The sequence below is a fragment of the Ambystoma mexicanum genome, chromosome 2q (assembly GCF_040938575.1).
Source record: "Ambystoma mexicanum isolate Mex_15411 chromosome 2q, UKY_AmexF1_1, whole genome shotgun sequence".
NCBI classification, from domain to species: domain Eukaryota; kingdom Metazoa; phylum Chordata; class Amphibia; order Caudata; family Ambystomatidae; genus Ambystoma; species Ambystoma mexicanum.
Window position 1 is genome coordinate 322,749,506 of NC_090924.1, and position 70,872 is coordinate 322,820,377.

General features: G+C 44.0%; 13 non-coding genes across 13 annotated transcripts; all 13 read right to left on the bottom strand.

Annotated features, from left to right (window-relative positions):
* Positions 1-4,389: 4,389 nt before the first annotated feature.
* Positions 4,390-4,496, bottom strand: LOC138570575 (U6 spliceosomal RNA). Its single transcript, XR_011303615.1, has one exon. It is a non-coding gene; the product is annotated as a U6 spliceosomal RNA (small nuclear RNA).
* Positions 4,497-9,894: 5,398 nt separating this feature from the next.
* LOC138570576 (U6 spliceosomal RNA) lies at positions 9,895-10,001 on the bottom strand. The gene has a single exon (XR_011303616.1). It is a non-coding gene; the product is annotated as a U6 spliceosomal RNA (small nuclear RNA).
* A 5,409-nt stretch (positions 10,002-15,410) lies between these two features.
* On the bottom strand, positions 15,411-15,517 carry LOC138570578 (U6 spliceosomal RNA). The gene has a single exon (XR_011303617.1). It is a non-coding gene; the product is annotated as a U6 spliceosomal RNA (small nuclear RNA).
* Positions 15,518-20,916: 5,399 nt separating this feature from the next.
* On the bottom strand, positions 20,917-21,023 carry LOC138570579 (U6 spliceosomal RNA). The gene has a single exon (XR_011303618.1). It is a non-coding gene; the product is annotated as a U6 spliceosomal RNA (small nuclear RNA).
* Positions 21,024-26,422: 5,399 nt separating this feature from the next.
* Positions 26,423-26,529, bottom strand: LOC138570580 (U6 spliceosomal RNA). The gene has a single exon (XR_011303619.1). It is a non-coding gene; the product is annotated as a U6 spliceosomal RNA (small nuclear RNA).
* Positions 26,530-31,938: 5,409 nt separating this feature from the next.
* LOC138570581 (U6 spliceosomal RNA) lies at positions 31,939-32,045 on the bottom strand. Its single transcript, XR_011303620.1, has one exon. It is a non-coding gene; the product is annotated as a U6 spliceosomal RNA (small nuclear RNA).
* Positions 32,046-37,444: 5,399 nt separating this feature from the next.
* On the bottom strand, positions 37,445-37,551 carry LOC138570583 (U6 spliceosomal RNA). Its single transcript, XR_011303622.1, has one exon. It is a non-coding gene; the product is annotated as a U6 spliceosomal RNA (small nuclear RNA).
* A 5,400-nt stretch (positions 37,552-42,951) lies between these two features.
* LOC138570584 (U6 spliceosomal RNA) lies at positions 42,952-43,058 on the bottom strand. Its single transcript, XR_011303623.1, has one exon. It is a non-coding gene; the product is annotated as a U6 spliceosomal RNA (small nuclear RNA).
* Positions 43,059-48,456: 5,398 nt separating this feature from the next.
* On the bottom strand, positions 48,457-48,563 carry LOC138570585 (U6 spliceosomal RNA). Its single transcript, XR_011303624.1, has one exon. It is a non-coding gene; the product is annotated as a U6 spliceosomal RNA (small nuclear RNA).
* A 5,398-nt stretch (positions 48,564-53,961) lies between these two features.
* Positions 53,962-54,068, bottom strand: LOC138570586 (U6 spliceosomal RNA). Its single transcript, XR_011303625.1, has one exon. It is a non-coding gene; the product is annotated as a U6 spliceosomal RNA (small nuclear RNA).
* A 5,409-nt stretch (positions 54,069-59,477) lies between these two features.
* LOC138570587 (U6 spliceosomal RNA) lies at positions 59,478-59,584 on the bottom strand. The gene has a single exon (XR_011303626.1). It is a non-coding gene; the product is annotated as a U6 spliceosomal RNA (small nuclear RNA).
* Positions 59,585-64,982: 5,398 nt separating this feature from the next.
* Positions 64,983-65,089, bottom strand: LOC138570588 (U6 spliceosomal RNA). The gene has a single exon (XR_011303627.1). It is a non-coding gene; the product is annotated as a U6 spliceosomal RNA (small nuclear RNA).
* A 5,409-nt stretch (positions 65,090-70,498) lies between these two features.
* Positions 70,499-70,605, bottom strand: LOC138570589 (U6 spliceosomal RNA). Its single transcript, XR_011303628.1, has one exon. It is a non-coding gene; the product is annotated as a U6 spliceosomal RNA (small nuclear RNA).
* Positions 70,606-70,872: the final 267 nt, after the last annotated feature.

A 70,872-nucleotide genomic window follows, 5' to 3' on the forward strand; every position in this document is an offset into this window, starting at 1 on the left:
AGCGCAAGTAGTTTGGTTAATGTCAGTGGATAAATGTCACTTTCACACAGCGCAGAACAGAATCACTTGTACAGGCCACTTCTGCAAAAGCATTACCAGTGTAGAAAGCAGTGAAAAGGTGAGGCAGTGTACAGTCACCCCCGACCCTTCACTGCCCTGATCGGCCACGATCGGCCAAGGACCTCTCTATGAGAGCTAAGGGTGGAATTTTTCTGGAGCTCGGTAACTTAGGGAGACATGGCTAAAGGGATCCTCAATCAACAGCCCAGCATTTGCTTTGTGGCCTGTCCGTATATGTCTGTTCTCCAAATTACCTGCCGCAGCCCAGATGTCAGCTGGTGAGATGGAATGACGTACCAGGCAGGATCCTGGCAGGTGATATGCATAGGCACATCCCCTCTCCCTCTCTCTTAGCCCTGCTTTACTCCACAGTAGCAAGTATCTAGGGAAAATACAGTGGTCAAGGTGGGGTATCAGTAACTAGCCACTCTGAGAAAGTAAATCTGGGGCGCTTCGCGACTTGTGGGGAACAACTGCAGAGCTCAGTGCCCAGAACTTTGTGGCACAGGGAGGAGGTCTGTGGGATATCAGTAACTTGGAGACATGCAACCTGGTCGGGAGTGCTTCACGTCTCCTTCCTTGCATGCTCCAAGCAACTCAACAAAGCATCAACAGACTGAGATACCAGCCACAGAGCCACTTTCCACTTGATTTAAAGCCTAAACTCTTTTCCATGCAAACACATAGTCCCCAAATACCATATTTTCTTTGTTTTCTCTCTCTTTATCTCTCTCTCCCTCCCTCCTGCCCTCTCTCTTTTTCCCCCGCCCCGCTCCCTCTCCCTCTCACTCTTCCTCTTCTCCCTTCCATTCATTTTAAGTTTTCATGCACTGCAGCACATTGTGACAATGGTATTTCACAATGAAACTGTTTGAAAGTTACAGAAATCAAAAAAGAAATCAACCAACTAAAAGCAGCCAAATCCGGAGTACAATGCTCAGCTCCAATTAAAGATTAAGGCCTAGAAGCAAGTAAAGCTGTAGTTCAGAGCGATGTTTGCAAATAGCAGCTTGAAGCAGTTTACGCTGGAGTGCACAACAAGGGGGAAAGAGATAATACTGAGTTTGGTAGAATGGGATCGAAAAACAAAAGAAGCGCGCCACTTCTAAAAGTACAAGTCAAGAAATTGAAGGGGACTGGGCTGTTTATTCAGTGAATAGGACTCACAAGTAAAAGGCTTCAGAGGCATTAGTGTTGAATTTGGCGCAAAATGTATTGTGTTGTCGTGTAATATGCATGAACATACAATTTCAATCTTCAGTAAAAAAGATGTATTAAAAAATAAAGACTTGCAAATTAAGAAAGTTTCTGTCCTGTCATGTGCCAACAATAGTGAATGCTTTAAAAATGTGCGTGTCATCCTTTAGAGCAGGAACCAATTCCATTTTCCCATTATCATTCCAATATTAGTACATGTGTTGCTGAGGCACATAGGAATGGACCTGTTAAGAAATTAAACAAACACCTGGAAAAATGTTGAAACAGGTAGAATTTGGACTTACAATAAACTGACTCACCGTCAGATGTGCCATCCCTTGACCCACTGACCCCCTTACCTTTTGTGTAATCCTTTTGCTCTCAGCAGGGTTTTCCAAAGTTCCTTACTTAAAGAGGCTTTCTTATAAAAAAAAAATCCAAGACCTGTTTTTTATGGCCCACATGCCTCATATCCCGTTGCTCCCGATAAACTCACATCATCTCCCACCAATACAAGCTGTAAAAGATGTCAAGTGCATAGCCAAGAAAACTAGACGTGGGTCAAAGGTTGAGCAATCCTTAAATCAGCAGCAAAAATAACATTGAAATCAGCCTCAGAATCTCTTAAAGGATGGGCCAACATTGATTGCTTGCAGGGCGCAATCGGGCAGCCTCTGGTGCTGACGCCTTAAGGCAAGCGCAAAGGGAGAGCCAACCAAACCATTGATTAGGACCTCTGGACTTTCTGCCCTTTGACATAAGGACATTTGATATGGCAAACGTTTGACCAAACACAACTTAGATGTTGGATGGTATGAAATTAAGAGGCAAACAGCAATACACCAGCATTCTTTGCTGCTGTACTGATCTGGTCCTAAATGGTTTGGTTTAATGCCAATTATATTTAAAGATAAAAAGATTCATGCTCCAGGATGCTTGCAAATTGACACCCCCTCCCCATCACGATGGCTGGGTGAGGCACGCGTGAGAGCATCACAGCAGACGCATAGACATGAGAAACACTCTGTACCTCTGAGTGTATGTGGGCCCATGGCTGGATCAAGGACAAGGCAACAACAGGAGATGGTTTAAGGTGTCAGCACCCAGGCTGCCCCATCGCGCGCTGCAAGCATCAGATGTTGGACCATCCTTTAAGAGATTCTGAGGCTAATTTCAATGTTAACTTTGCTGCTGATTTAAGGATTGCTCAACCTTCGACCCACGTCTAGTTTGCTTGGCTAAGCCCTGAAAATCTTTTACAGCTTGTATTGGTGGGAGATGATGTGAGTTTATCAAGAGCAATGGGATATGAGGCATGTGCGCCACAAAATGCTGGTCTACGATCTTTTATATGAAAGCCACTTTGGAAAACCCTAGTGAGAGCAAAAGGATTACACAAAGGAAAGGGAGTCAGTGGATCAAGGGATAGCACATCTGACTGTGAGTCCGTTAATTGTAAGTCCAAATCCTACCCGTTTTGACATTTTTCCAGGCTTTTTGTTTCATTTCTTAACAGATCCATTCCTATGTACCTCTGTGTTTTCAACAGAGTTTTCATTGTAAGGGAGGGACATACAGTATGCCTTAAACATTCCTGGGCTGCGAAGACTCTATGTAAAAGCAAGAGCAGAGTACAGCTTAATAAATAATCAGCAGGACACTCTAGACCTTCCCCAAAAAACATAACATTATTTCTCTGCATGTATGTGCGTTGAACAGCGCAAGTAGTTTGGTTAATGTCAGTGGATAAATGTCACTTTCCCACAGCGCAGAACAAAATCACTTGTACAGGCCGCTTCTGCAAAAGCATTACCGCTGTAGAAAGCAGTGAAAAGGTGAGGCAGTGTGCAGTCACCCCTGACCCTTCACTGCCCTGATCGGCCACGATCGGCCAAGGACCTCTCTATGAGAGCTGAGGGTGGAGTTTTTCTGGACCTCGGTAACTTAGGGAGACATGGCTAAAGGGATCCTCAATCAACGGCCCAGTCTTTGCTTTGTGGCCTGTCCGAATATTTCTGTTCTCCAAATTACCTGCTGCTGCCCAGGTGTCAGCTGGTGAGATGGAATGACGTCCCAGGGATGATCCTGGCAGATGATTTGCATAGGCACACCCCCTCTCCCTCTGTCTTAGCCCTGCTTACTCCACAATAGCAAGTATCTGGGGAAAATATAGTGGTCGAGTTAGGGTAGCAGTAACTAGCCAATCTGAGAAAGTAAATCTGGGGCGCTTGGCGACTTGTGGGGAACAACTGCAGAGCTCAGTGCCCAGAACGTTGTGGCACAGGGAGGAGGTCTGTGGGATTTCAGTAACGTAGAGACATGCAACCTGGTCGGGAGTGCTTCAGGTCTTCTTCCTTGCATGTTCCAAGCAACTCAACAAAGCATCAACAAGCTGAGATACCAGCCAATGAGCCCCTTTCCACTTGATTTAAAGCCTAAAATCTTTTCCATGCAAACACATAGCCCCCAAATATCATATTTTCTTTGTTTTTTTCGCTCTCTCAGTCTCTCTCACTCCCCCTCCCTCCTACCCTCCCTCCTTCCCGCCCTCACTCTTTCTCCCCCCCACAAACCTCCCTTTCCCTCTCACTCTTCCTCTTCCTCTCCCTACCATTCATTTTAAGTTTTCATGCACTGCAGCACATTGTGACAATGGTATTTCACAATGAAACTGTTTGTTGATTTCTTTTTTGATTTCTGTAACTTTCAAACTAAAAGCAGCCAAATCCGGAGTACAACGCTCCGCTCCAATTAAAGATTAAGGCCTAGAAGCAAGTAAAGCTGTAGTTCAGAGCGATGTTTGCAAATAGCACCTTAAAGCAGTTTACGCTGGAGTGCACAACAAGGGGGAAAGTGATAATACTGAGTTTGGTGAAATAGGATAAAAAAAATCAAAAGACGCGTGCCACTTCTAAAAGTGCAAGCCAAGAAATTGAAGGCGACAGGGCTGTTCATTCAGTCAATAGGACTCACAAGTAAAAGGCGCCTGAGGCATTAGTGTTGAATTTGGCTCAAAATGTATTGTGTTGTCGTGTAATATGTATGAACATACAATTTCAATCTTCATTAAAAAAGATGTATTAAAAAAATAAAGCCTTGCAAATTAAGAAAGTTTCTGTCCTGTCATGTGCCAAAAATAGTGAATGCTTTACGAATGTGCGTGCCATCCTTTAGAGCAGGGGCCAATTTAATTTTCCCATTATCATTCCAATATTAGTACATGTGTTGCTGAAGCAAGCGCAAAGGGAGAGTCAATCAAACCATTGATTAGGACCTCCAGTCAAAGGTTTGCCATACCAAATGTCCTTATGTCAGAGGGCAGAAAGTCAAAACACTATTTAGATATCGGGTGGTATGAAATGAAGAGGCAAACAACAGTGAATAAGCATTCCTTGCTGCTGTATTGATCTGGTCCTAAAGGGGTTGGTTTAATGCCAATTATATTTAAAGATTCATGCTCCAGGGTGCTTGCAAAATGACACCAACCCCCTCCCCATCACAATGGCTGGGTGATGCAAGCCTGAGAACATCACAATAGACCCATAGACATGAGAACAACTCTGTACCTCTGAGTGTATGTGGGCCCATGGCTGTATCAAGGACAAGGCAGAACAGGAGGTGGCTTATGGCGCCAGTTCCAGAGGCTGTCCAATTGATCCCTGTAAGCAACAAATGTTGGACCATCCTTTAAGAGATTCTGAGGCTGATTTCAATGTTAACTTTGCTGCTGATTTTAAGATTGGTCAACCTTCGACCCAAATCTAGTTTGCTTGGATAAGCCCTGGAAATCTTTTACAGCTTGTACTGGTGGGAGATGATGTGAGTTTATCAAGAGCAACGGGATATGAGGCATGTGTGCCACAAAAAGCAGTTCTAGGATTTTTTATAAGAAAGCCGCATTAAGAAGGGAAGTTTGGACAACCCTACTGAGAGCAAAAGTATTACACAAAAGGTAAGGGGGTCAGTGGGTCAACCGATAGCACATTTGACTGTGAGTCCGTTTATTGTAAGTCCAAATACTACCAGTTTCGACATTTCCAAGGCTTTTTGTTTAATCTCTTAACAGACCCCTTCCTATGTACCTCTGTTTTCATTGTAAGCGAGGGACATACCGTATGCCTTAAACATTCCTGGGCTGCGAAGACTCTATGTAAAAGAAAGAGTAGCAGACAGCTTAATAAATCATCAGCAGGACCCTCTATACCTTCCCCAAAAAACATAAAATGATTTCTCTGCATGTATGTGAGTTGAGCAGCGCAAGTAGTTTGGTTAATGTCAGTGGATAAATGTCACTTTCACACAGCGCAGAACAGAATCACTTGTACAGGCCACTTCTGCAAAAGCATTACCAGTGTAGAAAGCAGTGAAAAGGTGAGGCAGTGTACAGTCACCCCCGACCCTTCACTGCCCTGATCGGCCACGATCGGCCAAGGACCTCTCTATGAGAGCTAAGGGTGGAATTTTTCTGGAGCTCGGTAACTTAGGGAGACATGGCTAAAGGGATCCTCAATCAACAGCCCAGCATTTGCTTTGTGGCCTGTCCGTATATGTCTGTTCTCCAAATTACCTGCCGCAGCCCAGATGTCAGCTGGTGAGATGGAATGCTGAACCAGGCAGGATCCTGGCAGGTGATTTGCATAGGCACATCCCCTCTCCCTCTCTCTTAGCCCTGCTTACTCCACAGTAGCAAGTATCTAGGGAAAATACAGTGGTCGAGGTGGGGTATCAGTAACTAGCCACTCTGAGAAAGTAAATCTGGGGCGCTTCGCGACTTGTGGGGAACAACTGCAGAGCTCAGTGCCCAGAACTTTGTGGCACAGGGAGGAGGTCTGTGGGATATCAGTAACTTGGAGACATGCAACCTGGTTGGGAGTGCTTCAGGTCTCCTTCCTTGCATGCTCCAAGCAACTCAACAAAGCATCAACAGACTGAGATACCAGCCACAGAGCCACTTTCCACTTGATTTAAAGCCTAAACTCTTTTCCATGCAAACACATAGTCCCCAAATACCATATTTTCTTTGTTTTCTCTCTCTTTATCTCTCTCTACCTCCCTCCCTCCCTCCTGCCCTCTCTCTTTTTCCCCCGCCCCGCTCCCTCTCACTCTTCCTCTTCTCCCTTCCATTCATTTTAAGTTTTCATGCACTGCAGCACATTGTGACAATGGTATTTCACAATGAAACTGTTTGAAAGTTACAGAAATCAAAAAAGAAATCAACCAACTAAAAGCAGCCAAATCCGGAATACAATGCTCAGTTCCAATTAAAGATTAAGGCCTAGAAGCAAGTAAAGCTGTAGTTCAGAGAGATGTTTGCAAATAGCACCTTGAAGCAGTTTACGCTGGAGTGCACAACAAGGGGGAAAGAGATAATACTGAGTTTGGTAGAATGGGATAAAAAAACAAAAGAAGCGTGCCACTTCTAAAAGTACAAGTCAAGAAATTGAAGGGGACGGGGCTGTTTATTCAGTCAATAGGACTCACAAGTAAAAGGCTTCAGAGGCATTAGTGTTGAATTTGGCGCAAAATCTATTGTGTTGTCGTGTAATATGCATGAACATACAATTTCAATCTTCATTAAAAAAGATGTATTAAAAAATAAAGACTTGCAAATTAAGAAAGTTTCTGTCCTGTCATGTGCCAACAATAGTGAATGCTTTAAAAATGTGCGTGTCATCCTTTAGAGCAGGAACCAATTCCATTTTCCCATTATCATTCCAATATTAGTACATGTGTTGCTGAGGCACATAGGAATGGATCTGTTAAGAAATTAAACAAACACCTGGAAAAATGTTGAAACAGGTAGAATTTGGATTACAATAAACTGACTCACCGTCAGTTGTGCCATCCCTTGACCCACTGACCCCCTTACCTTTTGTGTAATCCTTTTGCTCTCAGCAGGGTTTTCCAAAGTTCCTTACTTAAAGAGGCTTTCTTATAAAAAAAATCCAAGACCTGTTTTTTATGGCCCACATGCCTCATATCCCGTTGCTCCCGATAAACTCACATCATCTCCCACCAATACAAGCTGTAAAAGATGTCAAGTGCATAGCCAAGAAAACTAGACGTGGGTCAAAGGTTGAGCAATCCTTAAATCAGCAGCAAAAATAACATTGAAATCAGCCTCAGAATCTCTTAAAGGATGGGCCAACATTGATTGCTTGCAGGGCGCAATCGGGCAGCCTCTGGTGCTGACGCCTTAAGGCAAGCGCAAAGGGAGAGCCAACCAAACCATTGATTAGGACCTCTGGACTTTCTGCCCTTTGACATAAGGACATTTGATATGGCAAACGTTTGACCAAACACAATTTAGATGTTGGATGGTATGAAATTAAGAGGCAAACAGCAATACACCAGCATTCTTTGCTGCTGTACTGATCTGGTCCTAAATGGTTTGGTTTAATGCCAATTATATTTAAAGATAAAAAGATTCATGCTCCAGGATGCTTGCAAATTGACACCCCCTCCCCATCACGATGGCTGGGTGAGGCACGCGTGAGAGCATCGCAGCAGACGCATAGACATGAGAAACACTCTGTACCTCTGAGTGTATGTGGGCCCATGGCTGGATCAAGGACAAGGCAACAACAGGAGATGGTTTAAGGTGTCAGCACCCAGGCTGCCCCATCGCGCGCTGCAAGCATCAGATGTTGGACCATCCTTTAAGAGATTCTGAGGCTAATTTCAATGTTAACTTTGCTGCTGATTTAAGGATTGCTCAACCTTCGACCCACGTCTAGTTTGCTTGGCTAAACCCTGAAAATCTTTTACAGCTTGTATTGGTGGGAGATGATGTGAGTTTATCAAGAGCAATGGGATATGAGGCATGTGCGCCACAAAATGCTGGTCTAGGATCTTTTATATGAAAGCCACTTTGGAAAACCCTAGTGAGAGCAAAAGGATTACACAAAGGAAAGGGAGTCAGTGGATCAAGGGATAGCACATCTGACTGTGAGTCCGTTAATTGTAAGTCCAAATCCTACCCGTTTCGACATTTTTCCAGGCTTTTTGTTTCATTTCTTAACAGATCCATTCCTATGTACCTCTGTGTTTTCAACAGAGTTTTCATTGTAAGGGAGGGACATACAGTATGCCTTAAACATTCCTGGGCTGCGAAGACTCTATGTAAAAGCAAGAGTAGAGTACAGCTTAATAAATAATCAGCAGGACACTCTAGACCTTCCCCAAAAAACATAACATTATTTCTCTGCATGTATGTGCGTTGAACAGCGCAAGTAGTTTGGTTAATGTCAGTGGATAAATGTCACTTTCCCACAGCGCAGAACAAAATCACTTGTACAGGCCGCTTCTGCAAAAGCATTACCGCTGTAGAAAGCAGTGAAAAGGTGAGGCAGTGTGCAGTCACCCCTGACCCTTCACTGCCCTGATCGGCCACGATCGGCCAAGGACCTCTCTATGAGAGCTGAGGGTGGAGTTTTTCTGGACCTCGCTAACTTAGGGAGACATGGCTAAAGGGATCCTCAATCAACGGCCCAGTCTTTGCTTTGTGGCCTGTCCGAATATTTCTGTTCTCCAAATTACCTGCTGCTGCCCAGGTGTCAGCTGGTGAGATGGAATGACGTCCCAGGGATGATCCTGGCAGATGATTTGCATAGGCACACCCCCTCTCCCTCTGTCTTAGCCCTGCTTACTCCACAATAGCAAGTATCTGGGGAAAATATAGTGGTCGAGTTAGGGTAGCAGTAACTAGCCAATCTGAGAAAGTAAATCTGGGGCGCTTGGCGACTTGTGGGGAACAACTGCAGAGCTCAGTGCCCAGAACGTTGTGGCACAGGGAGGAGGTCTGTGGGATTTCAGTAACGTAGAGACATGCAACCTGGTCGGGAGTGCTTCAGGTCTTCTTCCTTGGATGTTCCAAGCAACTCAACAAAGCATCAACAAGCTGAGATACCAGCCAATGAGCCCCTTTCCACTTGATTTAAAGCCTAAAATCTTTTCCATGCAAACACATAGCCCCCAAATATCATATTTTCTTTGTTTTCGCTCTCTCAGTCTCTCTCACTCCCCCTCCCTCCTACCCTCCCTCCTTCCCGCCCTCACTCTTTCTCCCCCCCACAAACCTCCCTTTCCCTCTCACTCTTCCTCTTCCTCTCCCTACCATTCATTTTAAGTTTTCATGCACTGCAGCACATTGTGACAATGGTATTTCACAATGAAACTGTTTGTTGATTTCTTTTTTGATTTCTGTAACTTTCAAACTAAAAGCAGCCAAATCCGGAGTACAACGCTCCGCTCCAATTAAAGATTAAGGCCTAGAAGCAAGTAAAGCTGTAGTTCAGAGCGATGTTTGCAAATAGCACCTTAAAGCAGTTTACGCTGGAGTGCACAACAAGGGGGAAAGTGATAATACTGAGTCTGGTAAAATGGGATAAAAAAAATCAAAAGACGCGTGCCACTTCTAAAAGTGCAAGCCAAGAAATTGAAGGCGACGGGGCTGTTCATTCAGTCAATAGGACTCACAAGTAAAAGGCTCCGGAGGCATTAGTGTTGAATTTGGCTCAAAATGTATTGTGTTGTCGTGTAATATGTATGAACATACAATTTCAATCTTCATTAAAAAAGATGTATTCAAAAAATAAAGCCTTGCAAATTAAGAAAGTTTCTGTCCTGTCATGTGCCAAAAATAGTGAATGCTTTACGAATGTGCGTGCCATCCTTTAGAGCAGGGGCCAATTTAATTTTCCCATTATCATTCCAATATTAGTACATGTGTTGCTGAAGCAAGCGCAAAGGGAGAGTCAATCAAACCATTGATTAGGACCTCCAGTCAAAGGTTTGCCATACCAAATGTCCTTATGTCAGAGGGCAGAAAGTCAAAACACCATTTAGATATCGGGTGGTATGAAATGAAGAGGCAAACAACAGTGAATAAGCATTCTTTGCTGCTGTATTGATCTGGTCCTAAAGGGGTTGGTTTAATGCCAATTATATTTAAAGATTCATGCTCCAGGGTGCTTGCAAAATGACACCAACCCCCTCCCCATCACAATGGCTGGGTGATGCAAGCCTGAGAACATCACAATAGACCCATAGACATGAGAACAACTCTGTACCTCTGAGTGTATGTGGGCCCATGGCTGTATCAAGGACAAGGCAGAACAGGAGGTGGCTTATGGCGCCAGTTCCAGAGGCTGTCCAATTTATCCCTGTAAGCAACAAATGTTGGACCATCCTTTAGGAGATTCTGAGGCTGATTTCAATGTTAACTTTGCTGCTGATTTTAGGATTGGTCAACCTTCGACCCAAATCTAGTTTGCTTGGATAAGCCCTGGAAATCTTTTACAGCTTGTACTGGTGGGAGATGATGTGAGTTTATCAAGAGCAACGGGATATGAGGCATGTGTGCCACAAAAAGCAGTTCTAGGATTTTTTATAAGAAAGCCGCTTTAAGAAGGGAAGTTTGGACAACCCTACTGAGAGCAAAAGTATTACACAAAAGGTAAGGGGGTCAGTGGGTCAACCGATAGCACATTTGACTGCGAGTCTGTTTATTGTAAGTACAAATACTACCAGTTTCGACATTTCCCAGGCTTTTTGTTTAATCTCTTAACAGACCCATTCCTATGTACCTCTGTTTTCATTGTAAGCGAGGGACATACCGTATGCCTTAAACATTCCTGGGCTGCGAAGACTCTATGTAAAAGAAAGAGTAGCAGACAGCTTAATAAATCATCAGCAGGACCCTCTATACCTTCCCCAAAAAACATAAAATGATTTCTCTGCATGTATGTGAGTTGAGCAGCGCAAGTAGTTTGGTTAATGTCAGTGGATAAATGTCACTTTCACACAGCGCAGAACAGAATCACTTGTACAGGCCACTTCTGCAAAAGCATTACCAGTGTAGAAAGCAGTGAAAAGGTGAGGCAGTGTACAGTCACCCCCGACCCTTCACTGCCCTGATCGGCCACGATCGGCCAAGGACCTCTCTATGAGAGCTAAGGGTGGAATTTTTCTGGAGCTCGGTAACTTAGGGAGACATGGCTAAAGGGATCCTCAATCAACAGCCCAGCATTTGCTTTGTGGCCTGTCCGTATATGTCTGTTCTCCAAATTACCTGCCGCAGCCCAGATGTCAGCTGGTGAGATGGAATGACGTACCAGGCAGGATCCTGGCAGGTGATATGCATAGGCACATCCCCTCTCCCTCTCTCTTAGCCCTGCTTTACTCCACAGTAGCAAGTATCTAGGGAAAATACAGTGGTCAAGGTGGGGTATCAGTAACTAGCCACTCTGAGAAAGTAAATCTGGGGCGCTTCGCGACTTGTGGGGAACAACTGCAGAGCTCAGTGCCCAGAACTTTGTGGCACAGGGAGGAGGTCTGTGGGATATCAGTAACTTGGAGACATGCAACCTGGTCGGGAGTGCTTCACGTCTCCTTCCTTGCATGCTCCAAGCAACTCAACAAAGCATCAACAGACTGAGATACCAGCCACAGAGCCACTTTCCACTTGATTTAAAGCCTAAACTCTTTTCCATGCAAACACATAGTCCCCAAATACCATATTTTCTTTGTTTTCTCTCTCTTTATCTCTCTCTACCTCCCTCCCTCCCTCCTGCCCTCTCTCTTTTTCCCCCGCCCCGCTCCCTCTCCCTCTCACTCTTCCTCTTCTCCCTTCCATTCATTTTAAGTTTTCATGCACTGCAGCACATTGTGACAATGGTATTTCACAATGAAACTGTTTGAAAGTTACAGAAATCAAAAAAGAAATCAACCAACTAAAAGCAGCCAAATCCGGAGTACAATGCTCAGCTCCAATTAAAGATTAAGGCCTAGAAGCAAGTAAAGCTGTAGTTCAGAGCGATGTTTGCAAATAGCAGCTTGAAGCAGTTTACGCTGGAGTGCACAACAAGGGGGAAAGAGATAATACTGAGTTTGGTAGAATGGGATCGAAAAACAAAAGAAGCGCGCCACTTCTAAAAGTACAAGTCAAGAAATTGAAGGGGACTGGGCTGTTTATTCAGTGAATAGGACTCACAAGTAAAAGGCTTCAGAGGCATTAGTGTTGAATTTGGCGCAAAATGTATTGTGTTGTCGTGTAATATGCATGAACATACAATTTCAATCTTCAGTAAAAAAGATGTATTAAAAAATAAAGACTTGCAAATTAAGAAAGTTTCTGTCCTGTCATGTGCCAACAATAGTGAATGCTTTAAAAATGTGCGTGTCATCCTTTAGAGCAGGAACCAATTCCATTTTCCCATTATCATTCCAATATTAGTACATGTGTTGCTGAGGCACATAGGAATGGACCTGTTAAGAAATTAAACAAACACCTGGAAAAATGTTGAAACAGGTAGAATTTGGACTTACAATAAACTGACTCACCGTCAGATGTGCCATCCCTTGACCCACTGACCCCCTTACCTTTTGTGTAATCCTTTTGCTCTCAGCAGGGTTTTCCAAAGTTCCTTACTTAAAGAGGCTTTCTTATAAAAAAAAAATCCAAGACCTGTTTTTTATGGCCCACATGCCTCATATCCCGTTGCTCCCGATAAACTCACATCATCTCCCACCAATACAAGCTGTAAAAGATGTCAAGTGCATAGCCAAGAAAACTAGACGTGGGTCAAAGGTTGAGCAATCCTTAAATCAGCAGCAAAAATAACATTGAAATCAGCCTCAGAATCTCTTAAAGGATGGGCCAACATTGATTGCTTGCAGGGCGCAATCGGGCAGCCTCTGGTGCTGACGCCTTAAGGCAAGCGCAAAGGGAGAGCCAACCAAACCATTGATTAGGACCTCTGGACTTTCTGCCCTTTGACATAAGGACATTTGATATGGCAAACGTTTGACCAAACACAACTTAGATGTTGGATGGTATGAAATTAAGAGGCAAACAGCAATACACCAGCATTCTTTGCTGCTGTACTGATCTGGTCCTAAATGGTTTGGTTTAATGCCAATTATATTTAAAGATAAAAAGATTCATGCTCCAGGATGCTTGCAAATTGACACCCCCTCCCCATCACGATGGCTGGGTGAGGCACGCGTGAGAGCATCACAGCAGACGCATAGACATGAGAAACACTCTGTACCTCTGAGTGTATGTGGGCCCATGGCTGGATCAAGGACAAGGCAACAACAGGAGATGGTTTAAGGTGTCAGCACCCAGGCTGCCCCATCGCGCGCTGCAAGCATCAGATGTTGGACCATCCTTTAAGAGATTCTGAGGCTAATTTCAATGTTAACTTTGCTGCTGATTTAAGGATTGCTCAACCTTCGACCCACGTCTAGTTTGCTTGGCTAAGCCCTGAAAATCTTTTACAGCTTGTATTGGTGGGAGATGATGTGAGTTTATCAAGAGCAATGGGATATGAGGCATGTGCGCCACAAAATGCTGGTCTACGATCTTTTATATGAAAGCCACTTTGGAAAACCCTAGTGAGAGCAAAAGGATTACACAAAGGAAAGGGAGTCAGTGGATCAAGGGATAGCACATCTGACTGTGAGTCCGTTAATTGTAAGTCCAAATCCTACCCGTTTTGACATTTTTCCAGGCTTTTTGTTTCATTTCTTAACAGATCCATTCCTATGTACCTCTGTGTTTTCAACAGAGTTTTCATTGTAAGGGAGGGACATACAGTATGCCTTAAACATTCCTGGGCTGCGAAGACTCTATGTAAAAGCAAGAGCAGAGTACAGCTTAATAAATAATCAGCAGGACACTCTAGACCTTCCCCAAAAAACATAACATTATTTCTCTGCATGTATGTGCGTTGAACAGCGCAAGTAGTTTGGTTAATGTCAGTGGATAAATGTCCCTTTCCCACAGCGCAGAACAAAATCACTTGTACAGGCCGCTTCTGCAAAAGCATTACCGCTGTAGAAAGCAGTGAAAAGGTGAGGCAGTGTGCAGTCACCCCTGACCCTTCACTGCCCTGATCGGCCACGATCGGCCAAGGACCTCTCTATGAGAGCTGAGGGTGGAGTTTTTCTGGACCTCGGTAACTTAGGGAGACATGGCTAAAGGGATCCTCAATCAACGGCCCAGTCTTTGCTTTGTGGCCTGTCCGAATATTTCTGTTCTCCAAATTACCTGCTGCTGCCCAGGTGTCAGCTGGTGAGATGGAATGACGTCCCAGGGATGATCCTGGCAGATGATTTGCATAGGCACACCCCCTCTCCCTCTGTCTTAGCCCTGCTTACTCCACAATAGCAAGTATCTGGGGAAAATATAGTGGTCGAGTTAGGGTAGCAGTAACTAGCCAATCTGAGAAAGTAAATCTGGGGCGCTTGGCGACTTGTGGGGAACAACTGCAGAGCTCAGTGCCCAGAACGTTGTGGCACAGGGAGGAGGTCTGTGGGATTTCAGTAACGTAGAGACATGCAACCTGGTCGGGAGTGCTTCAGGTCTTCTTCCTTGCATGTTCCAAGCAACTCAACAAAGCATCAACAAGCTGAGATACCAGCCAATGAGCCCCTTTCCACTTGATTTAAAGCCTAAAATCTTTTCCATGCAAACACATAGCCCCCAAATATCATATTTTCTTTGTTTTTCGCTCTCTCAGTCTCTCTCACTCCCCCTCCCTCCTACCCTCCCTCCTTCCCGCCCTCACTCTTTCTCCCCCCCACAAACCTCCCTTTCCCTCTCACTCTTCCTCTTCCTCTCCCTACCATTCATTTTAAGTTTTCATGCACTGCAGCACATTGTGACAATGGTATTTCACAATGAAACTGTTTGTTGATTTCTTTTTTGATTTCTGTAACTTTCAAACTAAAAGCAGCCAAATCCGGAGTACAACGCTCCGCTCCAATTAAAGATTAAGGCCTAGAAGCAAGTAAAGCTGTAGTTCAGAGCGATGTTTGCAAATAGCACCTTAAAGCAGTTTACGCTGGAGTGCACAACAAGGGGGAAAGTGATAATACTGAGTTTGGTGAAATAGGATAAAAAAAATCAAAAGACGCGTGCCACTTCTAAAAGTGCAAGCCAAGAAATTGAAGGCGACAGGGCTGTTCATTCAGTCAATAGGACTCACAAGTAAAAGGCGCCTGAGGCATTAGTGTTGAATTTGGCTCAAAATGTATTGTGTTGTCGTGTAATATGTATGAACATACAATTTCAATCTTCATTAAAAAAGATGTATTAAAAAAATAAAGCCTTGCAAATTAAGAAAGTTTCTGTCCTGTCATGTGCCAAAAATAGTGAATGCTTTACGAATGTGCGTGCCATCCTTTAGAGCAGGGGCCAATTTAATTTTCCCATTATCATTCCAATATTAGTACATGTGTTGCTGAAGCAAGCGCAAAGGGAGAGTCAATCAAACCATTGATTAGGACCTCCAGTCAAAGGTTTGCCATACCAAATGTCCTTATGTCAGAGGGCAGAAAGTCAAAACACTATTTAGATATCGGGTGGTATGAAATGAAGAGGCAAACAACAGTGAATAAGCATTCCTTGCTGCTGTATTGATCTGGTCCTAAAGGGGTTGGTTTAATGCCAATTATATTTAAAGATTCATGCTCCAGGGTGCTTGCAAAATGACACCAACCCCCTCCCCATCACAATGGCTGGGTGATGCAAGCCTGAGAACATCACAATAGACCCATAGACATGAGAACAACTCTGTACCTCTGAGTGTATGTGGGCCCATGGCTGTATCAAGGACAAGGCAGAACAGGAGGTGGCTTATGGCGCCAGTTCCAGAGGCTGTCCAATTGATCCCTGTAAGCAACAAATGTTGGACCATCCTTTAAGAGATTCTGAGGCTGATTTCAATGTTAACTTTGCTGCTGATTTTAAGATTGGTCAACCTTCGACCCAAATCTAGTTTGCTTGGATAAGCCCTGGAAATCTTTTACAGCTTGTACTGGTGGGAGATGATGTGAGTTTATCAAGAGCAACGGGATATGAGGCATGTGTGCCACAAAAAGCAGTTCTAGGATTTTTTATAAGAAAGCCGCATTAAGAAGGGAAGTTTGGACAACCCTACTGAGAGCAAAAGTATTACACAAAAGGTAAGGGGGTCAGTGGGTCAACCGATAGCACATTTGACTGTGAGTCCGTTTATTGTAAGTCCAAATACTACCAGTTTCGACATTTCCAAGGCTTTTTGTTTAATCTCTTAACAGACCCCTTCCTATGTACCTCTGTTTTCATTGTAAGCGAGGGACATACCGTATGCCTTAAACATTCCTGGGCTGCGAAGACTCTATGTAAAAGAAAGAGTAGCAGACAGCTTAATAAATCATCAGCAGGACCCTCTATACCTTCCCCAAAAAACATAAAATGATTTCTCTGCATGTATGTGAGTTGAGCAGCGCAAGTAGTTTGGTTAATGTCAGTGGATAAATGTCACTTTCACACAGCGCAGAACAGAATCACTTGTACAGGCCACTTCTGCAAAAGCATTACCAGTGTAGAAAGCAGTGAAAAGGTGAGGCAGTGTACAGTCACCCCCGACCCTTCACTGCCCTGATCGGCCACGATCGGCCAAGGACCTCTCTATGAGAGCTAAGGGTGGAATTTTTCTGGAGCTCGGTAACTTAGGGAGACATGGCTAAAGGGATCCTCAATCAACAGCCCAGCATTTGCTTTGTGGCCTGTCCGTATATGTCTGTTCTCCAAATTACCTGCCGCAGCCCAGATGTCAGCTGGTGAGATGGAATGCTGAACCAGGCAGGATCCTGGCAGGTGATTTGCATAGGCACATCCCCTCTCCCTCTCTCTTAGCCCTGCTTACTCCACAGTAGCAAGTATCTAGGGAAAATACAGTGGTCGAGGTGGGGTATCAGTAACTAGCCACTCTGAGAAAGTAAATCTGGGGCGCTTCGCGACTTGTGGGGAACAACTGCAGAGCTCAGTGCCCAGAACTTTGTGGCACAGGGAGGAGGTCTGTGGGATATCAGTAACTTGGAGACATGCAACCTGGTTGGGAGTGCTTCAGGTCTCCTTCCTTGCATGCTCCAAGCAACTCAACAAAGCATCAACAGACTGAGATACCAGCCACAGAGCCACTTTCCACTTGATTTAAAGCCTAAACTCTTTTCCATGCAAACACATAGTCCCCAAATACCATATTTTCTTTGTTTTCTCTCTCTTTATCTCTCTCTACCTCCCTCCCTCCCTCCTGCCCTCTCTCTTTTTCCCCCGCCCCGCTCCCTCTCACTCTTCCTCTTCTCCCTTCCATTCATTTTAAGTTTTCATGCACTGCAGCACATTGTGACAATGGTATTTCACAATGAAACTGTTTGAAAGTTACAGAAATCAAAAAAGAAATCAACCAACTAAAAGCAGCCAAATCCGGAATACAATGCTCAGTTCCAATTAAAGATTAAGGCCTAGAAGCAAGTAAAGCTGTAGTTCAGAGAGATGTTTGCAAATAGCACCTTGAAGCAGTTTACGCTGGAGTGCACAACAAGGGGGAAAGAGATAATACTGAGTTTGGTAGAATGGGATAAAAAAACAAAAGAAGCGTGCCACTTCTAAAAGTACAAGTCAAGAAATTGAAGGGGACGGGGCTGTTTATTCAGTCAATAGGACTCACAAGTAAAAGGCTTCAGAGGCATTAGTGTTGAATTTGGCGCAAAATCTATTGTGTTGTCGTGTAATATGCATGAACATACAATTTCAATCTTCATTAAAAAAGATGTATTAAAAAATAAAGACTTGCAAATTAAGAAAGTTTCTGTCCTGTCATGTGCCAACAATAGTGAATGCTTTAAAAATGTGCGTGTCATCCTTTAGAGCAGGAACCAATTCCATTTTCCCATTATCATTCCAATATTAGTACATGTGTTGCTGAGGCACATAGGAATGGATCTGTTAAGAAATTAAACAAACACCTGGAAAAATGTTGAAACAGGTAGAATTTGGATTACAATAAACTGACTCACCGTCAGTTGTGCCATCCCTTGACCCACTGACCCCCTTACCTTTTGTGTAATCCTTTTGCTCTCAGCAGGGTTTTCCAAAGTTCCTTACTTAAAGAGGCTTTCTTATAAAAAAAATCCAAGACCTGTTTTTTATGGCCCACATGCCTCATATCCCGTTGCTCCCGATAAACTCACATCATCTCCCACCAATACAAGCTGTAAAAGATGTCAAGTGCATAGCCAAGAAAACTAGACGTGGGTCAAAGGTTGAGCAATCCTTAAATCAGCAGCAAAAATAACATTGAAATCAGCCTCAGAATCTCTTAAAGGATGGGCCAACATTGATTGCTTGCAGGGCGCAATCGGGCAGCCTCTGGTGCTGACGCCTTAAGGCAAGCGCAAAGGGAGAGCCAACCAAACCATTGATTAGGACCTCTGGACTTTCTGCCCTTTGACATAAGGACATTTGATATGGCAAACGTTTGACCAAACACAATTTAGATGTTGGATGGTATGAAATTAAGAGGCAAACAGCAATACACCAGCATTCTTTGCTGCTGTACTGATCTGGTCCTAAATGGTTTGGTTTAATGCCAATTATATTTAAAGATAAAAAGATTCATGCTCCAGGATGCTTGCAAATTGACACCCCCTCCCCATCACGATGGCTGGGTGAGGCACGCGTGAGAGCATCGCAGCAGACGCATAGACATGAGAAACACTCTGTACCTCTGAGTGTATGTGGGCCCATGGCTGGATCAAGGACAAGGCAACAACAGGAGATGGTTTAAGGTGTCAGCACCCAGGCTGCCCCATCGCGCGCTGCAAGCATCAGATGTTGGACCATCCTTTAAGAGATTCTGAGGCTAATTTCAATGTTAACTTTGCTGCTGATTTAAGGATTGCTCAACCTTCGACCCACGTCTAGTTTGCTTGGCTAAACCCTGAAAATCTTTTACAGCTTGTATTGGTGGGAGATGATGTGAGTTTATCAAGAGCAATGGGATATGAGGCATGTGCGCCACAAAATGCTGGTCTAGGATCTTTTATATGAAAGCCACTTTGGAAAACCCTAGTGAGAGCAAAAGGATTACACAAAGGAAAGGGAGTCAGTGGATCAAGGGATAGCACATCTGACTGTGAGTCCGTTAATTGTAAGTCCAAATCCTACCCGTTTCGACATTTTTCCAGGCTTTTTGTTTCATTTCTTAACAGATCCATTCCTATGTACCTCTGTGTTTTCAACAGAGTTTTCATTGTAAGGGAGGGACATACAGTATGCCTTAAACATTCCTGGGCTGCGAAGACTCTATGTAAAAGCAAGAGTAGAGTACAGCTTAATAAATAATCAGCAGGACACTCTAGACCTTCCCCAAAAAACATAACATTATTTCTCTGCATGTATGTGCGTTGAACAGCGCAAGTAGTTTGGTTAATGTCAGTGGATAAATGTCACTTTCCCACAGCGCAGAACAAAATCACTTGTACAGGCCGCTTCTGCAAAAGCATTACCGCTGTAGAAAGCAGTGAAAAGGTGAGGCAGTGTGCAGTCACCCCTGACCCTTCACTGCCCTGATCGGCCACGATCGGCCAAGGACCTCTCTATGAGAGCTGAGGGTGGAGTTTTTCTGGACCTCGGTAACTTAGGGAGACATGGCTAAAGGGATCCTCAATCAACGGCCCAGTCTTTGCTTTGTGGCCTGTCCGAATATTTCTGTTCTCCAAATTACCTGCTGCTGCCCAGGTGTCAGCTGGTGAGATGGAATGACGTCCCAGGGATGATCCTGGCAGATGATTTGCATAGGCACACCCCCTCTCCCTCTGTCTTAGCCCTGCTTACTCCACAATAGCAAGTATCTGGGGAAAATATAGTGGTCGAGTTAGGGTAGCAGTAACTAGCCAATCTGAGAAAGTAAATCTGGGGCGCTTGGCGACTTGTGGGGAACAACTGCAGAGCTCAGTGCCCAGAACGTTGTGGCACAGGGAGGAGGTCTGTGGGATTTCAGTAACGTAGAGACATGCAACCTGGTCGGGAGTGCTTCAGGTCTTCTTCCTTGCATGTTCCAAGCAACTCAACAAAGCATCAACAAGCTGAGATACCAGCCAATGAGCCCCTTTCCACTTGATTTAAAGCCTAAAATCTTTTCCATGCAAACACATAGCCCCCAAATATCATATTTTCTTTGTTTTTCGCTCTCTCAGTCTCTCTCACTCCCCCTCCCTCCTACCCTCCCTCCTTCCCGCCCTCACTCTTTCTCCCCCCCACAAACCTCCCTTTCCCTCTCACTCTTCCTCTTCCTCTCCCTACCATTCATTTTAAGTTTTCATGCACTGCAGCACATTGTGACAATGGTATTTCACAATGAAACTGTTTGTTGATTTCTTTTTTGATTTCTGTAACTTTCAAACTAAAAGCAGCCAAATCCGGAGTACAACGCTCCGCTCCAATTAAAGATTAAGGCCTAGAAGCAAGTAAAGCTGTAGTTCAGAGCGATGTTTGCAAATAGCACCTTAAAGCAGTTTACGCTGGAGTGCACAACAAGGGGGAAAGTGATAATACTGAGTTTGGTGAAATAGGATAAAAAAAATCAAAAGACGCGTGCCACTTCTAAAAGTGCAAGCCAAGAAATTGAAGGCGACAGGGCTGTTCATTCAGTCAATAGGACTCACAAGTAAAAGGCGCCTGAGGCATTAGTGTTGAATTTGGCTCAAAATGTATTGTGTTGTCGTGTAATATGTATGAACATACAATTTCAATCTTCATTAAAAAAGATGTATTAAAAAAATAAAGCCTTGCAAATTAAGAAAGTTTCTGTCCTGTCATGTGCCAAAAATAGTGAATGCTTTACGAATGTGCGTGCCATCCTTTAGAGCAGGGGCCAATTTAATTTTCCCATTATCATTCCAATATTAGTACATGTGTTGCTGAAGCAAGCGCAAAGGGAGAGTCAATCAAACCATTGATTAGGACCTCCAGTCAAAGGTTTGCCATACCAAATGTCCTTATGTCAGAGGGCAGAAAGTCAAAACACTATTTAGATATCGGGTGGTATGAAATGAAGAGGCAAACAACAGTGAATAAGCATTCCTTGCTGCTGTATTGATCTGGTCCTAAAGGGGTTGGTTTAATGCCAATTATATTTAAAGATTCATGCTCCAGGGTGCTTGCAAAATGACACCAACCCCCTCCCCATCACAATGGCTGGGTGATGCAAGCCTGAGAACATCACAATAGACCCATAGACATGAGAACAACTCTGTACCTCTGAGTGTATGTGGGCCCATGGCTGTATCAAGGACAAGGCAGAACAGGAGGTGGCTTATGGCGCCAGTTCCAGAGGCTGTCCAATTGATCCCTGTAAGCAACAAATGTTGGACCATCCTTTAAGAGATTCTGAGGCTGATTTCAATGTTAACTTTGCTGCTGATTTTAAGATTGGTCAACCTTCGACCCAAATCTAGTTTGCTTGGATAAGCCCTGGAAATCTTTTACAGCTTGTACTGGTGGGAGATGATGTGAGTTTATCAAGAGCAACGGGATATGAGGCATGTGTGCCACAAAAAGCAGTTCTAGGATTTTTTATAAGAAAGCCGCATTAAGAAGGGAAGTTTGGACAACCCTACTGAGAGCAAAAGTATTACACAAAAGGTAAGGGGGTCAGTGGGTCAACCGATAGCACATTTGACTGTGAGTCCGTTTATTGTAAGTCCAAATACTACCAGTTTCGACATTTCCAAGGCTTTTTGTTTAATCTCTTAACAGACCCCTTCCTATGTACCTCTGTTTTCATTGTAAGCGAGGGACATACCGTATGCCTTAAACATTCCTGGGCTGCGAAGACTCTATGTAAAAGAAAGAGTAGCAGACAGCTTAATAAATCATCAGCAGGACCCTCTATACCTTCCCCAAAAAACATAAAATGATTTCTCTGCATGTATGTGAGTTGAGCAGCGCAAGTAGTTTGGTTAATGTCAGTGGATAAATGTCACTTTCACACAGCGCAGAACAGAATCACTTGTACAGGCCACTTCTGCAAAAGCATTACCAGTGTAGAAAGCAGTGAAAAGGTGAGGCAGTGTACAGTCACCCCCGACCCTTCACTGCCCTGATCGGCCACGATCGGCCAAGGACCTCTCTATGAGAGCTAAGGGTGGAATTTTTCTGGAGCTCGGTAACTTAGGGAGACATGGCTAAAGGGATCCTCAATCAACAGCCCAGCATTTGCTTTGTGGCCTGTCCGTATATGTCTGTTCTCCAAATTACCTGCCGCAGCCCAGATGTCAGCTGGTGAGATGGAATGCTGAACCAGGCAGGATCCTGGCAGGTGATTTGCATAGGCACATCCCCTCTCCCTCTCTCTTAGCCCTGCTTACTCCACAGTAGCAAGTATCTAGGGAAAATACAGTGGTCGAGGTGGGGTATCAGTAACTAGCCACTCTGAGAAAGTAAATCTGGGGCGCTTCGCGACTTGTGGGGAACAACTGCAGAGCTCAGTGCCCAGAACTTTGTGGCACAGGGAGGAGGTCTGTGGGATATCAGTAACTTGGAGACATGCAACCTGGTTGGGAGTGCTTCAGGTCTCCTTCCTTGCATGCTCCAAGCAACTCAACAAAGCATCAACAGACTGAGATACCAGCCACAGAGCCACTTTCCACTTGATTTAAAGCCTAAACTCTTTTCCATGCAAACACATAGTCCCCAAATACCATATTTTCTTTGTTTTCTCTCTCTTTATCTCTCTCTACCTCCCTCCCTCCCTCCTGCCCTCTCTCTTTTTCCCCCGCCCCGCTCCCTCTCACTCTTCCTCTTCTCCCTTCCATTCATTTTAAGTTTTCATGCACTGCAGCACATTGTGACAATGGTATTTCACAATGAAACTGTTTGAAAGTTACAGAAATCAAAAAAGAAATCAACCAACTAAAAGCAGCCAAATCCGGAATACAATGCTCAGTTCCAATTAAAGATTAAGGCCTAGAAGCAAGTAAAGCTGTAGTTCAGAGAGATGTTTGCAAATAGCACCTTGAAGCAGTTTACGCTGGAGTGCACAACAAGGGGGAAAGAGATAATACTGAGTTTGGTAGAATGGGATAAAAAAACAAAAGAAGCGTGCCACTTCTAAAAGTACAAGTCAAGAAATTGAAGGGGACGGGGCTGTTTATTCAGTCAATAGGACTCACAAGTAAAAGGCTTCAGAGGCATTAGTGTTGAATTTGGCGCAAAATCTATTGTGTTGTCGTGTAATATGCATGAACATACAATTTCAATCTTCATTAAAAAAGATGTATTAAAAAATAAAGACTTGCAAATTAAGAAAGTTTCTGTCCTGTCATGTGCCAACAATAGTGAATGCTTTAAAAATGTGCGTGTCATCCTTTAGAGCAGGAACCAATTCCATTTTCCCATTATCATTCCAATATTAGTACATGTGTTGCTGAGGCACATAGGAATGGATCTGTTAAGAAATTAAACAAACACCTGGAAAAATGTTGAAACAGGTAGAATTTGGATTACAATAAACTGACTCACCGTCAGTTGTGCCATCCCTTGACCCACTGACCCCCTTACCTTTTGTGTAATCCTTTTGCTCTCAGCAGGGTTTTCCAAAGTTCCTTACTTAAAGAGGCTTTCTTATAAAAAAAATCCAAGACCTGTTTTTTATGGCCCACATGCCTCATATCCCGTTGCTCCCGATAAACTCACATCATCTCCCACCAATACAAGCTGTAAAAGATGTCAAGTGCATAGCCAAGAAAACTAGACGTGGGTCAAAGGTTGAGCAATCCTTAAATCAGCAGCAAAAATAACATTGAAATCAGCCTCAGAATCTCTTAAAGGATGGGCCAACATTGATTGCTTGCAGGGCGCAATCGGGCAGCCTCTGGTGCTGACGCCTTAAGGCAAGCGCAAAGGGAGAGCCAACCAAACCATTGATTAGGACCTCTGGACTTTCTGCCCTTTGACATAAGGACATTTGATATGGCAAACGTTTGACCAAACACAATTTAGATGTTGGATGGTATGAAATTAAGAGGCAAACAGCAATACACCAGCATTCTTTGCTGCTGTACTGATCTGGTCCTAAATGGTTTGGTTTAATGCCAATTATATTTAAAGATAAAAAGATTCATGCTCCAGGATGCTTGCAAATTGACACCCCCTCCCCATCACGATGGCTGGGTGAGGCACGCGTGAGAGCATCGCAGCAGACGCATAGACATGAGAAACACTCTGTACCTCTGAGTGTATGTGGGCCCATGGCTGGATCAAGGACAAGGCAACAACAGGAGATGGTTTAAGGTGTCAGCACCCAGGCTGCCCCATCGCGCGCTGCAAGCATCAGATGTTGGACCATCCTTTAAGAGATTCTGAGGCTAATTTCAATGTTAACTTTGCTGCTGATTTAAGGATTGCTCAACCTTCGACCCACGTCTAGTTTGCTTGGCTAAACCCTGAAAATCTTTTACAGCTTGTATTGGTGGGAGATGATGTGAGTTTATCAAGAGCAATGGGATATGAGGCATGTGCGCCACAAAATGCTGGTCTAGGATCTTTTATATGAAAGCCACTTTGGAAAACCCTAGTGAGAGCAAAAGGATTACACAAAGGAAAGGGAGTCAGTGGATCAAGGGATAGCACATCTGACTGTGAGTCCGTTAATTGTAAGTCCAAATCCTACCCGTTTCGACATTTTTCCAGGCTTTTTGTTTCATTTCTTAACAGATCCATTCCTATGTACCTCTGTGTTTTCAACAGAGTTTTCATTGTAAGGGAGGGACATACAGTATGCCTTAAACATTCCTGGGCTGCGAAGACTCTATGTAAAAGCAAGAGTAGAGTACAGCTTAATAAATAATCAGCAGGACACTCTAGACCTTCCCCAAAAAACATAACATTATTTCTCTGCATGTATGTGCGTTGAACAGCGCAAGTAGTTTGGTTAATGTCAGTGGATAAATGTCACTTTCCCACAGCGCAGAACAAAATCACTTGTACAGGCCGCTTCTGCAAAAGCATTACCGCTGTAGAAAGCAGTGAAAAGGTGAGGCAGTGTGCAGTCACCCCTGACCCTTCACTGCCCTGATCGGCCACGATCGGCCAAGGACCTCTCTATGAGAGCTGAGGGTGGAGTTTTTCTGGACCTCGCTAACTTAGGGAGACATGGCTAAAGGGATCCTCAATCAACGGCCCAGTCTTTGCTTTGTGGCCTGTCCGAATATTTCTGTTCTCCAAATTACCTGCTGCTGCCCAGGTGTCAGCTGGTGAGATGGAATGACGTCCCAGGGATGATCCTGGCAGATGATTTGCATAGGCACACCCCCTCTCCCTCTGTCTTAGCCCTGCTTACTCCACAATAGCAAGTATCTGGGGAAAATATAGTGGTCGAGTTAGGGTAGCAGTAACTAGCCAATCTGAGAAAGTAAATCTGGGGCGCTTGGCGACTTGTGGGGAACAACTGCAGAGCTCAGTGCCCAGAACGTTGTGGCACAGGGAGGAGGTCTGTGGGATTTCAGTAACGTAGAGACATGCAACCTGGTCGGGAGTGCTTCAGGTCTTCTTCCTTGGATGTTCCAAGCAACTCAACAAAGCATCAACAAGCTGAGATACCAGCCAATGAGCCCCTTTCCACTTGATTTAAAGCCTAAAATCTTTTCCATGCAAACACATAGCCCCCAAATATCATATTTTCTTTGTTTTCGCTCTCTCAGTCTCTCTCACTCCCCCTCCCTCCTACCCTCCCTCCTTCCCGCCCTCACTCTTTCTCCCCCCCCACAAACCTCCCTTTCCCTCTCACTCTTCCTCTTCCTCTCCCTACCATTCATTTTAAGTTTTCATGCACTGCAGCACATTGTGACAATGGTATTTCACAATGAAACTGTTTGTTGATTTCTTTTTTGATTTCTGTAACTTTCAAACTAAAAGCAGCCAAATCCGGAGTACAACGCTCCGCTCCAATTAAAGATTAAGGCCTAGAAGCAAGTAAAGCTGTAGTTCAGAGCGATGTTTGCAAATAGCACCTTAAAGCAGTTTACGCTGGAGTGCACAACAAGGGGGAAAGTGATAATACTGAGTCTGGTAAAATGGGATAAAAAAAATCAAAAGACGCGTGCCACTTCGAAAAGTGCAAGCCAAGAAATTGAAGGCGACGGGGCTGTTCATTCAGTCAATAGGACTCACAAGTAAAAGGCTCCGGAGGCATTAGTGTTGAATTTGGCTCAAAATGTATTGTGTTGTCGTGTAATATGTATGAACATACAATTTCAATCTTCATTAAAAAAGATGTATTAAAAAAATAAAGCCTTGCAAATTAATAAAGTTTCTGTCCTGTCATGTGCCAAAAATAGTGAATGCTTTACGAATGTGCGTGCCATCCTTTAGAGCAGGGGCCAATTTAATTTTCCCATTATCATTCCAATATTAGTACATGTGTTGCTGAAGCAAGCGCAAAGGGAGAGTCAATCAAACCATTGATTAGGACCTCCAGTCAAAGGTTTGCCATACCAAATGTCCTTATGTCAGAGGGCAGAAAGTCAAAACACCATTTAGATATCGGGTGGTATGAAATGAAGAGGCAAACAACAGTGAATAAGCATTCTTTGCTGCTGTATTGATCTGGTCCTAAAGGGGTTGGTTTAATGCCAATTATATTTAAAGATTCATGCTCCAGGGTGCTTGCAAAATGACACCAACCCCCTCCCCATCACAATGGCTGGGTGATGCAAGCCTGAGAACATCACAATAGACCCATAGACATGAGAACAACTCTGTACCTCTGAGTGTATGTGGGCCCATGGCTGTATCAAGGACAAGGCAGAACAGGAGGTGGCGTATGGCGCCAGTTCCAGAGGGTGTCCAATTTATCCCTGTAAGCAACAAATGTTGGACCATCCTTTAGGAGATTCTGAGGCTGATTTCAATGTTAACTTTGCTGCTGATTTTAGGATTGGTCAACCTTCGACCCAAATCTAGTTTGCTTGGATAAGCCCTGGAAATCTTTTACAGCTTGTACTGGTGGGAGATGATGTGAGTTTATCAAGAGCAACGGGATATGAGGCATGTGTGCCACAAAAAGCAGTTCTAGGATTTTTTATAAGAAAGCCGCTTTAAGAAGGGAAGTTTGGACAACCCTACTGAGAGCAAAAGTATTACACAAAAGGTAAGGGGGTCAGTGGGTCAACCGATAGCACATTTGACTGCGAGTCTGTTTATTGTAAGTACAAATACTACCAGTTTCGACATTTCCCAGGCTTTTTGTTTAATCTCTTAACAGACCCATTCCTATGTACCTCTGTTTTCATTGTAAGCGAGGGACATACCGTATGCCTTAAACATTCCTGGGCTGCGAAGACTCTATGTAAAAGAAAGAGTAGCAGACAGCTTAATAAATCATCAGCAGGACCCTCTATACCTTCCCCAAAAAACATAAAATGATTTCTCTGCATGTATGTGAGTTGAGCAGCGCAAGTAGTTTGGTTAATGTCAGTGGATAAATGTCACTTTCACACAGCGCAGAACAGAATCACTTGTACAGGCCACTTCTGCAAAAGCATTACCAGTGTAGAAAGCAGTGAAAAGGTGAGGCAGTGTACAGTCACCCCCGACCCTTCACTGCCCTGATCGGCCACGATCGGCCAAGGACCTCTCTATGAGAGCTAAGGGTGGAATTTTTCTGGAGCTCGGTAACTTAGGGAGACATGGCTAAAGGGATCCTCAATCAACAGCCCAGCATTTGCTTTGTGGCCTGTCCGTATATGTCTGTTCTCCAAATTACCTGCCGCAGCCCAGATGTCAGCTGGTGAGATGGAATGACGTACCAGGCAGGATCCTGGCAGGTGATATGCATAGGCACATCCCCTCTCCCTCTCTCTTAGCCCTGCTTTACTCCACAGTAGCAAGTATCTAGGGAAAATACAGTGGTCAAGGTGGGGTATCAGTAACTAGCCACTCTGAGAAAGTAAATCTGGGGCGCTTCGCGACTTGTGGGGAACAACTGCAGAGCTCAGTGCCCAGAACTTTGTGGCACAGGGAGGAGGTCTGTGGGATATCAGTAACTTGGAGACATGCAACCTGGTCGGGAGTGCTTCACGTCTCCTTCCTTGCATGCTCCAAGCAACTCAACAAAGCATCAACAGACTGAGATACCAGCCACAGAGCCACTTTCCACTTGATTTAAAGCCTAAACTCTTTTCCATGCAAACACATAGTCCCCAAATACCATATTTTCTTTGTTTTCTCTCTCTTTATCTCTCTCTACCTCCCTCCCTCCCTCCTGCCCTCTCTCTTTTTCCCCCGCCCCGCTCCCTCTCCCTCTCACTCTTCCTCTTCTCCCTTCCATTCATTTTAAGTTTTCATGCACTGCAGCACATTGTGACAATGGTATTTCACAATGAAACTGTTTGAAAGTTACAGAAATCAAAAAAGAAATCAACCAACTAAAAGCAGCCAAATCCGGAGTACAATGCACAGCTCCAATTAAAGATTAAGGCCTAGAAGCAAGTAAAGCTGTAGTTCAGAGCGATGTTTGCAAATAGCAGCTTGAAGCAGTTTACGCTGGAGTGCACAACAAGGGGGAAAGAGATAATACTGAGTTTGGTAGAATGGGATCGAAAAACAAAAGAAGCGCGCCACTTCTAAAAGTACAAGTCAAGAAATTGAAGGGGACTGGGCTGTTTATTCAGTGAATAGGACTCACAAGTAAAAGGCTTCAGAGGCATTAGTGTTGAATTTGGCGCAAAATGTATTGTGTTGTCGTGTAATATGCATGAACATACAATTTCAATCTTCAGTAAAAAAGATGTATTAAAAAATAAAGACTTGCAAATTAAGAAAGTTTCTGTCCTGTCATGTGCCAACAATAGTGAATGCTTTAAAAATGTGCGTGTCATCCTTTAGAGCAGGAACCAATTCCATTTTCACCTTATCATTCCAATATTAGTACATGTGTTGCTGAGGCACATAGGAATGGACCTGTTAAGAAATTAAACAAACACCTGGAAAAATGTTGAAACAGGTAGAATTTGGACTTACAATAAACTGACTCACCGTCAGATGTGCCATCCCTTGACCCACTGACCCCCTTACCTTTTGTGTAATCCTTTTGCTCTCAGCAGGGTTTTCCAAAGTTCCTTACTTAAAGAGGCTTTCTTATAAAAAAAAAATCCAAGACCTGTTTTTTATGGCCCACATGCCTCATATCCCGTTGCTCCCGATAAACTCACATCATCTCCCACCAATACAAGCTGTAAAAGATGTCAAGTGCATAGCCAAGAAAACTAGACGTGGGTCAAAGGTTGAGCAATCCTTAAATCAGCAGCAAAAATAACATTGAAATCAGCCTCAGAATCTCTTAAAGGATGGGCCAACATTGATTGCTTGCAGGGCGCAATCGGGCAGCCTCTGGTGCTGACGCCTTAAGGCAAGCGCAAAGGGAGAGCCAACCAAACCATTGATTAGGACCTCTGGACTTTCTGCCCTTTGACATAAGGACATTTGATATGGCAAACGTTTGACCAAACACAACTTAGATGTTGGATGGTATGAAATTAAGAGGCAAACAGCAATACACCAGCATTCTTTGCTGCTGTACTGATCTGGTCCTAAATGGTTTGGTTTAATGCCAATTATATTTAAAGATAAAAAGATTCATGCTCCAGGATGCTTGCAAATTGACACCCCCTCCCCATCACGATGGCTGGGTGAGGCACGCGTGAGAGCATCACAGCAGACGCATAGACATGAGAAACACTCTGTACCTCTGAGTGTATGTGGGCCCATGGCTGGATCAAGGACAAGGCAACAACAGGAGATGGTTTAAGGTGTCAGCACCCAGGCTGCCCCATCGCGCGCTGCAAGCATCAGATGTTGGACCATCCTTTAAGAGATTCTGAGGCTAATTTCAATGTTAACTTTGCTGCTGATTTAAGGATTGCTCAACCTTCGACCCACGTCTAGTTTGCTTGGCTAAGCCCTGAAAATCTTTTACAGCTTGTATTGGTGGGAGATGATGTGAGTTTATCAAGAGCAATGGGATATGAGGCATGTGCGCCACAAAATGCTGGTCTACGATCTTTTATATGAAAGCCACTTTGGAAAACCCTAGTGAGAGCAAAAGGATTACACAAAGGAAAGGGAGTCAGTGGATCAAGGGATAGCACATCTGACTGTGAGTCCGTTAATTGTAAGTCCAAATCCTACCCGTTTTGACATTTTTCCAGGCTTTTTGTTTCATTTCTTAACAGATCCATTCCTATGTACCTCTGTGTTTTCAACAGAGTTTTCATTGTAAGGGAGGGACATACAGTATGCCTTAAACATTCCTGGGCTGCGAAGACTCTATGTAAAAGCAAGAGCAGAGTACAGCTTAATAAATAATCAGCAGGACACTCTAGACCTTCCCCAAAAAACATAACATTATTTCTCTGCATGTATGTGCGTTGAACAGCGCAAGTAGTTTGGTTAATGTCAGTGGATAAATGTCACTTTCCCACAGCGCAGAACAAAATCACTTGTACAGGCCGCTTCTGCAAAAGCATTACCGCTGTAGAAAGCAGTGAAAAGGTGAGGCAGTGTGCAGTCACCCCTGACCCTTCACTGCCCTGATCGGCCACGATCGGCCAAGGACCTCTCTATGAGAGCTGAGGGTGGAGTTTTTCTGGACCTCGGTAACTTAGGGAGACATGGCTAAAGGGATCCTCAATCAACGGCCCAGTCTTTGCTTTGTGGCCTGTCCGAATATTTCTGTTCTCCAAATTACCTGCTGCTGCCCAGGTGTCAGCTGGTGAGATGGAATGACGTCCCAGGGATGATCCTGGCAGATGATTTGCATAGGCACACCCCCTCTCCCTCTGTCTTAGCCCTGCTTACTCCACAATAGCAAGTATCTGGGGAAAATATAGTGGTCGAGTTAGGGTAGCAGTAACTAGCCAATCTGAGAAAGTAAATCTGGGGCGCTTGGCGACTTGTGGGGAACAACTGCAGAGCTCAGTGCCCAGAACGTTGTGGCACAGGGAGGAGGTCTGTGGGATTTCAGTAACGTAGAGACATGCAACCTGGTCGGGAGTGCTTCAGGTCTTCTTCCTTGCATGTTCCAAGCAACTCAACAAAGCATCAACAAGCTGAGATACCAGCCAATGAGCCCCTTTCCACTTGATTTAAAGCCTAAAATCTTTTCCATGCAAACACATAGCCCCCAAATATCATATTTTCTTTGTTTTTCGCTCTCTCAGTCTCTCTCACTCCCCCTCCCTCCTACCCTCCCTCCTTCCCGCCCTCACTCTTTCTCCCCCCCACAAACCTCCCTTTCCCTCTCACTCTTCCTCTTCCTCTCCCTACCATTCATTTTAAGTTTTCATGCACTGCAGCACATTGTGACAATGGTATTTCACAATGAAACTGTTTGTTGATTTCTTTTTTGATTTCTGTAACTTTCAAACTAAAAGCAGCCAAATCCGGAGTACAACGCTCCGCTCCAATTAAAGATTAAGGCCTAGAAGCAAGTAAAGCTGTAGTTCAGAGCGATGTTTGCAAATAGCACCTTAAAGCAGTTTACGCTGGAGTGCACAACAAGGGGGAAAGTGATAATACTGAGTTTGGTGAAATAGGATAAAAAAAATCAAAAGACGCGTGCCACTTCTAAAAGTGCAAGCCAAGAAATTGAAGGCGACAGGGCTGTTCATTCAGTCAATAGGACTCACAAGTAAAAGGCGCCTGAGGCATTAGTGTTGAATTTGGCTCAAAATGTATTGTGTTGTCGTGTAATATGTATGAACATACAATTTCAATCTTCATTAAAAAAGATGTATTAAAAAAATAAAGCCTTGCAAATTAAGAAAGTTTCTGTCCTGTCATGTGCCAAAAATAGTGAATGCTTTACGAATGTGCGTGCCATCCTTTAGAGCAGGGGCCAATTTAATTTTCCCATTATCATTCCAATATTAGTACATGTGTTGCTGAAGCAAGCGCAAAGGGAGAGTCAATCAAACCATTGATTAGGACCTCCAGTCAAAGGTTTGCCATACCAAATGTCCTTATGTCAGAGGGCAGAAAGTCAAAACACTATTTAGATATCGGGTGGTATGAAATGAAGAGGCAAACAACAGTGAATAAGCATTCCTTGCTGCTGTATTGATCTGGTCCTAAAGGGGTTGGTTTAATGCCAATTATATTTAAAGATTCATGCTCCAGGGTGCTTGCAAAATGACACCAACCCCCTCCCCATCACAATGGCTGGGTGATGCAAGCCTGAGAACATCACAATAGACCCATAGACATGAGAACAACTCTGTACCTCTGAGTGTATGTGGGCCCATGGCTGTATCAAGGACAAGGCAGAACAGGAGGTGGCTTATGGCACCAGTTCCAGAGGCTGTCCAATTGATCCCTGTAAGCAACAAATGTTGGACCATCCTTTAAGAGATTCTGAGGCTGATTTCAATGTTAACTTTGCTGCTGATTTTAAGATTGGTCAACCTTCGACCCAAATCTAGTTTGCTTGGATAAGCCCTGGAAATCTTTTACAGCTTGTACTGGTGGGAGATGATGTGAGTTTATCAAGAGCAACGGGATATGAGGCATGTGTGCCACAAAAAGCAGTTCTAGGATTTTTTATAAGAAAGCCGCATTAAGAAGGGAAGTTTGGACAACCCTACTGAGAGCAAAAGTATTACACAAAAGGTAAGGGGGTCAGTGGGTCAACCGATAGCACATTTGACTGTGAGTCCGTTTATTGTAAGTCCAAATACTACCAGTTTCGACATTTCCAAGGCTTTTTGTTTAATCTCTTAACAGACCCCTTCCTATGTACCTCTGTTTTCATTGTAAGCGAGGGACATACCGTATGCCTTAAACATTCCTGGGCTGCGAAGACTCTATGTAAAAGAAAGAGTAGCAGACAGCTTAATAAATCATCAGCAGGACCCTCTATACCTTCCCCAAAAAACATAAAATGATTTCTCTGCATGTATGTGAGTTGAGCAGCGCAAGTAGTTTGGTTAATGTCAGTGGATAAATGTCACTTTCACACAGCGCAGAACAGAATCACTTGTACAGGCCACTTCTGCAAAAGCATTACCAGTGTAGAAAGCAGTGAAAAGGTGAGGCAGTGTACAGTCACCCCCGACCCTTCACTGCCCTGATCGGCCACGATCGGCCAAGGACCTCTCTATGAGAGCTAAGGGTGGAATTTTTCTGGAGCTCGGTAACTTAGGGAGACATGGCTAAAGGGATCCTCAATCAACAGCCCAGCATTTGCTTTGTGGCCTGTCCGTATATGTCTGTTCTCCAAATTACCTGCCGCAGCCCAGATGTCAGCTGGTGAGATGGAATGCTGAACCAGGCAGGATCCTGGCAGGTGATTTGCATAGGCACATCCCCTCTCCCTCTCTCTTAGCCCTGCTTACTCCACAGTAGCAAGTATCTAGGGAAAATACAGTGGTCGAGGTGGGGTATCAGTAACTAGCCACTCTGAGAAAGTAAATCTGGGGCGCTTCGCGACTTGTGGGGAACAACTGCAGAGCTCAGTGCCCAGAACTTTGTGGCACAGGGAGGAGGTCTGTGGGATATCAGTAACTTGGAGACATGCAACCTGGTTGGGAGTGCTTCAGGTCTCCTTCCTTGCATGCTCCAAGCAACTCAACAAAGCATCAACAGACTGAGATACCAGCCACAGAGCCACTTTCCACTTGATTTAAAGCCTAAACTCTTTTCCATGCAAACACATAGTCCCCAAATACCATATTTTCTTTGTTTTCTCTCTCTTTATCTCTCTCTACCTCCCTCCCTCCCTCCTGCCCTCTCTCTTTTTCCCCCGCCCCGCTCCCTCTCACTCTTCCTCTTCTCCCTTCCATTCATTTTAAGTTTTCATGCACTGCAGCACATTGTGACAATGGTATTTCACAATGAAACTGTTTGAAAGTTACAGAAATCAAAAAAGAAATCAACCAACTAAAAGCAGCCAAATCCGGAATACAATGCTCAGTTCCAATTAAAGATTAAGGCCTAGAAGCAAGTAAAGCTGTAGTTCAGAGAGATGTTTGCAAATAGCACCTTGAAGCAGTTTACGCTGGAGTGCACAACAAGGGGGAAAGAGATAATACTGAGTTTGGTAGAATGGGATAAAAAAACAAAAGAAGCGTGCCACTTCTAAAAGTACAAGTCAAGAAATTGAAGGGGACGGGGCTGTTTATTCAGTCAATAGGACTCACAAGTAAAAGGCTTCAGAGGCATTAGTGTTGAATTTGGCGCAAAATCTATTGTGTTGTCGTGTAATATGCATGAACATACAATTTCAATCTTCATTAAAAAAGATGTATTAAAAAATAAAGACTTGCAAATTAAGAAAGTTTCTGTCCTGTCATGTGCCAACAATAGTGAATGCTTTAAAAATGTGCGTGTCATCCTTTAGAGCAGGAACCAATTCCATTTTCCCATTATCATTCCAATATTAGTACATGTGTTGCTGAGGCACATAGGAATGGATCTGTTAAGAAATTAAACAAACACCTGGAAAAATGTTGAAACAGGTAGAATTTGGATTACAATAAACTGACTCACCGTCAGTTGTGCCATCCCTTGACCCACTGACCCCCTTACCTTTTGTGTAATCCTTTTGCTCTCAGCAGGGTTTTCCAAAGTTCCTTACTTAAAGAGGCTTTCTTATAAAAAAAATCCAAGACCTGTTTTTTATGGCCCACATGCCTCATATCCCGTTGCTCCCGATAAACTCACATCATCTCCCACCAATACAAGCTGTAAAAGATGTCAAGTGCATAGCCAAGAAAACTAGACGTGGGTCAAAGGTTGAGCAATCCTTAAATCAGCAGCAAAAATAACATTGAAATCAGCCTCAGAATCTCTTAAAGGATGGGCCAACATTGATTGCTTGCAGGGCGCAATCGGGCAGCCTCTGGTGCTGACGCCTTAAGGCAAGCGCAAAGGGAGAGCCAACCAAACCATTGATTAGGACCTCTGGACTTTCTGCCCTTTGACATAAGGACATTTGATATGGCAAACGTTTGACCAAACACAATTTAGATGTTGGATGGTATGAAATTAAGAGGCAAACAGCAATACACCAGCATTCTTTGCTGCTGTACTGATCTGGTCCTAAATGGTTTGGTTTAATGCCAATTATATTTAAAGATAAAAAGATTCATGCTCCAGGATGCTTGCAAATTGACACCCCCTCCCCATCACGATGGCTGGGTGAGGCACGCGTGAGAGCATCGCAGCAGACGCATAGACATGAGAAACACTCTGTACCTCTGAGTGTATGTGGGCCCATGGCTGGATCAAGGACAAGGCAACAACAGGAGATGGTTTAAGGTGTCAGCACCCAGGCTGCCCCATCGCGCGCTGCAAGCATCAGATTTTGGACCATCCTTTAAGAGATTCTGAGGCTAATTTCAATGTTAACTTTGCTGCTGATTTAAGGATTGCTCAACCTTCGACCCACGTCTAGTTTGCTTGGCTAAACCCTGAAAATCTTTTACAGCTTGTATTGGTGGGAGATGATGTGAGTTTATCAAGAGCAATGGGATATGAGGCATGTGCGCCACAAAATGCTGGTCTAGGATCTTTTATATGAAAGCCACTTTGGAAAACCCTAGTGAGAGCAAAAGGATTACACAAAGGAAAGGGAGTCAGTGGATCAAGGGATAGCACATCTGACTGTGAGTCCGTTAATTGTAAGTCCAAATCCTACCCGTTTCGACATTTTTCCAGGCTTTTTGTTTCATTTCTTAACAGATCCATTCCTATGTACCTCTGTGTTTTCAACAGAGTTTTCATTGTAAGGGAGGGACATACAGTATGCCTTAAACATTCCTGGGCTGCGAAGACTCTATGTAAAAGCAAGAGTAGAGTACAGCTTAATAAATAATCAGCAGGACACTCTAGACCTTCCCCAAAAAACATAACATTATTTCTCTGCATGTATGTGCGTTGAACAGCGCAAGTAGTTTGGTTAATGTCAGTGGATAAATGTCACTTTCCCACAGCGCAGAACAAAATCACTTGTACAGGCCGCTTCTGCAAAAGCATTACCGCTGTAGAAAGCAGTGAAAAGGTGAGGCAGTGTGCAGTCACCCCTGACCCTTCACTGCCCTGATCGGCCACGATCGGCCAAGGACCTCTCTATGAGAGCTGAGGGTGGAGTTTTTCTGGACCTCGGTAACTTAGGGAGACATGGCTAAAGGGATCCTCAATCAACGGCCCAGTCTTTGCTTTGTGGCCTGTCCGAATATTTCTGTTCTCCAAATTACCTGCTGCTGCCCAGGTGTCAGCTGGTGAGATGGAATGACGTCCCAGGGATGATCCTGGCAGATGATTTGCATAGGCACACCCCCTCTCCCTCTGTCTTAGCCCTGCTTACTCCACAATAGCAAGTATCTGGGGAAAATATAGTGGTCGAGTTAGGGTAGCAGTAACTAGCCAATCTGAGAAAGTAAATCTGGGGCGCTTGGCGACTTGTGGGGAACAACTGCAGAGCTCAGTGCCCAGAACGTTGTGGCACAGGGAGGAGGTCTGTGGGATTTCAGTAACGTAGAGACATGCAACCTGGTCGGGAGTGCTTCAGGTCTTCTTCCTTGCATGTTCCAAGCAACTCAACAAAGCATCAACAAGCTGAGATACCAGCCAATGAGCCCCTTTCCACTTGATTTAAAGCCTAAAATCTTTTCCATGCAAACACATAGCCCCCAAATATCATATTTTCTTTGTTTTTCGCTCTCTCAGTCTCTCTCACTCCCCCTCCCTCCTACCCTCCCTCCTTCCCACCCTCACTCTTTCTCCCCCCCACAAACCTCCCTTTCCCTCTCACTCTTCCTCTTCCTCTCCCTACCATTCATTTTAAGTTTTCATGCACTGCAGCACATTGTGACAATGGTATTTCACAATGAAACTGTTTGTTGATTTCTTTTTTGATTTCTGTAACTTTCAAACTAAAAGCAGCCAAATCCGGAGTACAACGCTCCGCTCCAATTAAAGATTAAGGCCTAGAAGCAAGTAAAGCTGTAGTTCAGAGCGATGTTTGCAAATAGCACCTTAAAGCAGTTTACGCTGGAGTGCACAACAAGGGGGAAAGTGATAATACTGAGTCTGGTAAAATGGGATAAAAAAAATCAAAAGACGCGTGCCACTTCGAAAAGTGCAAGCCAAGAAATTGAAGGCGACGGGGCTGTTCATTCAGTCAATAGGACTCACAAGTAAAAGGCTCCGGAGGCATTAGTGTTGAATTTGGCTCAAAATGTATTGTGTTGTCGTGTAATATGTATGAACATACAATTTCAATCTTCATTAAAAAAGATGTATTAAAAAAATAAAGCCTTGCAAATTAATAAAGTTTCTGTCCTGTCATGTGCCAAAAATAGTGAATGCTTTACGAATGTGCGTGCCATCCTTTAGAGCAGGGGCCAATTTAATTTTCCCATTATCATTCCAATATTAGTACATGTGTTGCTGAAGCAAGCGCAAAGGGAGAGTCAATCAAACCATTGATTAGGACCTCCAGTCAAAGGTTTGCCATACCAAATGTCCTTATGTCAGAGGGCAGAAAGTCAAAACACCATTTAGATATCGGGTGGTATGAAATGAAGAGGCAAACAACAGTGAATAAGCATTCTTTGCTGCTGTATTGATCTGGTCCTAAAGGGGTTGGTTTAATGCCAATTATATTTAAAGATTCATGCTCCAGGGTGCTTGCAAAATGACACCAACCCCCTCCCCATCACAATGGCTGGGTGATGCAAGCCTGAGAACATCACAATAGACCCATAGACATGAGAACAACTCTGTACCTCTGAGTGTATGTGGGCCCATGGCTGTATCAAGGACAAGGCAGAACAGGAGGTGGCTTATGGCGCCAGTTCCAGAGGCTGTCCAATTTATCCCTGTAAGCAACAAATGTTGGACCATCCTTTAGGAGATTCTGAGGCTGATTTCAATGTTAACTTTGCTGCTGATTTTAGGATTGGTCAACCTTCGACCCAAATCTAGTTTGCTTGGATAAGCCCTGGAAATCTTTTACAGCTTGTACTGGTGGGAGGTGATGTGAGTTTATCAAGAGCAACGGGATATGAGGCATGTGTGCCACAAAAAGCAGTTCTAGGATTTTTTATAAGAAAGCCGCTTTAAGAAGGGAAGTTTGGACAACCCTACTGAGAGCAAAAGTATTACACAAAAGGTAAGGGGGTCAGTGGGTCAACCGATAGCACATTTGACTGCGAGTCTGTTTATTGTAAGTACAAATACTACCAGTTTCGACATTTCCCAGGCTTTTTGTTTAATCTCTTAACAGACCCATTCCTATGTACCTCTGTTTTCATTGTAAGCGAGGGACATACCGTATGCCTTAAACATTCCTGGGCTGCGAAGACTCTATGTAAAAGAAAGAGTAGCAGACAGCTTAATAAATCATCAGCAGGACCCTCTATACCTTCCCCAAAAAACATAAAATGATTTCTCTGCATGTATGTGAGTTGAGCAGCGCAAGTAGTTTGGTTAATGTCAGTGGATAAATGTCACTTTCACACAGCGCAGAACAGAATCACTTGTACAGGCCACTTCTGCAAAAGCATTACCAGTGTAGAAAGCAGTGAAAAGGTGAGGCAGTGTACAGTCACCCCCGACCCTTCACTGCCCTGATCGGCCACGATCGGCCAAGGACCTCTCTATGAGAGCTAAGGGTGGAATTTTTCTGGAGCTCGGTAACTTAGGGAGACATGGCTAAAGGGATCCTCAATCAACAGCCCAGCATTTGCTTTGTGGCCTGTCCGTATATGTCTGTTCTCCAAATTACCTGCCGCAGCCCAGATGTCAGCTGGTGAGATGGAATGACGTACCAGGCAGGATCCTGGCAGGTGATATGCATAGGCACATCCCCTCTCCCTCTCTCTTAGCCCTGCTTTACTCCACAGTAGCAAGTATCTAGGGAAAATACAGTGGTCAAGGTGGGGTATCAGTAACTAGCCACTCTGAGAAAGTAAATCTGGGGCGCTTCGCGACTTGTGGGGAACAACTGCAGAGCTCAGTGCCCAGAACTTTGTGGCACAGGGAGGAGGTCTGTGGGATATCAGTAACTTGGAGACATGCAACCTGGTTGGGAGTGCTTCAGGTCTCCTTCCTTGCATGCTCCAAGCAACTCAACAAAGCATCAACAGACTGAGATACCAGCCACAGAGCCACTTTCCACTTGATTTAAAGCCTAAACTCTTTTCCATGCAAACACATAGTCCCCAAATACCATATTTTCTTTGTTTTCTCTCTCTTTATCTCTCTCTACCTCCCTCCCTCCCTCCTGCCCTCTCTCTTTTTCCCCCGCCCCGCTCCCTCTCACTCTTCCTCTTCTCCCTTCCATTCATTTTAAGTTTTCATGCACTGCAGCACATTGTGACAATGGTATTTCACAATGAAACTGTTTGAAAGTTACAGAAATCAAAAAAGAAATCAACCAACTAAAAGCAGCCAAATCCGGAATACAATGCTCAGTTCCAATTAAAGATTAAGGCCTAGAAGCAAGTAAAGCTGTAGTTCAGAGAGATGTTTGCAAATAGCACCTTGAAGCAGTTTACGCTGGAGTGCACAACAAGGGGGAAAGAGATAATACTGAGTTTGGTAGAATGGGATAAAAAAACAAAAGAAGCGTGCCACTTCTAAAAGTACAAGTCAAGAAATTGAAGGGGACGGGGCTGTTTATTCAGTCAATAGGACTCACAAGTAAAAGGCTTCAGAGGCATTAGTGTTGAATTTGGCGCAAAATCTATTGTGTTGTCGTGTAATATGCATGAACATACAATTTCAATCTTCATTAAAAAAGATGTATTAAAAAATAAAGACTTGCAAATTAAGAAAGTTTCTGTCCTGTCATGTGCCAACAATAGTGAATGCTTTAAAAATGTGCGTGTCATCCTTTAGAGCAGGAACCAATTCCATTTTCCCATTATCATTCCAATATTAGTACATGTGTTGCTGAGGCACATAGGAATGGATCTGTTAAGAAATTAAACAAACACCTGGAAAAATGTTGAAACAGGTAGAATTTGGATTACAATAAACTGACTCACCGTCAGTTGTGCCATCCCTTGACCCACTGACCCCCTTACCTTTTGTGTAATCCTTTTGCTCTCAGCAGGGTTTTCCAAAGTTCCTTACTTAAAGAGGCTTTCTTATAAAAAAAATCCAAGACCTGTTTTTTATGGCCCACATGCCTCATATCCCGTTGCTCCCGATAAACTCACATCATCTCCCACCAATACAAGCTGTAAAAGATGTCAAGTGCATAGCCAAGAAAACTAGACGTGGGTCAAAGGTTGAGCAATCCTTAAATCAGCAGCAAAAATAACATTGAAATCAGCCTCAGAATCTCTTAAAGGATGGGCCAACATTGATTGCTTGCAGGGCGCAATCGGGCAGCCTCTGGTGCTGACGCCTTAAGGCAAGCGCAAAGGGAGAGCCAACCAAACCATTGATTAGGACCTCTGGACTTTCTGCCCTTTGACATAAGGACATTTGATATGGCAAACGTTTGACCAAACACAATTTAGATGTTGGATGGTATGAAATTAAGAGGCAAACAGCAATACACCAGCATTCTTTGCTGCTGTACTGATCTGGTCCTAAATGGTTTGGTTTAATGCCAATTATATTTAAAGATAAAAAGATTCATGCTCCAGGATGCTTGCAAATTGACACCCCCTCCCCATCACGATGGCTGGGTGAGGCACGCGTGAGAGCATCGCAGCAGACGCATAGACATGAGAAACACTCTGTACCTCTGAGTGTATGTGGGCCCATGGCTGGATCAAGGACAAGGCAACAACAGGAGATGGTTTAAGGTGTCAGCACCCAGGCTGCCCCATCGCGCGCTGCAAGCATCAGATGTTGGACCATCCTTTAAGAGATTCTGAGGCTAATTTCAATGTTAACTTTGCTGCTGATTTAAGGATTGCTCAACCTTCGACCCACGTCTAGTTTGCTTGGCTAAACCCTGAAAATCTTTTACAGCTTGTATTGGTGGGAGATGATGTGAGTTTATCAAGAGCAATGGGATATGAGGCATGTGCGCCACAAAATGCTGGTCTAGGATCTTTTATATGAAAGCCACTTTGGAAAACCCTAGTGAGAGCAAAAGGATTACACAAAGGAAAGGGAGTCAGTGGATCAAGGGATAGCACATCTGACTGTGAGTCCGTTAATTGTAAGTCCAAATCCTACCCGTTTCGACATTTTTCCAGGCTTTTTGTTTCATTTCTTAACAGATCCATTCCTATGTACCTCTGTGTTTTCAACAGAGTTTTCATTGTAAGGGAGGGACATACAGTATGCCTTAAACATTCCTGGGCTGCGAAGACTCTATGTAAAAGCAAGAGTAGAGTACAGCTTAATAAATAATCAGCAGGACACTCTAGACCTTCCCCAAAAAACATAACATTATTTCTCTGCATGTATGTGCGTTGAACAGCGCAAGTAGTTTGGTTAATGTCAGTGGATAAATGTCACTTTCCCACAGCGCAGAACAAAATCACTTGTACAGGCCGCTTCTGCAAAAGCATTACCGCTGTAGAAAGCAGTGAAAAGGTGAGGCAGTGTGCAGTCACCCCTGACCCTTCACTGCCCTGATCGGCCACGATCGGCCAAGGACCTCTCTATGAGAGCTGAGGGTGGAGTTTTTCTGGACCTCGGTAACTTAGGGAGACATGGCTAAAGGGATCCTCAATCAACGGCCCAGTCTTTGCTTTGTGGCCTGTCCGAATATTTCTGTTCTCCAAATTACCTGCTGCTGCCCAGGTGTCAGCTGGTGAGATGGAATGACGTCCCAGGGATGATCCTGGCAGATGATTTGCATAGGCACACCCCCTCTCCCTCTGTCTTAGCCCTGCTTACTCCACAATAGCAAGTATCTGGGGAAAATATAGTGGTCGAGTTAGGGTAGCAGTAACTAGCCAATCTGAGAAAGTAAATCTGGGGCGCTTGGCGACTTGTGGGGAACAACTGCAGAGCTCAGTGCCCAGAACGTTGTGGCACAGGGAGGAGGTCTGTGGGATTTCAGTAACGTAGAGACATGCAACCTGGTCGGGAGTGCTTCAGGTCTTCTTCCTTGCATGTTCCAAGCAACTCAACAAAGCATCAACAAGCTGAGATACCAGCCAATGAGCCCCTTTCCACTTGATTTAAAGCCTAAAATCTTTTCCATGCAAACACATAGCCCCCAAATATCATATTTTCTTTGTTTTTCGCTCTCTCAGTCTCTCTCACTCCCCCTCCCTCCTACCCTCCCTCCTTCCCGCCCTCACTCTTTCTCCCCCCCACAAACCTCCCTTTCCCTCTCACTCTTCCTCTTCCTCTCCCTACCATTCATTTTAAGTTTTCATGCACTGCAGCACATTGTGACAATGGTATTTCACAATGAAACTGTTTGTTGATTTCTTTTTTGATTTCTGTAACTTTCAAACTAAAAGCAGCCAAATCCGGAGTACAACGCTCCGCTCCAATTAAAGATTAAGGCCTAGAAGCAAGTAAAGCTGTAGTTCAGAGCGATGTTTGCAAATAGCACCTTAAAGCAGTTTACGCTGGAGTGCACAACAAGGGGGAAAGTGATAATACTGAGTTTGGTGAAATAGGATAAAAAAAATCAAAAGACGCGTGCCACTTCTAAAAGTGCAAGCCAAGAAATTGAAGGCGACAGGGCTGTTCATTCAGTCAATAGGACTCACAAGTAAAAGGCGCCTGAGGCATTAGTGTTGAATTTGGCTCAAAATGTATTGTGTTGTCGTGTAATATGTATGAACATACAATTTCAATCTTCATTAAAAAAGATGTATTAAAAAAATAAAGCCTTGCAAATTAAGAAAGTTTCTGTCCTGTCATGTGCCAAAAATAGTGAATGCTTTACGAATGTGCGTGCCATCCTTTAGAGCAGGGGCCAATTTAATTTTCCCATTATCATTCCAATATTAGTACATGTGTTGCTGAAGCAAGCGCAAAGGGAGAGTCAATCAAACCATTGATTAGGACCTCCAGTCAAAGGTTTGCCATACCAAATGTCCTTATGTCAGAGGGCAGAAAGTCAAAACACTATTTAGATATCGGGTGGTATGAAATGAAGAGGCAAACAACAGTGAATAAGCATTCCTTGCTGCTGTATTGATCTGGTCCTAAAGGGGTTGGTTTAATGCCAATTATATTTAAAGATTCATGCTCCAGGGTGCTTGCAAAATGACACCAACCCCCTCCCCATCACAATGGCTGGGTGATGCAAGCCTGAGAACATCACAATAGACCCATAGACATGAGAACAACTCTGTACCTCTGAGTGTATGTGGGCCCATGGCTGTATCAAGGACAAGGCAGAACAGGAGGTGGCTTATGGCGCCAGTTCCAGAGGCTGTCCAATTGATCCCTGTAAGCAACAAATGTTGGACCATCCTTTAAGAGATTCTGAGGCTGATTTCAATGTTAACTTTGCTGCTGATTTTAAGATTGGTCAACCTTCGACCCAAATCTAGTTTGCTTGGATAAGCCCTGGAAATCTTTTACAGCTTGTACTGGTGGGAGATGATGTGAGTTTATCAAGAGCAACGGGATATGAGGCATGTGTGCCACAAAAAGCAGTTCTAGGATTTTTTATAAGAAAGCCGCATTAAGAAGGGAAGTTTGGACAACCCTACTGAGAGCAAAAGTATTACACAAAAGGTAAGGGGGTCAGTGGGTCAACCGATAGCACATTTGACTGTGAGTCCGTTTATTGTAAGTCCAAATACTACCAGTTTCGACATTTCCAAGGCTTTTTGTTTAATCTCTTAACAGACCCCTTCCTATGTACCTCTGTTTTCATTGTAAGCGAGGGACATACCGTATGCCTTAAACATTCCTGGGCTGCGAAGACTCTATGTAAAAGAAAGAGTAGCAGACAGCTTAATAAATCATCAGCAGGACCCTCTATACCTTCCCCAAAAAACATAAAATGATTTCTCTGCATGTATGTGAGTTGAGCAGCGCAAGTAGTTTGGTTAATGTCAGTGGATAAATGTCACTTTCACACAGCGCAGAACAGAATCACTTGTACAGGCCACTTCTGCAAAAGCATTACCAGTGTAGAAAGCAGTGAAAAGGTGAGGCAGTGTACAGTCACCCCCGACCCTTCACTGCCCTGATCGGCCACGATCGGCCAAGGACCTCTCTATGAGAGCTAAGGGTGGAATTTTTCTGGAGCTCGGTAACTTAGGGAGACATGGCTAAAGGGATCCTCAATCAACAGCCCAGCATTTGCTTTGTGGCCTGTCCGTATATGTCTGTTCTCCAAATTACCTGCCGCAGCCCAGATGTCAGCTGGTGAGATGGAATGCTGTACCAGGCAGGATCCTGGCAGGTGATTTGCATAGGCACATCCCCTCTCCCTCTCTCTTATCCCTGCTTACTCCACAGTAGCAAGTATCTAGGGAAAATACAGTGGTCGAGGTGGGGTATCAGTAACTAGCCACTCTGAGAAAGTAAATCTGGGGCGCTTTGCGACTTGTGGGGAACAACTGCAGAGCTCAATGCCCAGAACTTTGTGGCACAGGGAGGAGGTCTGTGGGATATCAGTAACTTGGAGACATGCAACCTGGTTGGGAGTGCTTCAGGTCTCCTTCCTTGCATGCTCCAAGCAACTCAACAAAGCATCAACAGACTGAGATACCAGCCACAGAGCCACTTTCCACTTGATTTAAAGCCTAAACTCTTTTCCATGCAAACACATAGTCCCCAAATACCATATTTTCTTTGTTTTCTCTCTCTTTATCTCTCTCTACCTCCCTCCCTCCCTCCTGCCCTCTCTCTTTTTCCCCCGCCCCGCTCCCTCTCACTCTTCCTCTTCTCCCTTCCATTCATTTTAAGTTTTCATGCACTGCAGCACATTGTGACAATGGTATTTCACAATGAAACTGTTTGAAAGTTACAGAAATCAAAAAAGAAATCAACCAACTAAAAGCAGCCAAATCCGGAATACAATGCTCAGTTCCAATTAAAGATTAAGGCCTAGAAGCAAGTAAAGCTGTAGTTCAGAGAGATGTTTGCAAATAGCACCTTGAAGCAGTTTACGCTGGAGTGCACAACAAGGGGGAAAGAGATAATACTGAGTTTGGTAGAATGGGATAAAAAAACAAAAGAAGCGTGCCACTTCTAAAAGTACAAGTCAAGAAATTGAAGGGGACGGGGCTGTTTATTCAGTCAATAGGACTCACAAGTAAAAGGCTTCAGAGGCATTAGTGTTGAATTTGGCGCAAAATCTATTGTGTTGTCGTGTAATATGCATGAACATACAATTTCAATCTTCATTAAAAAAGATGTATTAAAAAATAAAGACTTGCAAATTAAGAAAGTTTCTGTCCTGTCATGTGCCAACAATAGTGAATGCTTTAAAAATGTGCGTGTCATCCTTTAGAGCAGGAACCAATTCCATTTTCCCATTATCATTCCAATATTAGTACATGTGTTGCTGAGGCACATAGGAATGGATCTGTTAAGAAATTAAACAAACACCTGGAAAAATGTTGAAACAGGTAGAATTTGGATTACAATAAACTGACTCACCGTCAGTTGTGCCATCCCTTGACCCACTGACCCCCTTACCTTTTGTGTAATCCTTTTGCTCTCAGCAGGGTTTTCCAAAGTTCCTTACTTAAAGAGGCTTTCTTATAAAAAAAATCCAAGACCTGTTTTTTATGGCCCACATGCCTCATATCCCGTTGCTCCCGATAAACTCACATCATCTCCCACCAATACAAGCTGTAAAAGATGTCAAGTGCATAGCCAAGAAAACTAGACGTGGGTCAAAGGTTGAGCAATCCTTAAATCAGCAGCAAAAATAACATTGAAATCAGCCTCAGAATCTCTTAAAGGATGGGCCAACATTGATTGCTTGCAGGGCGCAATCGGGCAGCCTCTGGTGCTGACGCCTTAAGGCAAGCGCAAAGGGAGAGCCAACCAAACCATTGATTAGGACCTCTGGACTTTCTGCCCTTTGACATAAGGACATTTGATATGGCAAACGTTTGACCAAACACAATTTAGATGTTGGATGGTATGAAATTAAGAGGCAAACAGCAATACACCAGCATTCTTTGCTGCTGTACTGATCTGGTCCTAAATGGTTTGGTTTAATGCCAATTATATTTAAAGATAAAAAGATTCATGCTCCAGGATGCTTGCAAATTGACACCCCCTCCCCATCACGATGGCTGGGTGAGGCACGCGTGAGAGCATCGCAGCAGACGCATAGACATGAGAAACACTCTGTACCTCTGAGTGTATGTGGGCCCATGGCTGGATCAAGGACAAGGCAACAACAGGAGATGGTTTAAGGTGTCAGCACCCAGGCTGCCCCATCGCGCGCTGCAAGCATCAGATGTTGGACCATCCTTTAAGAGATTCTGAGGCTAATTTCAATGTTAACTTTGCTGCTGATTTAAGGATTGCTCAACCTTCGACCCACGTCTAGTTTGCTTGGCTAAACCCTGAAAATCTTTTACAGCTTGTATTGGTGGGAGATGATGTGAGTTTATCAAGAGCAATGGGATATGAGGCATGTGCGCCACAAAATGCTGGTCTAGGATCTTTTATATGAAAGCCACTTTGGAAAACCCTAGTGAGAGCAAAAGGATTACACAAAGGAAAGGGAGTCAGTGGATCAAGGGATAGCACATCTGACTGTGAGTCCGTTAATTGTAAGTCCAAATCCTACCCGTTTCGACATTTTTCCAGGCTTTTTGTTTCATTTCTTAACAGATCCATTCCTATGTACCTCTGTGTTTTCAACAGAGTTTTTATTGTAAGGGAGGGACATACAGTATGCCTTAAACATTCCTGGGCTGCGAAGACTCTATGTAAAAGCAAGAGTAGAGTACAGCTTAATAAATAATCAGCAGGACACTCTAGACCTTCCCCAAAAAACATAACATTATTTCTCTGCATGTATGTGCGTTGAACAGCGCAAGTAGTTTGGTTAATGTCAGTGGATAAATGTCACTTTCCCACAGCGCAGAACAAAATCACTTGTACAGGCCGCTTCTGCAAAAGCATTACCGCTGTAGAAAGCAGTGAAAAGGTGAGGCAGTGTGCAGTCACCCCTGACCCTTCACTGCCCTGATCGGCCACGATCGGCCAAGGACCTCTCTATGAGAGCTGAGGGTGGAGTTTTTCTGGACCTCGGTAACTTAGGGAGACATGGCTAAAGGGATCCTCAATCAACGGCCCAGTCTTTGCTTTGTGGCCTGTCCGAATATTTCTGTTCTCCAAATTACCTGCTGCTGCCCAGGTGTCAGCTGGTGAGATGGAATGACGTCCCAGGGATGATCCTGGCAGATGATTTGCATAGGCACACCCCCTCTCCCTCTGTCTTAGCCCTGCTTACTCCACAATAGCAAGTATCTGGGGAAAATATAGTGGTCGAGTTAGGGTAGCAGTAACTAGCCAATCTGAGAAAGTAAATCTGGGGCGCTTGGCGACTTGTGGGGAACACCTGCAGAGCTCAGTGCCCAGAACGTTGTGGCACAGGGAGGAGGTCTGTGGGATTTCAGTAACGTAGAGACATGCAACCTGGTCGGGAGTGCTTCAGGTCTTCTTCCTTGCATGTTCCAAGCAACTCAACAAAGCATCAACAAGCTGAGATACCAGCCAATGAGCCCCTTTCCACTTGATTTAAAGCCTAAAATCTTTTCCATGCAAACACATAGCCCCCAAATATCATATTTTCTTTGTTTTCGCTCTCTCAGTCTCTCTCACTCCCCCTCCCTCCTACCCTCCCTCCTTCCCGCCCTCACTCTTTCTCCCCCCCACAAACCTCCCTTTCCCTCTCACTCTTCCTCTTCCTCTCCCTACCATTCATTTTAAGTTTTCATGCACTGCAGCACATTGTGACAATGGTATTTCACAATGAAACTGTTTGTTGATTTCTTTTTTGATTTCTGTAACTTTCAAACTAAAAGCAGCCAAATCCGGAGTACAACGCTCCGCTCCAATTAAAGATTAAGGCCTAGAAGCAAGTAAAGCTGTAGTTCAGAGCGATGTTTGCAAATAGCACCTTAAAGCAGTTTACGCTGGAGTGCACAACAAGGGGGAAAGTGATAATACTGAGTTTGGTAAAATAGGATAAAAAAAATCAAAAGACGCGTGCCACTTCTAAAAGTGCAAGCCAAGAAATTGAAGGCGACAGGGCTGTTCATTCAGTCAATAGGACTCACAAGTAAAAGGCGCCTGTGGCATTAGTGTTGAATTTGGCTCAAAATGTATTGTGTTGTCGTGTAATATGTATGAACATACAATTTCAATCTTCATTAAAAAAGATGTATTAAAAAAATAAAGCCTTGCAAATTAAGAAAGTTTCTGTCCTGTCATGTGCCAAAAATAGTGAATGCTTTACGAATGTGCGTGCCATCCTTTAGAGCAGGGGCCAATTTAATTTTCCCATTATCATTCCAATATTAGTACATGTGTTGCTGAAGCAAGCGCAAAGGGAGAGTCAATCAAACCATTGATTAGGACCTCCAGTCAAAGGTTTGCCATACCAAATGTCCTTATGTCAGAGGGCAGAAAGTCAAAACACCATTTAGATATCGGGTGGTATGAAATGAAGAGGCAAACAACAGTGAATAAGCATTCCTTGCTGCTGTATTGATCTGGTCCTAAAGGGGTTGGTTTAATGCCAATTATATTTAAAGATTCATGCTCCAGGGTGCTTGCAAAATGACACCAACCCCCTCCCCATCACAATGGCTGGGTGATGCAAGCCTGAGAACATCACAATAGACCCATAGACATGAGAACAACTCTGTACCTCTGAGTGTATGTGGGCCCATGGCTGTATCAAGGACAAGGCAGAACAGGAGGTGGCTTATGGCGCCAGTTCCAGAGGCTGTCCAATTGATCCCTGTAAGCAACAAATGTTGGACCATCCTTTAAGAGATTCTGAGGCTGATTTCAATGTTAACTTTGCTGCTGATTTTAGGATTGGTCAACCTTCGACCCAAATCTAGTTTGCTTGGATAAGCCCTGGAAATCTTTTACAGCTTGTACTGGTGGGAGATGATGTGAGTTTATCAAGAGCAACGGGATATGAGGCATGTGTGCCACAAAAAGCAGTTCTAGGATTTTTTATAAGAAAGCCGCATTAAGAAGGGAAGTTTGGACAACCCTACTGAGAGCAAAAGTATTACACAAAAGGTAAGGGGGTCAGTGGGTCAACCGATAGCACATTTGACTGTGAGTCCGTTTATTGTAAGTCCAAATACTACCAGTTTCGACATTTCCCAGGCTTTTTGTTTAATCTCTTAACAGACCCATTCCTATGTACCTCTGTTTTCATTGTAAGCGAGGGACATACCGTATGCCTTAAACATTCCTGGGCTGCGAAGACTCTATGTAAAAGAAAGAGTAGCAGACAGCTTAATAAATCATCAGCAGGACCCTCTATACCTTCCCCAAAAAACATAAAATGATTTCTCTGCATGTATGTGAGTTGAGCAGCGCAAGTAGTTTGGCTAATGTCAGTGGATAAATGTCACTTTCACACAGCGCAGAACAGAATCACTTGTACAGGCCACTTCTGCAAAAGCATTACCAGTGTAGAAAGCAGTGAAAAGGTGAGGCAGTGTACAGTCACCCCCGACCCTTCACTGCCCTGATCGGCCACGATCGGCCAAGGACCTCTCTATGAGAGCTAAGGGTGGAATTTTTCTGGAGCTCGGTAACTTAGGGAGACATGGCTAAAGGGATCCTCAATCAACAGCCCAGCATTTGCTTTGTGGCCTGTCCGTATATGTCTGTTCTCCAAATTACCTGCCGCAGCCCAGATGTCAGCTGGTGAGATGGAATGCTGAACCAGGCAGGATCCTGGCAGGTGATTTGCATAGGCACATCCCCTCTCCCTCTCTCTTAGCCCTGCTTACTCCACAGTAGCAAGTATCTAGGGAAAATACAGTGGTCGAGGTGGGGTATCAGTAACTAGCCACTCTGAGAAAGTAAATCTGGGGCGCTTCGCGACTTGTGGGGAACAACTGCAGAGCTCAGTGCCCAGAACTTTGTGGCACAGGGAGGAGGTCTGTGGGATATCAGTAACTTGGAGACATGCAACCTGGTTGGGAGTGCTTCAGGTCTCCTTCCTTGCATGCTCCAAGCAACTCAACAAAGCATCAACAGACTGAGATACCAGCCACAGAGCCACTTTCCACTTGATTTAAAGCCTAAACTCTTTTCCATGCAAACACATAGTCCCCAAATACCATATTTTCTTTGTTTTCTCTCTCTTTATCTCTCTCTACCTCCCTCCCTCCCTCCTGCCCTCTCTCTTTTTCCCCCGCCCCGCTCCCTCTCACTCTTCCTCTTCTCCCTTCCATTCATTTTAAGTTTTCATGCACTGCAGCACATTGTGACAATGGTATTTCACAATGAAACTGTTTGAAAGTTACAGAAATCAAAAAAGAAATCAACCAACTAAAAGCAGCCAAATCCGGAATACAATGCTCAGTTCCAATTAAAGATTAAGGCCTAGAAGCAAGTAAAGCTGTAGTTCAGAGAGATGTTTGCAAATAGCACCTTGAAGCAGTTTACGCTGGAGTGCACAACAAGGGGGAAAGAGATAATACTGAGTTTGGTAGAATGGGATAAAAAAACAAAAGAAGCGTGCCACTTCTAAAAGTACAAGTCAAGAAATTGAAGGGGACGGGGCTGTTTATTCAGTCAATAGGACTCACAAGTAAAAGGCTTCAGAGGCATTAGTGTTGAATTTGGCGCAAAATCTATTGTGTTGTCGTGTAATATGCATGAACATACAATTTCAATCTTCATTAAAAAAGATGTATTAAAAAATAAAGACTTGCAAATTAAGAAAGTTTCTGTCCTGTCATGTGCCAACAATAGTGAATGCTTTAAAAATGTGCGTGTCATCCTTTAGAGCAGGAACCAATTCCATTTTCCCATTATCATTCCAATATTAGTACATGTGTTGCTGAGGCACATAGGAATGGATCTGTTAAGAAATTAAACAAACACCTGGAAAAATGTTGAAACAGGTAGAATTTGGATTACAATAAACTGACTCACCGTCAGTTGTGCCATCCCTTGACCCACTGACCCCCTTACCTTTTGTGTAATCCTTTTGCTCTCAGCAGGGTTTTCCAAAGTTCCTTACTTAAAGAGGCTTTCTTATAAAAAAAATCCAAGACCTGTTTTTTATGGCCCACATGCCTCATATCCCGTTGCTCCCGATAAACTCACATCATCTCCCACCAATACAAGCTGTAAAAGATGTCAAGTGCATAGCCAAGAAAACTAGACGTGGGTCAAAGGTTGAGCAATCCTTAAATCAGCAGCAAAAATAACATTGAAATCAGCCTCAGAATCTCTTAAAGGATGGGCCAACATTGATTGCTTGCAGGGCGCAATCGGGCAGCCTCTGGTGCTGACGCCTTAAGGCAAGCGCAAAGGGAGAGCCAACCAAACCATTGATTAGGACCTCTGGACTTTCTGCCCTTTGACATAAGGACATTTGATATGGCAAACGTTTGACCAAACACAATTTAGATGTTGGATGGTATGAAATTAAGAGGCAAACAGCAATACACCAGCATTCTTTGCTGCTGTACTGATCTGGTCCTAAATGGTTTGGTTTAATGCCAATTATATTTAAAGATAAAAAGATTCATGCTCCAGGATGCTTGCAAATTGACACCCCCTCCCCATCACGATGGCTGGGTGAGGCACGCGTGAGAGCATCGCAGCAGACGCATAGACATGAGAAACACTCTGTACCTCTGAGTGTATGTGGGCCCATGGCTGGATCAAGGACAAGGCAACAACAGGAGATGGTTTAAGGTGTCAGCACCCAGGCTGCCCCATCGCGCGCTGCAAGCATCAGATGTTGGACCATCCTTTAAGAGATTCTGAGGCTAATTTCAATGTTAACTTTGCTGCTGATTTAAGGATTGCTCAACCTTCGACCCACGTCTAGTTTGCTTGGCTAAACCCTGAAAATCTTTTACAGCTTGTATTGGTGGGAGATGATGTGAGTTTATCAAGAGCAATGGGATATGAGGCATGTGCGCCACAAAATGCTGGTCTAGGATCTTTTATATGAAAGCCACTTTGGAAAACCCTAGTGAGAGCAAAAGGATTACACAAAGGAAAGGGAGTCAGTGGATCAAGGGATAGCACATCTGACTGTGAGTCCGTTAATTGTAAGTCCAAATCCTACCCGTTTCGACATTTTTCCAGGCTTTTTGTTTCATTTCTTAACAGATCCATTCCTATGTACCTCTGTGTTTTCAACAGAGTTTTCATTGTAAGGGAGGGACATACAGTATGCCTTAAACATTCCTGGGCTGCGAAGACTCTATGTAAAAGCAAGAGTAGAGTACAGCTTAATAAATAATCAGCAGGACACTCTAGACCTTCCCCAAAAAACATAACATTATTTCTCTGCATGTATGTGCGTTGAACAGCGCAAGTAGTTTGGTTAATGTCAGTGGATAAATGTCACTTTCCCACAGCGCAGAACAAAATCACTTATACAGGCCGCTTCTGCAAAAGCATTACCGCTGTAGAAAGCAGTGAAAAGGTGAGGCAGTGTGCAGTCACCCCTGACCCTTCACTGCCCTGATCGGCCACGATCGGCCAAGGACCTCTCTATGAGAGCTGAGGGTGGAGTTTTTCTGGACCTCGCTAACTTAGGGAGACATGGCTAAAGGGATCCTCAATCAACGGCCCAGTCTTTGCTTTGTGGCCTGTCCGAATATTTCTGTTCTCCAAATTACCTGCTGCTGCCCAGGTGTCAGCTGGTGAGATGGAATGACGTCCCAGGGATGATCCTGGCAGATGATTTGCATAGGCACACCCCCTCTCCCTCTGTCTTAGCCCTGCTTACTCCACAATAGCAAGTATCTGGGGAAAATATAGTGGTCGAGTTAGGGTAGCAGTAACTAGCCAATCTGAGAAAGTAAATCTGGGGCGCTTGGCGACTTGTGGGGAACAACTGCAGAGCTCAGTGCCCAGAACGTTGTGGCACAGGGAGGAGGTCTGTGGGATTTCAGTAACGTAGAGACATGCAACCTGGTCGGGAGTGCTTCAGGTCTTCTTCCTTGGATGTTCCAAGCAACTCAACAAAGCATCAACAAGCTGAGATACCAGCCAATGAGCCCCTTTCCACTTGATTTAAAGCCTAAAATCTTTTCCATGCAAACACATAGCCCCCAAATATCATATTTTCTTTGTTTTCGCTCTCTCAGTCTCTCTCACTCCCCCTCCCTCCTACCCTCCCTCCTTCCCGCCCTCACTCTTTCTCCCCCCCACAAACCTCCCTTTCCCTCTCACTCTTCCTCTTCCTCTCCCTACCATTCATTTTAAGTTTTCATGCACTGCAGCACATTGTGACAATGGTATTTCACAATGAAACTGTTTGTTGATTTCTTTTTTGATTTCTGTAACTTTCAAACTAAAAGCAGCCAAATCCGGAGTACAACGCTCCGCTCCAATTAAAGATTAAGGCCTAGAAGCAAGTAAAGCTGTAGTTCAGAGCGATGTTTGCAAATAGCACCTTAAAGCAGTTTACGCTGGAGTGCACAACAAGGGGGAAAGTGATAATACTGAGTCTGGTAAAATGGGATAAAAAAAATCAAAAGACGCGTGCCACTTCTAAAAGTGCAAGCCAAGAAATTGAAGGCGACGGGGCTGTTCATTCAGTCAATAGGACTCACAAGTAAAAGGCTCCGGAGGCATTAGTGTTGAATTTGGCTCAAAATGTATTGTGTTGTCGTGTAATATGTATGAACATACAATTTCAATCTTCATTAAAAAAGATGTATTCAAAAAATAAAGCCTTGCAAATTAAGAAAGTTTCTGTCCTGTCATGTGCCAAAAATAGTGAATGCTTTACGAATGTGCGTGCCATCCTTTAGAGCAGGGGCCAATTTAATTTTCCCATTATCATTCCAATATTAGTACATGTGTTGCTGAAGCAAGCGCAAAGGGAGAGTCAATCAAACCATTGATTAGGACCTCCAGTCAAAGGTTTGCCATACCAAATGTCCTTATGTCAGAGGGCAGAAAGTCAAAACACCATTTAGATATCGGGTGGTATGAAATGAAGAGGCAAACAACAGTGAATAAGCATTCTTTGCTGCTGTATTGATCTGGTCCTAAAGGGGTTGGTTTAATGCCAATTATATTTAAAGATTCATGCTCCAGGGTGCTTGCAAAATGACACCAACCCCCTCCCCATCACAATGGCTGGGTGATGCAAGCCTGAGAACATCACAATAGACCCATAGACATGAGAACAACTCTGTACCTCTGAGTGTATGTGGGCCCATGGCTGTATCAAGGACAAGGCAGAACAGGAGGTGGCTTATGGCGCCAGTTCCAGAGGCTGTCCAATTTATCCCTGTAAGCAACAAATGTTGGACCATCCTTTAGGAGATTCTGAGGCTGATTTCAATGTTAACTTTGCTGCTGATTTTAGGATTGGTCAACCTTCGACCCAAATCTAGTTTGCTTGGATAAGCCCTGGAAATCTTTTACAGCTTGTACTGGTGGGAGATGATGTGAGTTTATCAAGAGCAACGGGATATGAGGCATGTGTGCCACAAAAAGCAGTTCTAGGATTTTTTATAAGAAAGCCGCTTTAAGAAGGGAAGTTTGGACAACCCTACTGAGAGCAAAAGTATTACACAAAAGGTAAGGGGGTCAGTGGGTCAACCGATAGCACATTTGACTGCGAGTCTGTTTATTGTAAGTACAAATACTACCAGTTTCGACATTTCCCAGGCTTTTTGTTTAATCTCTTAACAGACCCATTCCTATGTACCTCTGTTTTCATTGTAAGCGAGGGACATACCGTATGCCTTAAACATTCCTGGGCTGCGAAGACTCTATGTAAAAGAAAGAGTAGCAGACAGCTTAATAAATCATCAGCAGGACCCTCTATACCTTCCCCAAAAAACATAAAATGATTTCTCTGCATGTATGTGAGTTGAGCAGCGCAAGTAGTTTGGTTAATGTCAGTGGATAAATGTCACTTTCACACAGCGCAGAACAGAATCACTTGTACAGGCCACTTCTGCAAAAGCATTACCAGTGTAGAAAGCAGTGAAAAGGTGAGGCAGTGTACAGTCACCCCCGACCCTTCACTGCCCTGATTGGCCACGATCGGCCAAGGACCTCTCTATGAGAGCTAAGGGTGGAATTTTTCTGGAGCTCGGTAACTTAGGGAGACATGGCTAAAGGGATCCTCAATCAACAGCCCAGCATTTGCTTTGTGGCCTGTCCGTATATGTCTGTTCTCCAAATTACCTGCCGCAGCCCAGATGTCAGCTGGTGAGATGGAATGACGTACCAGGCAGGATCCTGGCAGGTGATATGCATAGGCACATCCCCTCTCCCTCTCTCTTAGCCCTGCTTTACTCCACAGTAGCAAGTATCTAGGGAAAATACAGTGGTCAAGGTGGGGTATCAGTAACTAGCCACTCTGAGAAAGTAAATCTGGGGCGCTTCGCGACTTGTGGGGAACAACTGCAGAGCTCAGTGCCCAGAACTTTGTGGCACAGGGAGGAGGTCTGTGGGATATCAGTAACTTGGAGACATGCAACCTGGTCGGGAGTGCTTCACGTCTCCTTCCTTGCATGCTCCAAGCAACTCAACAAAGCATCAACAGACTGAGATACCAGCCACAGAGCCACTTTCCACTTGATTTAAAGCCTAAACTCTTTTCCATGCAAACACATAGTCCCCAAATACCATATTTTCTTTGTTTTCTCTCTCTTTATCTCTCTCTACCTCCCTCCCTCCCTCCTGCCCTCTCTCTTTTTCCCCCGCCCCGCTCCCTCTCCCTCTCACTCTTCCTCTTCTCCCTTCCATTCATTTTAAGTTTTCATGCACTGCAGCACATTGTGACAATGGTATTTCACAATGAAACTGTTTGAAAGTTACAGAAATCAAAAAAGAAATCAACCAACTAAAAGCAGCCAAATCCGGAGTACAATGCTCAGCTCCAATTAAAGATTAAGGCCTAGAAGCAAGTAAAGCTGTAGTTCAGAGCGATGTTTGCAAATAGCAGCTTGAAGCAGTTTACGCTGGAGTGCACAACAAGGGGGAAAGAGATAATACTGAGTTTGGTAGAATGGGATCGAAAAACAAAAGAAGCGCGCCACTTCTAAAAGTACAAGTCAAGAAATTGAAGGGGACTGGGCTGTTTATTCAGTGAATAGGACTCACAAGTAAAAGGCTTCAGAGGCATTAGTGTTGAATTTGGCGCAAAATGTATTGTGTTGTCGTGTAATATGCATGAACATACAATTTCAATCTTCAGTAAAAAAGATGTATTAAAAAATAAAGACTTGCAAATTAAGAAAGTTTCTGTCCTGTCATGTGCCAACAATAGTGAATGCTTTAAAAATGTGCGTGTCATCCTTTAGAGCAGGAACCAATTCCATTTTCCCATTATCATTCCAATATTAGTACATGTGTTGCTGAGGCACATAGGAATGGACCTGTTAAGAAATTAAACAAACACCTGGAAAAATGTTGAAACAGGTAGAATTTGGACTTACAATAAACTGACTCACCGTCAGATGTGCCATCCCTTGACCCACTGACCCCCTTACCTTTTGTGTAATCCTTTTGCTCTCAGCAGGGTTTTCCAAAGTTCCTTACTTAAAGAGGCTTTCTTATAAAAAAAAAATCCAAGACCTGTTTTTTATGGCCCACATGCCTCATATCCCGTTGCTCCCGATAAACTCACATCATCTCCCACCAATACAAGCTGTAAAAGATGTCAAGTGCATAGCCAAGAAAACTAGACGTGGGTCAAAGGTTGAGCAATCCTTAAATCAGCAGCAAAAATAACATTGAAATCAGCCTCAGAATCTCTTAAAGGATGGGCCAACATTGATTGCTTGCAGGGCGCAATCGGGCAGCCTCTGGTGCTGACGCCTTAAGGCAAGCGCAAAGGGAGAGCCAACCAAACCATTGATTAGGACCTCTGGACTTTCTGCCCTTTGACATAAGGACATTTGATATGGCAAACGTTTGACCAAACACAACTTAGATGTTGGATGGTATGAAATTAAGAGGCAAACAGCAATACACCAGCATTCTTTGCTGCTGTACTGATCTGGTCCTAAATGGTTTGGTTTAATGCCAATTATATTTAAAGATAAAAAGATTCATGCTCCAGGATGCTTGCAAATTGACACCCCCTCCCCATCACGATGGCTGGGTGAGGCACGCGTGAGAGCATCACAGCAGACGCATAGACATGAGAAACACTCTGTACCTCTGAGTGTATGTGGGCCCATGGCTGGATCAAGGACAAGGCAACAACAGGAGATGGTTTAAGGTGTCAGCACCCAGGCTGCCCCATCGCGCGCTGCAAGCATCAGATGTTGGACCATCCTTTAAGAGATTCTGAGGCTAATTTCAATGTTAACTTTGCTGCTGATTTAAGGATTGCTCAACCTTCGACCCACGTCTAGTTTGCTTGGCTAAGCCCTGAAAATCTTTTACAGCTTGTATTGGTGGGAGATGATGTGAGTTTATCAAGAGCAATGGGATATGAGGCATGTGCGCCACAAAATGCTGGTCTACGATCTTTTATATGAAAGCCACTTTGGAAAACCCTAGTGAGAGCAAAAGGATTACACAAAGGAAAGGGAGTCAGTGGATCAAGGGATAGCACATCTGACTGTGAGTCCGTTAATTGTAAGTCCAAATCCTACCCGTTTTGACATTTTTCCAGGCTTTTTGTTTCATTTCTTAACAGATCCATTCCTATGTACCTCTGTGTTTTCAACAGAGTTTTCATTGTAAGGGAGGGACATACAGTATGCCTTAAACATTCCTGGGCTGCGAAGACTCTATGTAAAAGCAAGAGCAGAGTACAGCTTAATAAATAATCAGCAGGACACTCTAGACCTTCCCCAAAAAACATAACATTATTTCTCTGCATGTATGTGCGTTGAACAGCGCAAGTAGTTTGGTTAATGTCAGTGGATAAATGTCACTTTCCCACAGCGCAGAACAAAATCACTTGTACAGGCCGCTTCTGCAAAAGCATTACCGCTGTAGAAAGCAGTGAAAAGGTGAGGCAGTGTGCAGTCACCCCTGACCCTTCACTGCCCTGATCGGCCACGATCGGCCAAGGACCTCTCTATGAGAGCTGAGGGTGGAGTTTTTCTGGACCTCGGTAACTTAGGGAGACATGGCTAAAGGGATCCTCAATCAACGGCCCAGTCTTTGCTTTGTGGCCTGTCCGAATATTTCTGTTCTCCAAATTACCTGCTGCTGCCCAGGTGTCAGCTGGTGAGATGGAATGACGTCCCAGGGATGATCCTGGCAGATGATTTGCATAGGCACACCCCCTCTCCCTCTGTCTTAGCCCTGCTTACTCCACAATAGCAAGTATCTGGGGAAAATATAGTGGTCGAGTTAGGGTAGCAGTAACTAGCCAATCTGAGAAAGTAAATCTGGGGCGCTTGGCGACTTGTGGGGAACAACTGCAGAGCTCAGTGCCCAGAACGTTGTGGCACAGGGAGGAGGTCTGTGGGATTTCAGTAACGTAGAGACATGCAACCTGGTCGGGAGTGCTTCAGGTCTTCTTCCTTGCATGTTCCAAGCAACTCAACAAAGCATCAACAAGCTGAGATACCAGCCAATGAGCCCCTTTCCACTTGATTTAAAGCCTAAAATCTTTTCCATGCAAACACATAGCCCCCAAATATCATATTTTCTTTGTTTTTCGCTCTCTCAGTCTCTCTCACTCCCCCTCCCTCCTACCCTCCCTCCTTCCCGCCCTCACTCTTTCTCCCCCCCCACAAACCTCCCTTTCCCTCTCACTCTTCCTCTTTCTCTCCCTACCATTCATTTTAAGTTTCCATGCACTGCAGCACATTGTGACAATGGTATTCCACAATGAAACTGTTTGTTGATTTCTTTTTGATTTCTGTAACTTTCAAACTAAAAGCAGCCAAATCCGGAGTACAACGCTCCGCTCCAATTAAAGATTAAGGCCTAGAAGCAAGTAAAGCTGTAGTTCAGAGCGATGTTTGCAAATAGCACCTTAAAGCAGTTTACGCTGGAGTGCACAACAAGGGGGAAAGTGATAATACTGAGTTTGGTGAAATAGGATAAAAAAAATCAAAAGACGCGTGCCACTTCTAAAAGTGCAAGCCAAGAAATTGAAGGCGACAGGGCTGTTCATTCAGTCAATAGGACTCACAAGTAAAAGGCGCCTGAGGCATTAGTGTTGAATTTGGCTCAAAATGTATTGTGTTGTCGTGTAATATGTATGAACATACAATTTCAATCTTCATTAAAAAAGATGTATTAAAAAAATAAAGCCTTGCAAATTAAGAAAGTTTCTGTCCTGTCATGTGCCAAAAATAGTGAATGCTTTACGAATGTGCGTGCCATCCTTTAGAGCAGGGGCCAATTTAATTTTCCCATTATCATTCCAATATTAGTACATGTGTTGCTGAAGCAAGCGCAAAGGGAGAGTCAATCAAACCATTGATTAGGACCTCCAGTCAAAGGTTTGCCATACCAAATGTCCTTATGTCAGAGGGCAGAAAGTCAAAACACTATTTAGATATCGGGTGGTATGAAATGAAGAGGCAAACAACAGTGAATAAGCATTCCTTGCTGCTGTATTGATCTGGTCCTAAAGGGGTTGGTTTAATGCCAATTATATTTAAAGATTCATGCTCCAGGGTGCTTGCAAAATGACACCAACCCCCTCCCCATCACAATGGCTGGGTGATGCAAGCCTGAGAACATCACAATAGACCCATAGACATGAGAACAACTCTGTACCTCTGAGTGTATGTGGGCCCATGGCTGTATCAAGGACAAGGCAGAACAGGAGGTGGCTTATGGCGCCAGTTCCAGAGGCTGTCCAATTGATCCCTGTAAGCAACAAATGTTGGACCATCCTTTAAGAGATTCTGAGGCTGATTTCAATGTTAACTTTGCTGCTGATTTTAAGATTGGTCAACCTTCGACCCAAATCTAGTTTGCTTGGATAAGCCCTGGAAATCTTTTACAGCTTGTACTGGTGGGAGATGATGTGAGTTTATCAAGAGCAACGGGATATGAGGCATGTGTGCCACAAAAAGCAGTTCTAGGATTTTTTATAAGAAAGCCGCATTAAGAAGGGAAGTTTGGACAACCCTACTGAGAGCAAAAGTATTACACAAAAGGTAAGGGGGTCAGTGGGTCAACCGATAGCACATTTGACTGTGAGTCCGTTTATTGTAAGTCCAAATACTACCAGTTTCGACATTTCCAAGGCTTTTTGTTTAATCTCTTAACAGACCCCTTCCTATGTACCTCTGTTTTCATTGTAAGCGAGGGACATACCGTATGCCTTAAACATTCCTGGGCTGCGAAGACTCTATGTAAAAGAAAGAGTAGCAGACAGCTTAATAAATCATCAGCAGGACCCTCTATACCTTCCCCAAAAAACATAAAATGATTTCTCTGCATGTATGTGAGTTGAGCAGCGCAAGTAGTTTGGTTAATGTCAGTGGATAAATGTCACTTTCACACAGCGCAGAACAGAATCACTTGTACAGGCCACTTCTGCAAAAGCATTACCAGTGTAGAAAGCAGTGAAAAGGTGAGGCAGTGTACAGTCACCCCCGACCCTTCACTGCCCTGATCGGCCACGATCGGCCAAGGACCTCTCTATGAGAGCTAAGGGTGGAATTTTTCTGGAGCTCGGTAACTTAGGGAGACATGGCTAAAGGGATCCTCAATCAACAGCCCAGCATTTGCTTTGTGGCCTGTCCGTATATGTCTGTTCTCCAAATTACCTGCCGCAGCCCAGATGTCAGCTGGTGAGATGGAATGCTGAACCAGGCAGGATCCTGGCAGGTGATTTGCATAGGCACATCCCCTCTCCCTCTCTCTTAGCCCTGCTTACTCCACAGTAGCAAGTATCTAGGGAAAATACAGTGGTCGAGGTGGGGTATCAGTAACTAGCCACTCTGAGAAAGTAAATCTGGGGCGCTTCGCGACTTGTGGGGAACAACTGCAGAGCTCAGTGCCCAGAACTTTGTGGCACAGGGAGGAGGTCTGTGGGATATCAGTAACTTGGAGACATGCAACCTGGTTGGGAGTGCTTCAGGTCTCCTTCCTTGCATGCTCCAAGCAACTCAACAAAGCATCAACAGACTGAGATACCAGCCACAGAGCCACTTTCCACTTGATTTAAAGCCTAAACTCTTTTCCATGCAAACACATAGTCCCCAAATACCATATTTTCTTTGTTTTCTCTCTCTTTATCTCTCTCTACCTCCCTCCCTCCCTCCTGCCCTCTCTCTTTTTCCCCCGCCCCGCTCCCTCTCACTCTTCCTCTTCTCCCTTCCATTCATTTTAAGTTTTCATGCACTGCAGCACATTGTGACAATGGTATTTCACAATGAAACTGTTTGAAAGTTACAGAAATCAAAAAAGAAATCAACCAACTAAAAGCAGCCAAATCCGGAATACAATGCTCAGTTCCAATTAAAGATTAAGGCCTAGAAGCAAGTAAAGCTGTAGTTCAGAGAGATGTTTGCAAATAGCACCTTGAAGCAGTTTACGCTGGAGTGCACAACAAGGGGGAAAGAGATAATACTGAGTTTGGTAGAATGGGATAAAAAAACAAAAGAAGCGTGCCACTTCTAAAAGTACAAGTCAAGAAATTGAAGGGGACGGGGCTGTTTATTCAGTCAATAGGACTCACAAGTAAAAGGCTTCAGAGGCATTAGTGTTGAATTTGGCGCAAAATCTATTGTGTTGTCGTGTAATATGCATGAACATACAATTTCAATCTTCATTAAAAAAGATGTATTAAAAAATAAAGACTTGCAAATTAAGAAAGTTTCTGTCCTGTCATGTGCCAACAATAGTGAATGCTTTAAAAATGTGCGTGTCATCCTTTAGAGCAGGAACCAATTCCATTTTCCCATTATCATTCCAATATTAGTACATGTGTTGCTGAGGCACATAGGAATGGATCTGTTAAGAAATTAAACAAACACCTGGAAAAATGTTGAAACAGGTAGAATTTGGATTACAATAAACTGACTCACCGTCAGTTGTGCCATCCCTTGACCCACTGACCCCCTTACCTTTTGTGTAATCCTTTTGCTCTCAGCAGGGTTTTCCAAAGTTCCTTACTTAAAGAGGCTTTCTTATAAAAAAAATCCAAGACCTGTTTTTTATGGCCCACATGCCTCATATCCCGTTGCTCCCGATAAACTCACATCATCTCCCACCAATACAAGCTGTAAAAGATGTCAAGTGCATAGCCAAGAAAACTAGACGTGGGTCAAAGGTTGAGCAATCCTTAAATCAGCAGCAAAAATAACATTGAAATCAGCCTCAGAATCTCTTAAAGGATGGGCCAACATTGATTGCTTGCAGGGCGCAATCGGGCAGCCTCTGGTGCTGACGCCTTAAGGCAAGCGCAAAGGGAGAGCCAACCAAACCATTGATTAGGACCTCTGGACTTTCTGCCCTTTGACATAAGGACATTTGATATGGCAAACGTTTGACCAAACACAATTTAGATGTTGGATGGTATGAAATTAAGAGGCAAACAGCAATACACCAGCATTCTTTGCTGCTGTACTGATCTGGTCCTAAATGGTTTGGTTTAATGCCAATTATATTTAAAGATAAAAAGATTCATGCTCCAGGATGCTTGCAAATTGACACCCCCTCCCCATCACGATGGCTGGGTGAGGCACGCGTGAGAGCATCGCAGCAGACGCATAGACATGAGAAACACTCTGTACCTCTGAGTGTATGTGGGCCCATGGCTGGATCAAGGACAAGGCAACAACAGGAGATGGTTTAAGGTGTCAGCACCCAGGCTGCCCCATCGCGCGCTGCAAGCATCAGATGTTGGACCATCCTTTAAGAGATTCTGAGGCTAATTTCAATGTTAACTTTGCTGCTGATTTAAGGATTGCTCAACCTTCGACCCACGTCTAGTTTGCTTGGCTAAACCCTGAAAATCTTTTACAGCTTGTATTGGTGGGAGATGATGTGAGTTTATCAAGAGCAATGGGATATGAGGCATGTGCGCCACAAAATGCTGGTCTAGGATCTTTTATATGAAAGCCACTTTGGAAAACCCTAGTGAGAGCAAAAGGATTACACAAAGGAAAGGGAGTCAGTGGATCAAGGGATAGCACATCTGACTGTGAGTCCGTTAATTGTAAGTCCAAATCCTACCCGTTTCGACATTTTTCCAGGCTTTTTGTTTCATTTCTTAACAGATCCATTCCTATGTACCTCTGTGTTTTCAACAGAGTTTTCATTGTAAGGGAGGGACATACAGTATGCCTTAAACATTCCTGGGCTGCGAAGACTCTATGTAAAAGCAAGAGTAGAGTACAGCTTAATAAATAATCAGCAGGACACTCTAGACCTTCCCCAAAAAACATAACATTATTTCTCTGCATGTATGTGCGTTGAACAGCGCAAGTAGTTTGGTTAATGTCAGTGGATAAATGTCACTTTCCCACAGCGCAGAACAAAATCACTTGTACAGGCCGCTTCTGCAAAAGCATTACCGCTGTAGAAAGCAGTGAAAAGGTGAGGCAGTGTGCAGTCACCCCTGACCCTTCACTGCCCTGATCGGCCACGATCGGCCAAGGACCTCTCTATGAGAGCTGAGGGTGGAGTTTTTCTGGACCTCGCTAACTTAGGGAGACATGGCTAAAGGGATCCTCAATCAACGGCCCAGTCTTTGCTTTGTGGCCTGTCCGAATATTTCTGTTCTCCAAATTACCTGCTGCTGCCCAGGTGTCAGCTGGTGAGATGGAATGACGTCCCAGGGATGATCCTGGCAGATGATTTGCATAGGCACACCCCCTCTCCCTCTGTCTTAGCCCTGCTTACTCCACAATAGCAAGTATCTGGGGAAAATATAGTGGTCGAGTTAGGGTAGCAGTAACTAGCCAATCTGAGAAAGTAAATCTGGGGCGCTTGGCGACTTGTGGGGAACAACTGCAGAGCTCAGTGCCCAGAACGTTGTGGCACAGGGAGGAGGTCTGTGGGATTTCAGTAACGTAGAGACATGCAACCTGGTCGGGAGTGCTTCAGGTCTTCTTCCTTGGATGTTCCAAGCAACTCAACAAAGCATCAACAAGCTGAGATACCAGCCAATGAGCCCCTTTCCACTTGATTTAAAGCCTAAAATCTTTTCCATGCAAACACATAGCCCCCAAATATCATATTTTCTTTGTTTTCGCTCTCTCAGTCTCTCTCACTCCCCCTCCCTCCTACCCTCCCTCCTTCCCGCCCTCACTCTTTCTCCCCCCCACAAACCTCCCTTTCCCTCTCACTCTTCCTCTTCCTCTCCCTACCATTCATTTTAAGTTTTCATGCACTGCAGCACATTGTGACAATGGTATTTCACAATGAAACTGTTTGTTGATTTCTTTTTTGATTTCTGTAACTTTCAAACTAAAAGCAGCCAAATCCGGAGTACAACGCTCCGCTCCAATTAAAGATTAAGGCCTAGAAGCAAGTAAAGCTGTAGTTCAGAGCGATGTTTGCAAATAGCACCTTAAAGCAGTTTACGCTGGAGTGCACAACAAGGGGGAAAGTGATAATACTGAGTCTGGTAAAATGGGATAAAAAAAATCAAAAGACGCGTGCCACTTCTAAAAGTGCAAGCCAAGAAATTGAAGGCGACGGGGCTGTTCATTCAGTCAATAGGACTCACAAGTAAAAGGCTCCGGAGGCATTAGTGTTGAATTTGGCTCAAAATGTATTGTGTTGTCGTGTAATATGTATGAACATACAATTTCAATCTTCATTAAAAAAGATGTATTCAAAAAATAAAGCCTTGCAAATTAAGAAAGTTTCTGTCCTGTCATGTGCCAAAAATAGTGAATGCTTTACGAATGTGCGTGCCATCCTTTAGAGCAGGGGCCAATTTAATTTTCCCATTATCATTCCAATATTAGTACATGTGTTGCTGAAGCAAGCGCAAAGGGAGAGTCAATCAAACCATTGATTAGGACCTCCAGTCAAAGGTTTGCCATACCAAATGTCCTTATGTCAGAGGGCAGAAAGTCAAAACACCATTTAGATATCGGGTGGTATGAAATGAAGAGGCAAACAACAGTGAATAAGCATTCTTTGCTGCTGTATTGATCTGGTCCTAAAGGGGTTGGTTTAATGCCAATTATATTTAAAGATTCATGCTCCAGGGTGCTTGCAAAATGACACCAACCCCCTCCCCATCACAATGGCTGGGTGATGCAAGCCTGAGAACATCACAATAGACCCATAGACATGAGAACAACTCTGTACCTCTGAGTGTATGTGGGCCCATGGCTGTATCAAGGACAAGGCAGAACAGGAGGTGGCTTATGGCGCCAGTTCCAGAGGCTGTCCAATTTATCCCTGTAAGCAACAAATGTTGGACCATCCTTTAGGAGATTCTGAGGCTGATTTCAATGTTAACTTTGCTGCTGATTTTAGGATTGGTCAACCTTCGACCCAAATCTAGTTTGCTTGGATAAGCCCTGGAAATCTTTTACAGCTTGTACTGGTGGGAGATGATGTGAGTTTATCAAGAGCAACGGGATATGAGGCATGTGTGCCACAAAAAGCAGTTCTAGGATTTTTTATAAGAAAGCCGCTTTAAGAAGGGAAGTTTGGACAACCCTACTGAGAGCAAAAGTATTACACAAAAGGTAAGGGGGTCAGTGGGTCAACCGATAGCACATTTGACTGCGAGTCTGTTTATTGTAAGTACAAATACTACCAGTTTCGACATTTCCCAGGCTTTTTGTTTAATCTCTTAACAGACCCATTCCTATGTACCTCTGTTTTCATTGTAAGCGAGGGACATACCGTATGCCTTAAACATTCCTGGGCTGCGAAGACTCTATGTAAAAGAAAGAGTAGCAGACAGCTTAATAAATCATCAGCAGGACCCTCTATACCTTCCCCAAAAAACATAAAATGATTTCTCTGCATGTATGTGAGTTGAGCAGCGCAAGTAGTTTGGTTAATGTCAGTGGATAAATGTCACTTTCACACAGCGCAGAACAGAATCACTTGTACAGGCCACTTCTGCAAAAGCATTACCAGTGTAGAAAGCAGTGAAAAGGTGAGGCAGTGTACAGTCACCCCCGACCCTTCACTGCCCTGATCGGCCACGATCGGCCAAGGACCTCTCTATGAGAGCTAAGGGTGGAATTTTTCTGGAGCTCGGTAACTTAGGGAGACATGGCTAAAGGGATCCTCAATCAACAGCCCAGCATTTGCTTTGTGGCCTGTCCGTATATGTCTGTTCTCCAAATTACCTGCCGCAGCCCAGATGTCAGCTGGTGAGATGGAATGACGTACCAGGCAGGATCCCGGCAGGTGATATGCATAGGCACATCCCCTCTCCCTCTCTCTTAGCCCTGCTTTACTCCACAGTAGCAAGTATCTAGGGAAAATACAGTGGTCAAGGTGGGGTATCAGTAACTAGCCACTCTGAGAAAGTAAATCTGGGGCGCTTCGCGACTTGTGGGGAACAACTGCAGAGCTCAGTGCCCAGAACTTTGTGGCACAGGGAGGAGGTCTGTGGGATATCAGTAACTTGGAGACATGCAACCTGGTCGGGAGTGCTTCACGTCTCCTTCCTTGCATGCTCCAAGCAACTCAACAAAGCATCAACAGACTGAGATACCAGCCACAGAGCCACTTTCCACTTGATTTAAAGCCTAAACTCTTTTCCATGCAAACACATAGTCCCCAAATACCATATTTTCTTTGTTTTCTCTCTCTTTATCTCTCTCTACCTCCCTCCCTCCCTCCTGCCCTCTCTCTTTTTCCCCCGCCCCGCTCCCTCTCCCTCTCACTCTTCCTCTTCTCCCTTCCATTCATTTTAAGTTTTCATGCACTGCAGCACATTGTGACAATGGTATTTCACAATGAAACTGTTTGAAAGTTACAGAAATCAAAAAAGAAATCAACCAACTAAAAGCAGCCAAATCCGGAGTACAATGCTCAGCTCCAATTAAAGATTAAGGCCTAGAAGCAAGTAAAGCTGTAGTTCAGAGCGATGTTTGCAAATAGCAGCTTGAAGCAGTTTACGCTGGAGTGCACAACAAGGGGGAAAGAGATAATACTGAGTTTGGTAGAATGGGATCGAAAAACAAAAGAAGCGCGCCACTTCTAAAAGTACAAGTCAAGAAATTGAAGGGGACTGGGCTGTTTATTCAGTGAATAGGACTCATAAGTAAAAGGCTTCAGAGGCATTAGTGTTGAATTTGGCGCAAAATGTATTGTGTTGTCGTGTAATATGCATGAACATACAATTTCAATCTTCAGTAAAAAAGATGTATTAAAAAATAAAGACTTGCAAATTAAGAAAGTTTCTGTCCTGTCATGTGCCAACAATAGTGAATGCTTTAAAAATGTGCGTGTCATCCTTTAGAGCAGGAACCAATTCCATTTTCCCATTATCATTCCAATATTAGTACATGTGTTGCTGAGGCACATAGGAATGGACCTGTTAAGAAATTAAACAAACACCTGGAAAAATGTTGAAACAGGTAGAATTTGGACTTACAATAAACTGACTCACCGTCAGATGTGCCATCCCTTGACCCACTGACCCCCTTACCTTTTGTGTAATCCTTTTGCTCTCAGCAGGGTTTTCCAAAGTTCCTTACTTAAAGAGGCTTTCTTATAAAAAAAAAATCCAAGACCTGTTTTTTATGGCCCACATGCCTCATATCCCGTTGCTCCCGATAAACTCACATCATCTCCCACCAATACAAGCTGTAAAAGATGTCAAGTGCATAGCCAAGAAAACTAGACGTGGGTCAAAGGTTGAGCAATCCTTAAATCAGCAGCAAAAATAACATTGAAATCAGCCTCAGAATCTCTTAAAGGATGGGCCAACATTGATTGCTTGCAGGGCGCAATCGGGCAGCCTCTGGTGCTGACGCCTTAAGGCAAGCGCAAAGGGAGAGCCAACCAAACCATTGATTAGGACCTCTGGACTTTCTGCCCTTTGACATAAGGACATTTGATATGGCAAACGTTTGACCAAACACAACTTAGATGTTGGATGGTATGAAATTAAGAGGCAAACAGCAATACACCAGCATTCTTTGCTGCTGTACTGATCTGGTCCTAAATGGTTTGGTTTAATGCCAATTATATTTAAAGATAAAAAGATTCATGCTCCAGGATGCTTGCAAATTGACACCCCCTCCCCATCACGATGGCTGGGTGAGGCACGCGTGAGAGCATCACAGCAGACGCATAGACATGAGAAACACTCTGTACCTCTGAGTGTATGTGGGCCCATGGCTGGATCAAGGACAAGGCAACAACAGGAGATGGTTTAAGGTGTCAGCACCCAGGCTGCCCCATCGCGCGCTGCAAGCATCAGATGTTGGACCATCCTTTAAGAGATTCTGAGGCTAATTTCAATGTTAACTTTGCTGCTGATTTAAGGATTGCTCAACCTTCGACCCACGTCTAGTTTGCTTGGCTAAGCCCTGAAAATCTTTTACAGCTTGTATTGGTGGGAGATGATGTGAGTTTATCAAGAGCAATGGGATATGAGGCATGTGCGCCACAAAATGCTGGTCTACGATCTTTTATATGAAAGCCACTTTGGAAAACCCTAGTGAGAGCAAAAGGATTACACAAAGGAAAGGGAGTCAGTGGATCAAGGGATAGCACATCTGACTGTGAGTCCGTTAATTGTAAGTCCAAATCCTACCCGTTTTGACATTTTTCCAGGCTTTTTGTTTCATTTCTTAACAGATCCATTCCTATGTACCTCTGTGTTTTCAACAGAGTTTTCATTGTAAGGGAGGGACATACAGTATGCCTTAAACATTCCTGGGCTGCGAAGACTCTATGTAAAAGCAAGAGCAGAGTACAGCTTAATAAATAATCAGCAGGACACTCTAGACCTTCCCCAAAAAACATAACATTATTTCTCTGCATGTATGTGCGTTGAACAGCGCAAGTAGTTTGGTTAATGTCAGTGGATAAATGTCACTTTCCCACAGCGCAGAACAAAATCACTTGTACAGGCCGCTTCTGCAAAAGCATTACCGCTGTAGAAAGCAGTGAAAAGGTGAGGCAGTGTGCAGTCACCCCTGACCCTTCACTGCCCTGATCGGCCACGATCGGCCAAGGACCTCTCTATGAGAGCTGAGGGTGGAGTTTTTCTGGACCTCGGTAACTTAGGGAGACATGGCTAAAGGGATCCTCAATCAACGGCCCAGTCTTTGCTTTGTGGCCTGTCCGAATATTTCTGTTCTCCAAATTACCTGCTGCTGCCCAGGTGTCAGCTGGTGAGATGGAATGACGTCCCAGGGATGATCCTGGCAGATGATTTGCATAGGCACACCCCCTCTCCCTCTGTCTTAGCCCTGCTTACTCCACAATAGCAAGTATCTGGGGAAAATATAGTGGTCGAGTTAGGGTAGCAGTAACTAGCCAATCTGAGAAAGTAAATCTGGGGCGCTTGGCGACTTGTGGGGAACAACTGCAGAGCTCAGTGCCCAGAACGTTGTGGCACAGGGAGGAGGTCTGTGGGATTTCAGTAACGTAGAGACATGCAACCTGGTCGGGAGTGCTTCAGGTCTTCTTCCTTGCATGTTCCAAGCAACTCAACAAAGCATCAACAAGCTGAGATACCAGCCAATGAGCCCCTTTCCACTTGATTTAAAGCCTAAAATCTTTTCCATGCAAACACATAGCCCCCAAATATCATATTTTCTTTGTTTTTCGCTCTCTCAGTCTCTCTCACTCCCCCTCCCTCCTACCCTCCCTCCTTCCCGCCCTCACTCTTTCTCCCCCCCACAAACCTCCCTTTCCCTCTCACTCTTCCTCTTCCTCTCCCTACCATTCATTTTAAGTTTTCATGCACTGCAGCACATTGTGACAATGGTATTTCACAATGAAACTGTTTGTTGATTTCTTTTTTGATTTCTGTAACTTTCAAACTAAAAGCAGCCAAATCCGGAGTACAACGCTCCGCTCCAATTAAAGATTAAGGCCTAGAAGCAAGTAAAGCTGTAGTTCAGAGCGATGTTTGCAAATAGCACCTTAAAGCAGTTTACGCTGGAGTGCACAACAAGGGGGAAAGTGATAATACTGAGTTTGGTGAAATAGGATAAAAAAAATCAAAAGACGCGTGCCACTTCTAAAAGTGCAAGCCAAGAAATTGAAGGCGACAGGGCTGTTCATTCAGTCAATAGGACTCACAAGTAAAAGGCGCCTGAGGCATTAGTGTTGAATTTGGCTCAAAATGTATTGTGTTGTCGTGTAATATGTATGAACATACAATTTCAATCTTCATTAAAAAAGATGTATTAAAAAAATAAAGCCTTGCAAATTAAGAAAGTTTCTGTCCTGTCATGTGCCAAAAATAGTGAATGCTTTACGAATGTGCGTGCCATCCTTTAGAGCAGGGGCCAATTTAATTTTCCCATTATCATTCCAATATTAGTACATGTGTTGCTGAAGCAAGCGCAAAGGGAGAGTCAATCAAACCATTGATTAGGACCTCCAGTCAAAGGTTTGCCATACCAAATGTCCTTATGTCAGAGGGCAGAAAGTCAAAACACTATTTAGATATCGGGTGGTATGAAATGAAGAGGCAAACAACAGTGAATAAGCATTCCTTGCTGCTGTATTGATCTGGTCCTAAAGGGGTTGGTTTAATGCCAATTATATTTAAAGATTCATGCTCCAGGGTGCTTGCAAAATGACACCAACCCCCTCCCCATCACAATGGC